The 66,050-nt window shown below is 55.0% G+C and overlaps 4 long non-coding RNA genes across 4 annotated transcripts; all 4 read right to left on the minus strand.

Annotated features, from left to right (window-relative positions):
• Positions 1 to 2,938: 2,938 nt before the first annotated feature.
• LOC309685444 lies at positions 2,939 to 4,471 on the minus strand. Its single transcript, XR_014270451.1, has 3 exons — positions 4,355 to 4,471; positions 3,528 to 3,747; positions 2,939 to 3,426 (listed from the first exon to the last, which is right to left on the minus strand). It is a non-coding gene; the product is annotated as an uncharacterized lncRNA (long non-coding RNA).
• Positions 4,472 to 7,019: 2,548 nt separating this feature from the next.
• Positions 7,020 to 7,399, minus strand: LOC309685443. Its single transcript, XR_014270450.1, has 3 exons — positions 7,335 to 7,399; positions 7,147 to 7,216; positions 7,020 to 7,035 (listed from the first exon to the last, which is right to left on the minus strand). It is a non-coding gene; the product is annotated as an uncharacterized lncRNA (long non-coding RNA).
• An 890-nt stretch (positions 7,400 to 8,289) lies between these two features.
• On the minus strand, positions 8,290 to 9,822 carry LOC309685442. The gene is made up of 3 exons (XR_014270449.1): positions 9,706 to 9,822; positions 8,879 to 9,098; positions 8,290 to 8,777 (listed from the first exon to the last, which is right to left on the minus strand). It is a non-coding gene; the product is annotated as an uncharacterized lncRNA (long non-coding RNA).
• A 3,859-nt stretch (positions 9,823 to 13,681) lies between these two features.
• Positions 13,682 to 15,214, minus strand: LOC309685445. The gene is made up of 3 exons (XR_014270452.1): positions 15,098 to 15,214; positions 14,271 to 14,490; positions 13,682 to 14,169 (listed from the first exon to the last, which is right to left on the minus strand). It is a non-coding gene; the product is annotated as an uncharacterized lncRNA (long non-coding RNA).
• Between the last annotated feature and the right edge of the window lie 50,836 nt (positions 15,215 to 66,050).

Here is a 66,050-nt window from a genome sequence, read left to right on the forward strand (position 1 = left end):
CAAGAATCATTCCCACAGGGAATCATTTATGGTCTGGACCCAGTGTTGCCACCACTCGCGGGCCTTGCTGAAGCAGCCCTGGGAGGTCCAGTGGCGCCTCCACCAGTCCTTCAGGCGTCCCCACAGCTCGGCGCAGCCCTGCTTCAGGCATTGGCCTGCCCCACACAGCTCCGGGGATTCCCGGCCAGAATCGCTGTCGTTGGTCTCGCAGGGCTGCTCCGTCTGCGCCTTCAGGGCCTGGAAAGCGCGGGCGATCTCCCGCACCCGCTCCAGCTTCTCCTTCTGGGTGGCTGCAGGCCGGGGCACGGGCTTCCGGGAGGAGCTGATGGGTGTTGGGTTCAGGAGTTCCGGGTTGGCCGCCGAGCGCAGGTTGTGGTGGCTCATTTGGTGGTCCTGGTGTGTCTGTGGGACCTGGGGTTCCAGTGGAGGCTGAGTGTCCAGCAACTCATTGCTGCTTAGGTGATGGATGGGTGGCAGGGAGGGCAGGGAGTCCTGCGGGGACTGGCGCTTGCTCCTCGATATGTCTGTGGTTGCCTCCTTCTGCCTGGGCTCCGGTCCTCCATCCGCTGGCGGAGAAGCTGCCGAGGGAGGGGACAGAGGGCGGCCGTGGGGTGCCGGCTGTTTGCGGGACGGTCGGTGCCGGGGCCGCTCACCGCTCTGCTCCTCTGGCCGCGTTCTCGCCTCTTGCATTATTTCCTTTAAATTCTTTTCAGACTTTGTCTCACTCTCCTTCTTTGCCTTCTGCAGGACCTCCAGGAGCGGGGTGTCGTGGGCCAATTTCCTGGCCCCAAGCTGTGGCCCCCCATGTTCCACAGACCCCTGCCCGTCCGTCTGTGCGCCATTCATGCCGGTACCCACCGCCGGGGTCTGGGCTGTGCCGGGGAGCTCCTTCCCGTGGGAGCGGGGATGCTCCCCTCTAGCCGCATGTGCAAGTCCTTGTCCCTTTCCTGATGGAACGTCGGGTCCAAACCTGGCAGCTGCGGTCCCAGGCTGGGGCCCCCCGGCAGCCCCAGCTGCCCCGGCTCCCCCATTCTGGCGGGGGGCTGGGAGGTTTCCTGGGGAGGATCCCACGGAAGGACCCCTGACACTCCTAGCTGCCGCCCAGCGCTGGGCCTGGATCTCCTTCCCCGTCTTACTGTGCCGCTCCATCTTCGACTGGGTGGCCTGGCCGGTGTGGGTGACCTCAGAGACGCTCATCTTCTTGTCTGTGGCCATGGCTGGGCGGGTGCTGGGGGGCAGCTGTGTGTCCGTGGGGGTCTGCGCCGTTTCCCCCACATGCCGGGGGACCCGCTCGGGCTTGGTCTGTGCTGATATTTCCTGTGGTTTGTCCTGGCTAAAGACCGGCCCCAGCCCCTCCGAATTGGGAGGAGAGGTCGGGGAGGTGTTGGAATGTCGGAAGCGCAGAAGATGCAGCATGGACCATGAGGACGGGCGCTCGCTCCTCAACGTCTCTGTAGTCGCCCTGCAGAGGAGGAGAGAGAAGAGACCCCATTACACCCCGGCCCCTCCGCCGGGACGCGCGGGCAGCACCCCCTCCTCGGCCGGCGGGCAGCGCTGCCCAGCGCAGGCAGGGCCAGGGCATGGGGTGAGGGTCTGGGGCAGGATCTGGGGGTCTCCCCCACACTCACTGATTCTCTTGCTTCGGCGTGGGTTTCTGTGCTCTTCCCTCCGCTGGTGGAGAAGCTGCCAAGAGAGGGGACGCAGTGAGCGGCCGGCAGCCCCCGGCACAGCCCCGGCTCAGGGCTGCCGGGGGGTGTTGGCCATTTGCGGGGCACTCGGTGCCGGGGCCACTCACCGCTCTGCTCCTCCTGCTGCCGCCGCCTTCTCACCGCACTTTTTGCATGTTTGGACGACTTCTTTGATTTCTGCAGGAGCCCCAAGGAGCTGGGTGAGACGGGAGCAGCTCCCGGCCTCACGCCGCAGCCCCTAATCCCACCCCAAGCCACCCCACACCGCGCTACACTGCGTTCAGCAGTCACCTACCCGGACCCGCTTGATCCGCAGCAGGGATGACAGCACACCGAGCCCCAGCACAATCAGCAGGAACGGGGCCAGGTGTGGCGCGGGGGCAACGTCGGAGCGCCCCATGGCACCGGCTGAGGTGCAGCCGCAGCGCTCCAAGTCAGCAGCACAGGCGGGCGATGGGGATCCCCAGTGACGGGAGTCCCCAACGCTGCTGGTGTGGCAGAGGTTGAGCCCGCGGTCTGTGCAGACGACGCCAGACTGCGGTGCCCAGCACCCACTGCCTGCTCCCACCTTCCCGCGACCGCTTTTATAGTCTGGCAGGGAGGCACGTCTCCTTTGTGACATCACAGACAGTCATAACCCCCTTGTCACTTCACAGACAGTCATAGTCGCCTTGGTGACATCTCGGGGCAGGGGTAGCCATGGAGCCCAGGCATTGCTGGCCATCACCGGGGGGAACACTGTGATGTCACTGGCGAGGTCGACATCACCAAGCACCGGCCACTCCACTCAGCCAGCACCATCACGGTCTGGTCCGCGTGCCACCACCGCAACCTGGGCAGCCACCACAGGGGCTGCGTGCCGTGCTGACCCAGCCCTCCCCAAAATAAACTGGGCACACTGGAAACCAGACCAGCCCTGCCCAAAGTGAACTGCAAGCACTGGAAACAAGCACAGCCCTCCCCAAAATGAACTGGGAGCACTGGAAACCAGCGCAGCCCTCCCCAAAATGAACTGGGAACACTGGAAACCAGCTCAGCCTTATCGATTTGAGCGCTGCTTTTCAGGTACATGGCAACAAGGAACATTTTCGAAGCCCATACTGATTACCAAACCCCCACAGATCCACCTCTTTACCCCAAAGGCCTTTTATACGTCACGGACTCAGCCACCGACGCAGAGCTGCTAAACACCCCATGAACCGCCGCCGCCTGCAAACAGCGCATCGTCCAGGATGACCCACAGCACCGGGGAGAGAAATAATAATTTTATTTAAGATTTCAGGTGGGGGGCAGTCCAGGGGGGTTCCCGGCCCCACGCCCCCCCAAGAATCATTCCCACAGGGAATCATTTATGGTCTGGACCCAGTGTTGCCACCACTCGCGGGCCTTGCTGAAGCAGCCCTGGGAGGTCCAGTGGCGCCTCCACCAGTCCTTCAGGCGTCCCCACAGCTCGGCGCAGCCCTGCTTCAGACATTGTCCTGCCCCACACAGCTCCGGGGATTCCTGGCCAGAATCGCTGCCGTGGGGCTCGCAGGGCTGCTCCGTCTGCGCCTTCAGGGCCTAGAAAGCGCGGGTGATCTCCCTCCCACACCCGCTCCATCTTGTCCTTGTCAATAGCTGTAGGACAGGACACGGGCTTCCGGGAGGAGCTGATGGGTGTTGGGTTGAGGAGTTCCGGGTTGGCCGCTGAGCGCAGGTTGTGGTGGCTCTTTTGGTGGTCCTGGTGTGTCTGTGGGACCTGGGGTTCCAGTGGGGGCTGAGTGTCCAGCAACTCATTGCTGCTTAGGTGATGGATGGGTGGCAGGGAGGGCAGGGAGTCCTGCGGGGACGGGCGCTTACCCCTCGATATGTCTATGGTTGCCTCCTTCTGCCTGGGCTCCGGTCCTCCATCCGCTGGCGGAGAAGCTGCCGAGGGAGGGGACAGAGGGCGGCCGTGGGGTGCCGGCTGTTTGCGGGACGGTCGGTGCCGGGGCCGCTCACCGCTCTGCTACTCTGGCCTTTTTTCCTTTAAATTCTTTTCAGACTTTGTCTCACTCTCCTTCTTTGCCGTCTGCGGGACCTACACGGGCAGGGTGAGGTGGGCCAATTTCCTGGCCCCAAGCTGTGGCCCCCCATGTTCCACAGACCCCTGTCCGTCCATCCGTGTGCTCTGCACGCCGCCACGCACTGCCGGCGTCTGGACTGTGCCGGGGAGCTCCTTCCCACAGGAGCGGGGATGCTCCCCTCTGGCCGCATGTCCAAGTCCTTGTCCCTGTGGGCTTTAGGAGGGTCACAGTGGGCTTTAGGGGGGTCCCAGGGCTGCTCATGACAGCCCCCCCACCCCCCCTTTTCAGGGGTCCCAGCGGTGCCTCCCCACCCCGTTTGGGGGATACCTGGGGGGGGCTTAGCCATGGGCGGGAGGCTGGCAAAGGAGGCTCCGTCGGGCTGACCCGCTGTGGGGAGCTGAGAGCGGAGCCAAGCCCCCGGCCAGGCCGGCCGCGGGCACCCGGGGCTGCCGCCACCTGCGGAGAGATGGCGGGGGACGGGGTGGGGGCCCTGAATCAGCCCTGTTCCCCCACAGGACCCCCAAAACGGCTCTGCGCCCCCACAAACAGGCCCAGGCCGCCCCCAGAGCCCCCCAGACCGGTCCCGCCACCCCACAAACGCCCCAAACCGCCATTACCCACCTCCAAAACCGCTCACGACCACCTCCGGCCCGGTCCTGTGCCACCCTCCGCCCCGCTCCGGCCCAGGCCCCCCCGTTCTCCCCGGTACCAACTGCTGCCGCCGCTCCCGCGCGCCGCCGCACACCGGAAGTGTTCCCCTTCGCGTCCGCTCCACCCGCGCATGCGCCCTCCCTGCGTCGCCATGGCAACGGCGGGGGAGAGGACTCGGGCCTAGAGAGCGAGGGGGCGGGGAAAGGACTGGCCCCCCTCAGCTCCCCCCCACCTCTTCCCTCCAGAAAGGGGTTGTGACCCCAAAAGCAGCCCAGCCCTCCCCGAAGTGAACTGGGAGCACTGGAAACCAGCCCAGCTCTCCCCAAAATGAACTGGGAGCACTGGAAACAAGTTCAGCCCTCCCCAAAATGAACTGGGAGCACTGGAAACCAGCCCAGCCCTCCCCGAAGTGAACTGGGAGCACTTGAAACCAGCCCAGGCCTCCCCAAAATGAACTGGGAGCACTGGAAACCACCCCAGCCCTCCCCAAAGTAGACTGGAGCCACTGGAAACCAGCTCATCCCTCCCAAAATGAACTGGGACCACTGGAAAAGAGCTCAGCCCTCCCAAAAATGAATTAGGGCCACTGGAAACCAGCCCAGCCCTGCCGCAAAATGAACTAGGGCCACTGGAAACCAGCTCAGCCCTCCCCAAAGTAGACTGGGGCCACTTAAACCAGCTCAGCCTTATCGATTTGAGCACCGTTTTTCAGGTACGGGGCAACAAGGAACATTTTCGAAGCCCTTACTGGTTACCAAACCCCACAGATCCACCTCTTTACCCCAAAGGCCTTTTTTATGTCACGGACTCAGCCACCGACGCAGAGCTGCTAAACACCCCATGAACCGCTGCTGCCTGCAAACAGCGCATCGTCCAGGATGACCCACAGCACCGGGGAGAGAAATAATAATTTTATTTAAGATTTCAGGTGGGGGCAGTCCAGGGGGGCTCCTGGCCCCACGCCCCCCCAAGAATCATTCCCACAGGGAATCATTTATGGTCTGGACCCAGTGTTGCCACCACTCGCGGGCCTTGCTGAAGCAGCCCTGGGAGGTCCAGTGGCGCCTCCACCAGTCCTTCAGGCATCCCCACAGCTCGGCGCAGCCCTGCTTCAGGCATTGGCCTGCCCCACACAGCTCCGGGGATTCCCGGCCAGAATCGCTGTCGTTGGTCTCGCAGGGCTGCTCCGTCTGCGCCTTCAGGGCCTGGAAAGCGCGGGCGATCTCCCGCACCCGCTCCAGCTTCTCCTTCTGGGTGGCTGCAGGCCGGGGCACGGGCTTCCGGGAGGAGCTGATGGGTGTTGGGTTCAGGAGTTCGGGGTTGGCCGCTGAGCGCAGGTTGTGGTGGCTCATTTGGTGGTCCTGGTGTGTCTGTGGGACCTGGGGTTCCAGTGGAGGCTGAGTGTCCAGCAACTCATTGCTGCTTAGGTGATGGATGGGTGGCAGGGAGGGCAGGGAGTCCTGCGGGGACTGGCGCTTGCTCCTCGATATGTCTGTGGTTGCCTCCTTCTGCCTGGGCTCCGGTCCTCCATCCGCTGGCGGAGAAGCTGCCGAGGGAGGGGACAGAGGGCGGCCGTGGGGTGCCGGCTGTTTGCGGGACGGTCGGTGCCGGGGCCGCTCACCGCTCTGCTCCTCTGGCCGCGTTCTCGCCTCTTGCATTATTTCCTTTAAATTCTTTTCAGACTTTGTCTCACTCTCCTTCTTTGCCTTCTGCAGGACCTCCAGGAGCGGGGTGTCGTGGGCCAATTTCCTGGCCCCAAGCTGTGGCCCCCCATGTTCCACAGACCCCTGCCCGTCCGTCTGTGCGCCATTCATGCCGGTACCCACCGCCGGGGTCTGGGCTGTGCCGGGGAGCTCCTTCCCGTGGGAGCGGGGATGCTCCCCTCTAGCCGCATGTGCAAGTCCTTGTCCCTTTCCTGATGGAACGTCGGGTCCAAACCTGGCAGCTGCGGTCCCAGGCTGGGGCCCCCCGGCAGCCCCAGCTGCCCCGGCTCCCCCATTCTGGCGGGGGGCTGGGAGGTTTCCTGGGGAGGATCCCACGGAAGGACCCCTGACACTCCTAGCTGCCGCCCAGCGCTGGGCCTGGATCTCCTTCCCCGTCTTACTGTGCCGCTCCATCTTCGACTGGGTGGCCTGGCCGGTGTGGGTGACCTCAGAGACGCTCATCTTCTTGTCTGTGGCCATGGCTGGGCGGGTGCTGGGGGGCAGCTGTGTGTCCGTGGGGGTCTGCGCCGTTTCCCCCACATGCCGGGGGACCCGCTCGGGCTTGGTCTGTGCTGATATTTCCTGTGGTTTGTCCTGGCTAAAGACCGGCCCCAGCCCCTCCGAATTGGGAGGAGAGGTCGGGGAGGTGTTGGAATGTCGGAAGCGCAGAAGATGCAGCATGGACCATGAGGACGGGCGCTCGCTCCTCAACGTCTCTGTAGTCGCCCTGCAGAGGAGGAGAGAGAAGAGACCCCATTACACCCCGGCCCCTCCGCCGGGACGCGCGGGCAGCACCCCCTCCTCGGCCGGCGGGCAGCGCTGCCCAGCGCAGGCAGGGCCAGGGCACGGGGTGAGGGTCTGGGGCAGGATCTGGGGGTCTCCCCCACACTCACTGATTCTCTTGCTTCGGCGTGGGTTTCTGTGCTCTTCCCTCCGCTGGTGGAGAAGCTGCCAAGAGAGGGGACGCAGTGAGCGGCCGGCAGCCCCCGGCACAGCCCCGGCTCAGGGCTGCCGGGAGGTGTTGGCTTTTGCGGGGCACTCGGTGCCGGGGCCACTCACCGCTCTGCTCCTCCTGCCGCCGCCGCCTTCTCACCGCACTTTTTGCATGTTTGGACGACTTCTTTGATTTCTGCAGGAGCCCCAAGGAGCTGGGTGAGACGGGAGCAGCTCCCGGCCTCACGCCGCAGCCCCTAATCCCACCCCAAGCCACCCCACACCGCGCTACACTGCGTTCAGCAGTCACCTACCCGGACCCGCTTGATCCGCAGCAGGGATGACAGCACACCGAGCCCCAGCACAATCAGCAGGAACGGGGCCAGGTGTGGCGCGGGGGCAACGTCGGAGCGCCCCATGGCACCGGCTGAGGTGCAGCCGCAGCGCTCCAAGTCAGCAGCACAGGCGGGCGATGGGGATCCCCAGTGACGGGAGTCCCCAACGCTGCTGGTGTGGCAGAGGTTGAGCCCGCGGTCTGTGCAGACGACGCCAGACTGCGGTGCCCAGCACCCACTGCCTGCTCCCACCTTCCCGCGACCGCTTTTATAGTCTGGCAGGGAGGCACGTCTCCTTTGTGACATCACAGACAGTCATAACCCCCTTGTCACTTCACAGACAGTCATAGTCGCCTTGGTGACATCTCGGGGCAGGGGTAGCCATGGAGCCCAGGCATTGCTGGCCATCACCGGGGGGAACACTGTGATGTCACTGGCGAGGTCGACATCACCAAGCACCGGCCACTCCACTCAGCCAGCACCATCACGGTCTGGTCCGCGTGCCACCACCGCAACCTGGGCAGCCACCACAGGGGCTGCGTGCCGTGCTGACCCAGCCCTCCCCAAAATAAACTGGGCACACTGGAAACCAGACCAGCCCTGCCCAAAGTGAACTGCAAGCACTGGAAACAAGCACAGCCCTCCCCAAAATGAACTGGGAGCACTGGAAACCAGCGCAGCCCTCCCCAAAATGAACTGGGAACACTGGAAACCAGCTCAGCCTTATCGATTTGAGCGCTGCTTTTCAGGTACATGGCAACAAGGAACATTTTCGAAGCCCATACTGATTACCAAACCCCCACAGATCCACCTCTTTACCCCAAAGGCCTTTTATACGTCACGGACTCAGCCACCGACGCAGAGCTGCTAAACACCCCATGAACCGCCGCCGCCTGCAAACAGCGCATCGTCCAGGATGACCCACAGCACCGGGGAGAGAAATAATAATTTTATTTAAGATTTCAGGTGGGGGGCAGTCCAGGGGGGTTCCCGGCCCCACGCCCCCCCAAGAATCATTCCCACAGGGAATCATTTATGGTCTGGACCCAGTGTTGCCACCACTCGCGGGCCTTGCTGAAGCAGCCCTGGGAGGTCCAGTGGCGCCTCCACCAGTCCTTCAGGCGTCCCCACAGCTCGGCGCAGCCCTGCTTCAGACATTGTCCTGCCCCACACAGCTCCGGGGATTCCTGGCCAGAATCGCTGCCGTGGGGCTCGCAGGGCTGCTCCGTCTGCGCCTTCAGGGCCTAGAAAGCGCGGGTGATCTCCCTCCCACACCCGCTCCATCTTGTCCTTGTCAATAGCTGTAGGACAGGACACGGGCTTCCGGGAGGAGCTGATGGGTGTTGGGTTGAGGAGTTCCGGGTTGGCCGCTGAGCGCAGGTTGTGGTGGCTCTTTTGGTGGTCCTGGTGTGTCTGTGGGACCTGGGGTTCCAGTGGGGGCTGAGTGTCCAGCAACTCATTGCTGCTTAGGTGATGGATGGGTGGCAGGGAGGGCAGGGAGTCCTGCGGGGACGGGCGCTTACCCCTCGATATGTCTATGGTTGCCTCCTTCTGCCTGGGCTCCGGTCCTCCATCCGCTGGCGGAGAAGCTGCCGAGGGAGGGGACAGAGGGCGGCCGTGGGGTGCCGGCTGTTTGCGGGACGGTCGGTGCCGGGGCCGCTCACCGCTCTGCTACTCTGGCCTTTTTTCCTTTAAATTCTTTTCAGACTTTGTCTCACTCTCCTTCTTTGCCGTCTGCGGGACCTACACGGGCAGGGTGAGGTGGGCCAATTTCCTGGCCCCAAGCTGTGGCCCCCCATGTTCCACAGACCCCTGTCCGTCCATCCGTGTGCTCTGCACGCCGCCACGCACTGCCGGCGTCTGGACTGTGCCGGGGAGCTCCTTCCCACAGGAGCGGGGATGCTCCCCTCTGGCCGCATGTCCAAGTCCTTGTCCCTGTGGGCTTTAGGAGGGTCACAGTGGGCTTTAGGGGGGTCCCAGGGCTGCTCATGACAGCCCCCCCACCCCCCCTTTTCAGGGGTCCCAGCGGTGCCTCCCCACCCCGTTTGGGGGATACCTGGGGGGGGCTTAGCCATGGGCGGGAGGCTGGCAAAGGAGGCTCCGTCGGGCTGACCCGCTGTGGGGAGCTGAGAGCGGAGCCAAGCCCCCGGCCAGGCCGGCCGCGGGCACCCGGGGCTGCCGCCACCTGCGGAGAGATGGCGGGGGACGGGGTGGGGGCCCTGAATCAGCCCTGTTCCCCCACAGGACCCCCAAAACGGCTCTGCGCCCCCACAAACAGGCCCAGGCCGCCCCCAGAGCCCCCCAGACCGGTCCCGCCACCCCACAAACGCCCCAAACCGCCATTACCCACCTCCAAAACCGCTCACGACCACCTCCGGCCCGGTCCTGTGCCACCCTCCGCCCCGCTCCGGCCCAGGCCCCCCCGTTCTCCCCGGTACCAACTGCTGCCGCCGCTCCCGCGCGCCGCCGCACACCGGAAGTGTTCCCCTTCGCGTCCGCTCCACTCGCGCATGCGCCCTCCCTGCGTCGCCATGGCAACGGCGGGGGAGAGGACTCGGGCCTAGAGAGCGAGGGGGCGGGGAAAGGACTGGCCCCCCTCAGCTCCCCCCCACCTCTTCCCTCCAGAAAGGGGTTGTGACCCCAAAAGCAGCCCAGCCCTCCCCGAAGTGAACTGGGAGCACTGGAAACCACCCCAGCCCTGCCCAAAGTAGACTGGGGTCACCAGAAACCAGCTCAGCCCTCCCCAAAATAAATTGGGCACACTGGAAACCAGCCCAGCCCTCCCCAAAGTAGACTGGGCTCACTGGAAACCAACTCAGCCAGCCCAACATGAACTGGGACCACTGGAAACCAGCCCAGCTCTCCCCAAAATGAACTGGGAGCACTGGAAACCACCCCAGCCCTCCCCAAAGTAGACTGGAGCCACTGGAAACCAGCTCATCCCTCCCAAAATGAACTGGGACCACTGGAAAAGAGCTCAGCCCTCCCAAAAATGAATTAGGGCCACTGGAAACCAGCCCAGCCCTGCCGCAAAATGATCTAGGGCCACTGGAAACCAGCTCAGCCCTCCCCAAAGTAGACTGGGGCCACTTAAACCAGCTCAGCCTTATCGATTTGAGCACCGTTTTTCAGGTACGGGGCAACAAGGAACATTTTCGAAGCCCTTACTGGTTACCAAACCCCACAGATCCACCTCTTTACCCCAAAGGCCTTTTTTATGTCACGGACTCAGCCACCGACGCAGAGCTGCTAAACACCCCATGAACCGCTGCTGCCTGCAAACAGCGCATCGTCCAGGATGACCCACAGCACCGGGGAGAGAAATAATAATTTTATTTAAGATTTCAGGTGGGGGCAGTCCAGGGGGGCTCCTGGCCCCACGCCCCCCCAAGAATCATTCCCACAGGGAATCATTTATGGTCTGGACCCAGTGTTGCCACCACTCGCGGGCCTTGCTGAAGCAGCCCTGGGAGGTCCAGTGGCGCCTCCACCAGTCCTTCAGGCATCCCCACAGCTCGGCGCAGCCCTGCTTCAGGCATTGGCCTGCCCCACACAGCTCCGGGGATTCCCGGCCAGAATCGCTGTCGTTGGTCTCGCAGGGCTGCTCCGTCTGCGCCTTCAGGGCCTGGAAAGCGCGGGCGATCTCCCGCACCCGCTCCAGCTTCTCCTTCTGGGTGGCTGCAGGCCGGGGCACGGGCTTCCGGGAGGAGCTGATGGGTGTTGGGTTCAGGAGTTCGGGGTTGGCCGCTGAGCGCAGGTTGTGGTGGCTCATTTGGTGGTCCTGGTGTGTCTGTGGGACCTGGGGTTCCAGTGGAGGCTGAGTGTCCAGCAACTCATTGCTGCTTAGGTGATGGATGGGTGGCAGGGAGGGCAGGGAGTCCTGCGGGGACTGGCGCTTGCTCCTCGATATGTCTGTGGTTGCCTCCTTCTGCCTGGGCTCCGGTCCTCCATCCGCTGGCGGAGAAGCTGCCGAGGGAGGGGACAGAGGGCGGCCGTGGGGTGCCGGCTGTTTGCGGGACGGTCGGTGCCGGGGCCGCTCACCGCTCTGCTCCTCTGGCCGCGTTCTCGCCTCTTGCATTATTTCCTTTAAATTCTTTTCAGACTTTGTCTCACTCTCCTTCTTTGCCTTCTGCAGGACCTCCAGGAGCGGGGTGTCGTGGGCCAATTTCCTGGCCCCAAGCTGTGGCCCCCCATGTTCCACAGACCCCTGCCCGTCCGTCTGTGCGCCATTCATGCCGGTACCCACCGCCGGGGTCTGGGCTGTGCCGGGAAGCTCCTTCCCGTGGGAGCGGGGATGCTCCCCTCTGGCGGCATGTGCAAGTCCTTGTCCCTTTCCTGATGGAACGTCGGGTCCAAACCTGGCAGCTGCGGTCCCAGGCTGGGGCCCCCCGGCAGCCCCAGCTGCCCCGGCTCCCCCATTCTGGCGGGGGGCTGGGAGGTTTCCTGGGGAGGATCCCACGGAAGGACCCCTGACACTCCTAGCTGCCGCCCAGCGCTGGGCCTGGATCTCCTTCCCCGTCTTACTGTGCCGCTCCATCTTCGACTGGGTGGCCTGGCCGGTGTGGGTGACCTCAGAGACGCTCATCTTCTTGTCTGTGGCCATGGCTGGGCGGGTGCTGGGGGGCAGCTGTGTGTCCGTGGGGGTCTGCGCCGTTTCCCCCACATGCCGGGGGACCCGCTCGGGCTTGGTCTGTGCTGATATTTCCTGTGGTTTGTCCTGGCTAAAGACCGGCCCCAGCCCCTCCGAATTGGGAGGAGAGGTCGGGGAGGTGTTGGAATGTCGGAAGCGCAGAAGATGCAGCATGGACCATGAGGACGGGCGCTCGCTCCTCAACGTCTCTGTAGTCGCCCTGCAGAGGAGGAGAGAGAAGAGACCCCATTACACCCCGGCCCCTCCGCCGGGACGCGCGGGCAGCACCCCCTCCTCGGCCGGCGGGCAGCGCTGCCCAGCGCAGGCAGGGCCAGGGCATGGGGTGAGGGTCTGGGGCAGGATCTGGGGGTCTCCCCCACACTCACTGATTCTCTTGCTTCGGCGTGGGTTTCTGTGCTCTTCCCCCCGCTGGTGGAGAAGCTGCCAAGAGAGGGGACGCAGTGAGCGGCCGGCAGCCCCCGGCACAGCCCCGGCTCAGGGCTGCCGGGGGGTGTTGGCCATTTGCGGGGCACTCGGTGCCGGGGCCACTCACCGCTCTGCTCCTCCTGCCGCCGCCGCCTTCTCACCGCACTTTTTGCATGTTTGGACGACTTCTTTGATTTCTGCAGGAGCCCCAAGGAGCTGGGTGAGACGGGAGCAGCTCCCGGCCTCACGCCGCAGCCCCTAATCCCACCCCAAGCCACCCCACACCGCGCTACACTGCGTTCAGCAGTCACCTACCCGGACCCGCTTGATCCGCAGCAGGGATGACAGCACACCGAGCCCCAGCACAATCAGCAGGAACGGGGCCAGGTGTGGCGCGGGGGCAACGTCGGAGCGCCCCATGGCACCGGCTGAGGTGCAGCCGCAGCGCTCCAAGTCAGCAGCACAGGCGGGCGATGGGGATCCCCAGTGACGGGAGTCCCCAACGCTGCTGGTGTGGCAGAGGTTGAGCCCGCGGTCTGTGCAGACGACGCCAGACTGCGGTGCCCAGCACCCACTGCCTGCTCCCACCTTCCCGCGACCGCTTTTATAGTCTGGCAGGGAGGCACGTCTCCTTTGTGACATCACAGACAGTCATAACCCCCTTGTCACTTCACAGACAGTCATAGTCGCCTTGGTGACATCTCGGGGCAGGGGTAGCCATGGAGCCCAGGCATTGCTGGCCATCACCGGGGGGAACACTGTGATGTCACTGGCGAGGTCGACATCACCAAGCACCGGCCACTCCACTCAGCCAGCACCATCACGGTCTGGTCCGCGTGCCACCACCGCAACCTGGGCAGCCACCACAGGGGCTGCGTGCCGTGCTGACCCAGCCCTCCCCAAAATAAACTGGGCACACTGGAAACCAGACCAGCCCTGCCCAAAGTGAACTGCAAGCACTGGAAACAAGCACAGCCCTCCCCAAAATGAACTGGGAGCACTGGAAACCAGCGCAGCCCTCCCCAAAATGAACTGGGAACACTGGAAACCAGCTCAGCCTTATCGATTTGAGCGCTGCTTTTCAGGTACATGGCAACAAGGAACATTTTCGAAGCCCATACTGATTACCAAACCCCCACAGATCCACCTCTTTACCCCAAAGGCCTTTTATACGTCACGGACTCAGCCACCGACGCAGAGCTGCTAAACACCCCATGAACCGCCGCCGCCTGCAAACAGCGCATCGTCCAGGATGACCCACAGCACCGGGGAGAGAAATAATAATTTTATTTAAGATTTCAGGTGGGGGGCAGTCCAGGGGGGTTCCCGGCCCCACGCCCCCCCAAGAATCATTCCCACAGGGAATCATTTATGGTCTGGACCCAGTGTTGCCACCACTCGCGGGCCTTGCTGAAGCAGCCCTGGGAGGTCCAGTGGCGCCTCCACCAGTCCTTCAGGCGTCCCCACAGCTCGGCGCAGCCCTGCTTCAGACATTGTCCTGCCCCACACAGCTCCGGGGATTCCTGGCCAGAATCGCTGCCGTGGGGCTCGCAGGGCTGCTCCGTCTGCGCCTTCAGGGCCTAGAAAGCGCGGGCGATCTCCCTCCCACACCCGCTCCATCTTGTCCTTGTCAATAGCTGTAGGACAGGACACGGGCTTCCGGGAGGAGCTGATGGGTGTTGGGTTGAGGAGTTCCGGGTTGGCCGCTGAGCGCAGGTTGTGGTGGCTCTTTTGGTGGTCCTGGTGTGTCTGTGGGACCTGGGGTTCCAGTGGGGGCTGAGTGTCCAGCAACTCATTGCTGCTTAGGTGATGGATGGGTGGCAGGGAGGGCAGGGAGTCCTGCGGGGACGGGCGCTTACCCCTCGATATGTCTATGGTTGCCTCCTTCTGCCTGGGCTCCGGTCCTCCATCCGCTGGCGGAGAAGCTGCCGAGGGAGGGGACAGAGGGCGGCCGTGGGGTGCCGGCTGTTTGCGGGACGGTCGGTGCCGGGGCCGCTCACCGCTCTGCTACTCTGGCCTTTTTTCCTTTAAATTCTTTTCAGACTTTGTCTCACTCTCCTTCTTTGCCGTCTGCGGGACCTACACGGGCAGGGTGAGGTGGGCCAATTTCCTGGCCCCAAGCTGTGGCCCCCCATGTTCCACAGACCCCTGTCCGTCCATCCGTGTGCTCCGCACGCCGCCACGCACTGCCGGCGTCTGGACTGTGCCGGGGAGCTCCTTCCCACAGGAGCGGGGATGCTCCCCTCTGGCCGCATGTCCAAGTCCTTGTCCCTGTGGGCTTTAGGAGGGTCACAGTGGGCTTTAGGGGGGTCCCAGGGCTGCTCATGACAGCCCCCCCACCCCCCCTTTTCAGGGGTCCCAGCGGTGCCTCCCCACCCCGTTTGGGGGATACCTGGGGGGGGCTTAGCCATGGGCGGGAGGCTGGCAAAGGAGGCTCCGTCGGGCTGACCCGCTGTGGGGAGCTGAGAGCGGAGCCAAGCCCCCGGCCAGGCCGGCCGCGGGCACCCGGGGCTGCCGCCACCTGCGGAGAGATGGCGGGGGACGGGGTGGGGGCCCTGAATCAGCCCTGTTCCCCCACAGGACCCCCAAAACGGCTCTGCGCCCCCACAAACAGGCCCAGGCCGCCCCCAGAGCCCCCCAGACCGGTCCCGCCACCCCACAAACGCCCCAAACCGCCATTACCCACCTCCAAAACCGCTCACGACCACCTCCGGCCCGGTCCTGTGCCACCCTCCGCCCCGCTCCGGCCCAGGCCCCCCCGTTCTCCCCGGTACCAACTGCTGCCGCCGCTCCCGCGCGCCGCCGCACACCGGAAGTGTTCCCCTTCGCGTCCGCTCCACTCGCGCATGCGCCCTCCCTGCGTCGCCATGGCAACGGCGGGGGAGAGGACTCGGGCCTAGAGAGCGAGGGGGCGGGGAAAGGACTGGCCCCCCTCAGCTCCCCCCCACCTCTTCCCTCCAGAAAGGGGTTGTGACCCCAAAAGCAGCCCAGCCCTCCCCGAAGTGAACTGGGAGCACTGGAAACCACCCCAGCCCTGCCCAAAGTAGACTGGGGTCACCAGAAACCAGCTCAGCCCTCCCCAAAATAAATTGGGCACACTGGAAACCAGCCCAGCCCTCCCCAAAGTAGACTGGGCTCACTGGAAACCAACTCAGCCAGCCCAACATGAACTGGGACCACTGGAAACCAGCCCAGCTCTCCCCAAAATGAACTGGGAGCACTGGAAACCACCCCAGCCCTCCCCAAAGTAGACTGGAGCCACTGGAAACCAGCTCATCCCTCCCAAAATGAACTGGGACCACTGGAAAAGAGCTCAGCCCTCCCAAAAATGAATTAGGGCCACTGGAAACCAGCCCAGCCCTCCCCAAAGTAGACTGGGGCCACTTAAACCAGCTCAGCCTTATCGATTTGAGCACCGTTTTTCAGGTACGGGGCAACAAGGAACATTTTCGAAGCCCTTACTGGTTACCAAACCCCACAGATCCACCTCTTTACCCCAAAGGCCTTTTATACGTCACGGACTCAGCCACCGACGCAGAGCTGCTAAACACCCCATGAACCGCTGCTGCCTGCAAACAGCGCATCGTCCAGGATGACCCACAGCACCGGGGAGAGAAATAATAATTTTATTTAAGATTTCAGGTGGGGGCAGTCCAGGGGGGCTCCTGGCCCCACGCCCCCCCAAGAATCATTCCCACAGGGAATCATTTATGGTCTGGACCCAGTGTTGCCACCACTCGCGGGCCTTGCTGAAGCAGCCCTGGGAGGTCCAGTGGCGCCTCCACCAGTCCTTCAGGCGTCCCCACAGCTCGGCGCAGCCCTGCTTCAGGCATTGGCCTGCCCCACACAGCTCCGGGGATTCCCGGCCAGAATCGCTGTCGTTGGTCTCGCAGGGCTGCTCCGTCTGCGCCTTCAGGGCCTGGAAAGCGCGGGCGATCTCCCGCACCCGCTCCAGCTTCTCCTTCTGGGTGGCTGCAGGCCGGGGCACGGGCTTCCGGGAGGAGCTGATGGGTGTTGGGTTGAGGAGTTCGGGGTTGGCCGCCGAGCGCAGGTTGTGGTGGCTCATTTGGTGGTCCTGGTGTGTCTGTGGGACCTGGGGTTCCAGTGGGGGCTGAGTGTCCAGCAACTCATTGCTGCTTATGTGATGGATGGGTGGCAGGGAGGGCAGGGAGTCCTGCGGGGACGGGCGCTTGCTCCTCGATATGTCTGTTGTTGCCTCCTTCTGCCTGGGCTCCGGTCCTCCATCCGCTGGCGGAGAAGCTGCTGAGGGAGGGGACAGAGGGCGGCCGTGGGGTGCCGGCTGTTTGCGGGACGGTCGGTGCCGGGGCCGCTCACCGCTCTGCTCCTCTGGCCGCGTTCTCGCCTCTTGCATTATTTCCTTTGAATTCTTTTCAGACTTTGTCTCACTCTCCTTCTTCGCCTTCTGCAGGACCTCCAGGAGCGGGGTGTCGTGGGCCAATTTCCTGGCCCCAAGCTGTGGCCCCCCATGTTCCACAGACCCCTGCCCGTCCGTCTGTGCGCCATTCATGCCGGTACCCACCGCCGGGGTATGGGCTGTGCCGGGGAGCTCCTTCCCGTGGGAGCGGGGATGCTCCCCTCTGGCGGCATGTGCAAGTCCTTGTCCCTTTCCTGATGGAACGTCGGGTCCAAACCTGGCAGCTGCGGTCCCAGGCTGGGGCCCCCCGGCAGCCCCAGCTGCCCCGGCTCCCCCATTCTGGCGGGGGGCTGGGAGGTTTCCTGGGGAGGATCCCACGGAAGGACCCCTGACACTCCTAGCTGCCACCCAGCGCTGGGCCTGGATCTCCTTCCCCGTCTTACTGTGCCGCTCCATCTTCGACTGGGTGGCCTGGCCGGTGTGGGTGACCTCAGAGACGCTCATCTTCTTGTCTGTGGCCATGGCTGGGCGGGTGCTGGGGGGCAGCTGTGTGTCCGTGGGGGTCTGCGCCGTTTCCCCCACATGCCGGGGGACCCGCTCGGGCTTGGTCTGTGCTGATATTTCCTGTGGTTTGTCCTGGCTAAAGACCGGCCCCAGCCCCTCCGAATTGGGAGGAGAGGTCGGGGAGGTGTTGGAGTGTTGGAAGCGCATAAGATGCAGCATGGACCATGAGGACGGGCGCTTGCTCCTCAACGTCTCTGTAGTCGCCCTGCAGAGGAGGAGAGAGAAGAGACCCCATTACACCCCGGCCCCTCCGCCGGGACGCGCGGGCAGCACCCCCTCCTCGGCCGGCGGGCAGCGCTGCCCAGCGCAGGCAGGGCCAGGGCATGGGGTGAGGGTCTGGGGCAGGATCTGGGGGTCTCCCCCCCACTCACTGATTCTCTTGCTTCGGCGTGGGTTTCTGTGCTCTTCCCCCCGCTGGTGGAGAAGCTGCCAAGAGAGGGGACGCAGTGAGCGGCCGGCAGCCCCCGGCACAGCCCCGGCTCAGGGCTGCCGGGGGGTGTTGGCCATTTGCGGGGCACTCGGTGCCGGGGCCACTCACCGCTCTGCTCCTCCTGCCGCCGCCGCCTTCTCACCGCACTTTTTGCATGTTTGGACGACTTCTTTGATTTCTGCAGGAGCCCCAAGGAGCTGGGTGAGACGGGAGCAGCTCCCGGCCTCACGCCGCAGCCCCTAATCCCACCCCAAGCCACCCCACACCGCGCTACACTGCGTTCAGCAGTCACCTACCCGGACCCGCTTGATCCGCAGCAGGGATGACAGCACACCGAGCCCCAGCACAATCAGCAGGAACGGGGCCAGGTGTGGCGCGGGGGCAACGTCGGAGCGCCCCATGGCACCGGCTGAGGTGCAGCCGCAGCGCTCCAAGTCAGCAGCACAGGCGGGCGATGGGGATCCCCAGTGACGGGAGTCCCCAACGCTGCTGGTGTGGCAGAGGTTGAGCCCGCGGTCTGTGCATACGACGCCAGACTGCGGTGCCCAGCACCCACTGCCTGCTCCCACCTTCCTGCGACCGCTTTTATAGTCTGGCAGGGAGGCACGTCTCCTTTGTGACATCACAGACAGTCATAACCCCCTTGTCACTTCACAGACAGTCATAGTTGCCTTGGTGACATCTCGGGGCAGGGGTAGCCATGGACCCCAGGCGTTGCCGGCCATCACTGGGTGGGGACGCTGTGATGTCACTGTGTCCTGGTTCCGGCAAGGATGGGGTTAATTTCCCCAAGGAGCCGGCAGGGGAGGCAAGTATTCCATACCACATGACCCATGCCCGGCTATAAAATGAGCTAGCCAGGGAGCAGGAGTTTGTCACCACTCAGGGGAGGGCTGCGGCGTTGAGGGTCCGGTCGGTGCGCTTCGCGGCGGTACTGTAATCGCGTTCTTATATTCCTTTACCGATGTTATTGTTTTTCTTTTTTCTTCCCTTTGTCTGTTCTGTTAAATTATGATATTTCAACCCACGAGTTTTGCCCTTTTCTTCTGATTTTTCCCACGGCTGTGGGAGTCGAGCGAACGGCTGCGTGGCTGAGGCCAAACCACGACAATCCTTTGTGGCGCCCAATGTGGGGCACGAAGGGTTGTGATAACGAGAGATCTGACCAGAGCTTGTTAAAACGATTTCTTATGCATTTCTCCTTTTAGTTAAATAGTCGCCGGTTACAAAGTTGCTTCGTTTGTTTACATGGCTGTGTTATGTAAATTCTTATATGCTGTATGTACTCCCTGTGATGCTGTTTGTTTTCTCAGGGAGAGGGATCAGGACTATAATTTTGCTGTCCTGTGCAATATCAGCTTATGATATGGTAACATCACTATTAAAGTGGCTTTGTTGGGGTTTCTATGCAGTATTGCTGTCCTGTCCATACCTTGGTTCCCGTCTCTCAGAAGTTATCAATAATCACACCCAATCTATGGGAGAAACAGGGGGAGATACTTTCCCCACCTCTTTTGCCTCCTTTTTCTCCTTTGGGCCAGGTATGACACCTCTTGAGAATTTTGAATATCCTTGGGACGCTCAAACCAGCGTGTTCCTATTGCTATGTCTCCTGAATGTTTTTCAAGTCTTGTTTAGGGTAAAACAGCTGTTTAAGACTACCACTCAGAAATCTGTCCCAAGGCCAGATAGTCAGGGGTGGCATGGGATGTGGGAGAACATGGGCAGGTATCTAGAGAACTTCTCACCTCCAACGGCTTGGGACTTCACCCTTGAACAACTACAGGATCCTGATAAAGTAATAGAATATTTGAAAGGAAAATGCTGTGGCTATTCCAGAGAGGCAGAACTTATGGCACTGTGTTGGGCCCTGGCCAGTATCTACCAAACACTGCTCAGTACTATGCAGGACCCTCAGGGGAAAGAGGGGAAAGCCAGACCAGCAGACAATGAGGCTACTCCAACCCCAGTGGCAGACAATGAAGCTACTCCAACCCCAGTGGCAGGCACTGTGGCTACTCAAACCCTGGTGACAGGCAATGCAGCCACTCAAACCCCAGCGGCAGGCACTGCAGCTGAACCGGACAACCAACCTGTGCCAGTATCAGTTGCTCCTATACAGAAGAAGAAATACACCAAGAAATCAGTTCGCATAGTAAAGCATGATGATGAACCAGGGCCATCAAAGGAACAGGAGGAAGAGACAGAACCAGAGATAATCACCCGATCCCTATCCCTGAGTGAGCTACGAGATATGTGAAAAGATTTCAGTCGACTTCCTGGTGAGCACATTGTCACCTGGTTGCTCCGATGCTGGGATAACGGGGCCAGTAGCTTGGAATTAGAGGGCAGGGAAGCTAAGCAGCTGGGATCCCTGTCTAGGGAGGCGGGCATTGACAAGGCAATTGGGAAAAAGACACAAGCCCTCAGCCTCTGGAGGCGACTCCTGTCAGGTGTAAGGGAAAGGTATCCTTTCAGTGAAGATGTTGTATGTCGTCCAAGCAAGTGGAGCACCATGGAAAAACGTATCCAGTACCTAAGGGAATTAGCCGTACGAGAGATGATTTACTTCGACCCAGATAACGCGCAGTTACCCACAGATCCTGATGAAGTCCAGTGCCCAAGGCCCATATGGCGGAAGTTTGTACGGAGCGCACCATCATCATATGCCAACTCCTTGGCAGTGATGGAATGGAGAGGTGAAGAGGGACCAATGGTGGATGAGGTGGCTGGACGACTCCGTCAATATGAAAAAAGCCTATCTTCCCCCCTCGTTTCAGCTGTGGAGAAACTGTCCCAGAAGGTCCAGCAACTTGAAGAGAGTATGTCCTACTCCCCACCTGTAGAGAGGACATGAGGAGGTAGGATGGACAACCTACCTCAACCCTACGGACGCGGGTACGTGAGCTGCAAGGAAGAACAATCACAAAAGGGGATCCCTCCAGGAAAAGTGCAGCTCCTGTTTCCAGCAGATAGTTCCCCAGACAGAATGGAAGGCCTGATCTTACCTCCAATCCTCTTGAAGGGACTTCCAAATCATTTTTGCAACAAGTGAGTAACGTATACTATGATCAGGATTAGAGGGGCCCTGCCTCCAGCCAGGTGGGGGAAAGGGACAACCGGGTTTATTGGACTGTGTGGATTTGATGGCCTGGCACATCTGAGCCACAGGAGTATAAGGCTCTGGTGGACACTGGTGCACAATGCACCTTAATACCATCAAATTACAGAGGAGCAGAACCCATTTGTATTTCTGGAGTGACAGGGGGATCCCAAGAGTTGACTGTACTGGAAGCTGAAGTAAGCCTAACTGGAAATGAGTGGCAAAAGCATCCCATTGTGACTGGCCCAGAGGCTCCATGCATCCTTGGCATAGACTATCTCAGGAGAGGATACTTCAAGGACCCAAAAGGATACCGGTGGGCTTTTGGCATAGCTGCCTTGGAGACAGAAGAAATTGAACAGTTATCCACCTTGCCTGGTCTCTCAGAGGACCCCTCTGTGGTAGGGTTGTTGAGGGTCAAAGAACAACAGGTGCCGATTGCTACCACAACGGTGCATCGACGGCAATATCGTACTAACCGAGACTCTGTGATTCCCATCCATAAGTTGATTCGTCAACTAGAGACTCAAGGAGTGATTAGCAAGACTCGCTCACCCTTTAATAGTCCCATATGGCCAGTGCGAAAATCTAATGGAGAGTGGAGGCTAACAGTGGATTATCGTGGCCTGAATGAAGTCACACCACCGCTGAGTGCTGCCGTGCCAGACATGCTAGAGCTTCAATACGAACTGGAGTCGAAGGCAGCCAAGTGGTATGCAACGATTGATATCGCCAATGCATTCTTCTCAATCCCTTTGGTGGCAGAGTGCAGGCCACAGTTTGCTTTCACTTGGAAGGGCATCCAGTACACCTGGAATCGACTGCCCCAGGGGTGGAAACACAGCCCCACCATTTGTCATGGACTGATCCAGACCACACTGGAACAGGGTGAAGCTCCAGAACATTTGCAGTACATTGATGACATCATTGTATGGGGCGACACATCAGAAGAAGTTTTTGAGAAAGGGAATAAAATAGTTCAAATCCTTCTGAAAGCTGGCTTTGCCATAAAACGAAGTAAGGTTAAGGGACCTGCACAGGAGATACAATTTTTAGGAATAAAGTGGCAAGATGGACGCCGTCAGATCCCAATGGATGTGATCAATAAAATAGCAGCTATGTCCCCACCGACTAGTAAAAAGGAAACACAAGCTTTCTTAGGTGTTGTGGGTTTTTGGAGGATGCATATTCCAAATTACAGTCTGATTGTGAGCCCTCTATATCAAGTGACGCGGAAAAAGAATGATTTTAAGTGGGGTCCTGAGCAACGACAAGCTTTCGAACAAATTAAGCAGGAAATAGTTCATGCAGTAGCCCTGGGGCCAGTCAGGGCGGGACAAGACGTTAAAAATGTGCTCTACACTGCAGCCGGGGAGAATGGCCCTACCTGGAGCCTCTGGCAAAAAGCACCAGGGGAGACTCGAGGTCGACCCCTGGGGTTCTGGAGTCGGGGATACAGAGGATCCGAAGCCCGCTATACCCCAATGGAAAAGGAGATATTGGCAGCATATGAGGGGGTTCGAGCTGCTTCGGAGGTGGTTGGCACTGAAGCACAGCTCCTCTTAGCACCTTGACTGCCAGTGCTGGGCTGGATGTTCAAAGAAAGGGTCCCTGCCACACATCATGCAACTGATGCTACGTGGAGTAAGTGGATTGCACTGATCACACAGCGAACTCGAATGGGAAACCCCAGTTGTCCAGGAATACTGGAAGTGATCATGGACTGGCCAGAAGGCAAAGATTTCGGAATATCACTAGAGGAAGAGGTGACGCATGCAGAAGAGGCCCCACCATATAATGAACTGCCAGAAAATGAGAAGAAACATGCCCTGTTCACTGATGAGTCCTGCCGTATTGTGGGAAAGCATTGAAAGTGGAAGGCTGCTGTGTGGAGTCCGACACGACGAGTTGCAGAAGCCACTGAAGGACAAGGTGAGTTGAGCCAGTTTGCAGAGGTAAAAGCCATCTAGCTGGCTTTGGACATTGCTGAGCGAGAGAAATGGCCGGTACTTTACATCTATACTGATTCATGGATGGTGGCAAATGCTCTGTGGGGGTGGTTACAGCAGTGGAAGCAGAACAACTGGCAGCGCAGAGGTAAGCCCATCTGGGCTGCTGAACTGTGGCAAGATATTGCTGTCCGGATTAAGAATCTGGTTGTGAAAGTACGTCATGTAGATGCCCACGTCCCCAAGAATCGGGCCACTGAGGAACATCAAAACAACCAGCAGGTAGATCAGGCTGCTAAAATTGAAGTGGCTGAGGTGGATCTGGACTGGCAACGTAAGGGTGAACTCTTCATAGCTCGGTGGGCCCACAATGCCTCAGGCCATCAAGGAAGAGATGTGACATATAGATGGGCTCGTGACCGAGGGGTGGACTTGACCATGGACACTATTGCACAGGTTATCCACGAATGTGAAACGTGTGCTGCCATTAAGCAAGCCAAGCGGTTAAAGCCTCTTTGGTACAGAGGACGATGGCTAAAATATAAATATGGGGAGGCCTGGCAGCTTGATTATATCACACTCCCACAAACTCGCCAAGGCAAGCGCCATGTGCTCACAATGGTGGAAGCAACCACTGGATGGCTGGAGACATACCCTGTTCCCCATGCCACCGCCCGTAACACTAACCTGGGCCTTGAAAAGCAAATCCTATGGCGACATGGCACCCCAGAAAGAATTGAGTCGGACAACGGGACTCACTTCCGAAACAGCCTCATAGACGCCTGGGCCAAAGAGCATGGCATTGAGTGGGTATATCACATTCCTTATCACGCACCAGCCTCGGGTAAGATAGAACGATATAATGGACTGCTAAAGACTACCCTGAGAGCCATGGGGGGTGGGACCTTCAAACATTGGGATACCCATTTAGCAAAAGCCACCTGGTTAGTTAACACTAGGGGATCTGCCAATCGAGCTGGCCCTGCCCAATCAAAACTTCCACGTACAGTAGAAGGGGATAAAGTCCCTGTAGTGCATATGAAGAATATGTTAGGAAAGACAGTCTGGGTTAGCCCTGCCTCAGGCAAAGGCAAACCCATCCGTGGGATTGCTTTTGCACAAGGACCCGGGTGCACTTGGTGGGTGATGCGAGAGGATGGGGAGGTCCGATGTGTACCTCATGGGGATTTGATTTTGGGTGAGAATAGCCAATGAATAATTTTATGATGTTAAATGTTAAATAACCTTGCTGGTGTATGTTATCATTATTATTGCTATCAATGGTATTACAGAAGAATCACCCAAATCAATGACAGATGGACTTTGATGAGACTAAGTAAAGTGCATGATGATGTAATAAGAACTGATCTCAGTATCTGGCGCCCAGCAATTTTCCTTGAGATCGACATCTTCAACCTGTGGACCATGGGCATGGACTGTATTGCATTCCCCAGTCACGAGCTTCAAATACAGCACCCACCAGTTCAGCACTACACATCATCTTATGTGCCCTGAGAGACTGTTCTCACTGCTGGAGCCTACTGTCATGGACTACGTGAGCTTAATGGACATTTTTAAGGGATGGCTCATAGACTATGGGAACTGAAAGATCTGGGCATGACATAGATGGTATGGAATAAGGGGTGGATAATGTCCTGGTTCCGGCAAGGATGGGGTTAATTTCCCCAAGGAGCCGGCAGGGGAGACAAGTATTCCATACCACGTGACCCATGCCCGGCTATAAAAGGAGCTAGCCGGGGCGGGGGAGTCAGTCGCCACTTGGGGGCGGGTTGCGGGGGTGCGGGTCCAGTCGGTGCGCTTCGCGGCGGTACTGTAATTGCGTTCTTATATTCCTTTACCGATGTTATTGTTTTTCTTTTTTTTCTTCCCTTTGTCTGTTCTGTTAAATTACAATATTTCAACCCACGAGTTTTGCCCTTTTCTTCTGATTTTTCCCACGGCTATGGGAGTCGAGCAAGCGGCTGCGTGGTTCTCAATTGTTGGCTGAGGCCAAACCACGACACAACCAAAAGTGAAAAAAGGTGCTTTCGAGGATAGAGTACGCAGGAAAGCAGAGAGGGCCAAAGAGTGTGGGGCATTTGAAGGGGTTCCAGGAGGCAGTGAGGACCAGCATCACTTTTCCCCGCTGGCACCTTTACTGTGGCAGCTGGAGCTGGATGTTTGCCTTTTTTGCTGCGGAGGCTGCCGAGAGTGAAAAAAGGTGCTTTTGAGGATACAGTCCACAAGAAAGCAGAGAGGGCCAACGCGTGCGGGGCATTTGAAGGGGTTCCAGGATGCAGTGAGGACCAGCATCACTTTTCTGTGCTGGCACATTTGCTGTGGCAGCAGGAGCTGGACATTTGCCTTTCTTGCTCCGGAGCCCGTCAAGACTGAAAACAGGTGCTTTTGAGGCTAGAGTCCGCATGAAAGCAGAGAGGGCCAAAGTGTGTGGGGCATTTGAAGGGGTTCCAGGATGCAGTGAGGACCAGCATCACTTTTCCGTGCTGGCACATTTGCTGTGGCAGCAGGAGCTGGACATTTGCCTTTCTTGCTCCGGAGTCCGTCAAGACTGAAAACAGGTGCTTTTGAGGCTAGAGTCCGCATGAAAGCAGAGAGGGCCAAAGTGTGTGGGGCATTTGAAGGGGTTCAAGGAGCCAGTGAGGGTCAGCATGACTTTTCCTCCCTGGCACCTTTGTTGTGGGAGCAGGAGCTGGACGTTTGCCTTTTTTGCTGTGGAGGCCACTGAGAGTGAAAAATGTGCTTTTGAGGCTAGAGTGCGCAGGAAAGCAGAGAGGGCCAAAGTGTGTGGGGCATTTGAAGGGGTTCAAGGAGCCAGTGAGGGTCAGCATGACTTTTCCTCCCTGGCACCTTTGTTGTGGGAGCAGGAGCTGGACGTTTGCCTTTTTTGCTGTGGAGGCCACTGAGAGTGAAAAATGTGCTTTTGAGGCTAGAGTGCGCAGGAAAGCAGAGAGGGCCAAAGTGTGTGGGGCATTTGAAGGAGTTCCAGGAGGCAGTGAGGACCAGCATCACTTTTCCCCGCTGGCACATTTACTGTGGGAGCAGGAGCTCGAAGTTTGCCTTTTTTGTTGCGGAGTCCGCCGAGAGTGAAAACAGGTGGTTTTGAGGATAGAGTCCGTAGGAAAGCAGAGAGGGCCAAATTGTATGTGGCATTTGAAGGGGCTCCAGGAGGCAGTGAGGACCAGCATCACTTTTCCCCGCTGGCACATTTACTGTGGCAGCAGGAGCTAGACAATTCCTTTTTTGCTGCGGAGGCCGCCAAGAGTGAAAAAAGGTGCTTTTGTGGATAGAGTGCGCAGGAAAGCAGAGAGGCTAAAGTTTGTGGGGCGTTTGAATATGTTCCAGAAGGCAGTGAGGACCAGCATCACTTTTCCCCGCTGGCACCTTTGCTGTGGCAGCAAAAGCTGGACGTTTACCTTTTTTCCTCCGGAGGGAGCCGAAAGTGAAAAAAGGTGCTTTTGAGGCTAGAGTCTGCAGGAAAGCAGAGAGGGCCAAATTGTCTGGGGCATTGGAAGGGGTTCCAGGAGGCAGTGAGGACCAGCATCACTTTTCCTCCCTGGCACCTTTGCTGTGGGAGCAGGAGCTGGACTTTTGCCTTTTTTGCTCCGGAGGCCGCTGAGAGTGAAAACAGGTGCTTTTGAGGCTAGAGTCCGCAGGAAATCTGATAGGGCCAAATTATCACAGAATCACAGAATTATCAGAGTTGATGGGACCTCTAGATATCATCTAGTCCCACTCCCCTGCTGAAGCAGGATTGCCCAGAGCACATGACTCAGGACTGCATCCAGGTGGGTCTTGAAAAGCTCCAGAGAAGGGGACTCCACAACCTCCCTGGGCAGCCTGGGCCAGTGCTCTGTCAGCCTCACCGTAAAGAAGTGTTTCCGTGTATTTGAACGGAACTTCCTGTGTTCTAACTTGTGCCCATTGCCCCTCGTCCTGTTACTTGGAACCATTGAAAAGAGCCTGGCTTCATCCTCCTTCAGCCCACCCTTTAGATACTTGTACGCCATAATAAGGTCTCCCCTCAGCCTTCTCGTCTCCAGGCTAAAGAGTCCCAGCTCTCTCAGCCTTTCCCCATAAGGCAGATGCTCCAAGCCCTTAATCATCTTAGTTGCCCTTTGCTGGACTCGCTCCAGCAGTTCCCTGTCCCTCTTGAACTGGGGAGCCCAAAACTGGACACAGTATTCCAGTTGTGGCCTCACCAGTGCAGAGTAGAAGGGGAGAATGACCTCCCTCGACCTACTGGCCACACTCTTCCCTATGCAGCCCAGGAGTCCATTGGCCTTTTTGGCGACAAGGGCACATTGCTGGGCCATGGATAATTTACTGTCTACCACAACCCCCAGATCCTTCTCCTCAGAACTACTTCCCAGCTGGTCCGCCCCTAACCTGTACTGGTGCCTAGCATTCTTCCTCCCCAGGTGCAGGACCTTGCACTTGCTTTTGTTGAACCTCATTAGGTTCTTCTCTGTCCAGCTCTCCAGCCTGTCCAGGTGCTGCTGGATGGCAGCACGGCCCTCTGGGGTGTCAGCCACCCCACCCAGTTTGGTATCATCAGCAAACTTGCTGAGAATACACTCTGTCCCCTCATCCAGGTCATTAATGAATATATTAAACAAAATTGGACCGAGTATTGACCCCTGGGGGACACCACTGGTTACAGGCCTCCAACTAGACTCTGTGCCGCTGATCACAACCCTCTGAGTTCTGTCCCGCAGCCAACTCTCAATCCACCTCACTGTCACCTCATCTAGCCCATACTTCCTCAGCTTCCTAATGAGGATGTCATGGGAGACAGTGTCAAAAGCCTTGCTAAAGTCAAGGTAGATGACATCCACGACTTTCCCCTCATCCAGCCAACCAGTTATAACATCATAGAAAGCTATCAGATTGGTCAAGCATGATTTACCCTTGGTAAATCCATGTTGACCACTTCCAATAACTTCCTGTTCCTCAACGTGTTTGGACATGACATCCAGAATGAGTTGCTCCATTACCTTCCCAGGGACAGAGGTTAGACTAACTGGTCTGTAGTTCCCTGGGTCCTCCTTCTTGCCTTTTTTGAAGATCGGAGTGATGTCAGCCTTCCTCCAGTCCTCAGGCACCTCTCCTGTTCTCCATGACCGTTCAAAGACGACGGAGAGTGGTCTAGCAATAACATCCGCCAGCTCTCTCAGCACTCGCGGATGCATGCCATCAGGGCCCATGGACTTGTGAATGTCCAGCTTGGCCAAGTGGTCTCTGACACGGTCCTCCTCAACTGAGGGAAAATCTTCCTCTCTCCAGACCTTCCCCTTTGCCTTCAGAGTATCGGATTCATGAGGGACAGCTTTAGCAGTGAAGACCGAAGAAAAGAAGGCATTCAGTAACTCTGCCTTCTCTGTGTCCTCCACCACTAGGGCACTTGTCTCATTCACCAGTGGGCCTACATTTTCCCTAGTCTTCCTTTTTCTATTGATATACTCAACGAATCTCTTATTGTCTTTAACTGCAGTGGCCAAGCTGAGTTCTGATTGAGCTTTGGCCCTTCTCATTTTCCCCCTACATAGCTTTGTTATATCTTGATAGTCCTCATAAGTTGCCAACCCCCTTTTCCAGAGAATGTAAACTTTCCTTTTTTTCCTGAGGTCCAGCCAAAGCTCTCTATTTAGCCAGGCTGGTCTTCTTCCCCGTCTGCTTGTTTTTCGAGACACGGGGATGGCCTTCTCCTGTGCTTCTAAGAGCACCTGCTTGAAGTATGCCCAGCCTTCCTGGGCACCTTTGCTCTTCAAAACTGCCTCCCTAGGGACACTCTCGACCATTCTCCTAAAGAGGCTAAAGTCTGCCCTTCGGAAATCCAAGGTGGCAGTTCTGCTGGCTCCCTGCCTTACTTCATCAAGCCACAGCCACTTTACCAGCCACAGCCACGGCCTCTGGGCCTGTCCTGTAGGGAGGTCAGAGCAGGTCTTCAGAAGAAATAGGGTGCTTTTCCAAAACGCTGGTGAGAGAGAGGGCAACAGCTGCTGTAGGCAGGTGGGAATCCACAGGGCCGGGCAGTGCCCCTGGGGATGAAGAATAGGGATGTTGGTGCAGGCGCAGCGTGACCGCCGTCATGGCCTTGAGCAGCACGTCAGGAATTCTCGGGCCGCAAGGGGCGCGAGAGCAGCTCCTCCCGAGCGAGCGTGGAGATGGGCAGGGGAGAGGACAGGGTTGTTTGTTCTTGCTGTGAGCAGGGGACAGTGGGTGGAAGCTGCTCTGTGGACGTACAGTGTAGAGCTGCCATCTTGGTACTCAGTGGGAAGTCCCATGAGGAAGGAGGCTGCGTCAAGAAAGGCCGTATGAACTCCATGTGTGCAGTGACAGAAAACAGCTTCAGGGTGCTGAGGCCACCGCTAGTTGTGATTAAGGCGGTGAGTGAGATGGTCCTTGTGGGCGCTTTCTGAGTGGCTCAATGTCGTGGTTTAGGCCTTAATCCACTACTGGTGACCTGGGGAACCCAAGATGGGACCGACAGATGCTCCCCTCTACCCCTCTTCAAAGAGAGAGGCAGAGGAGGAAAGAGACTTATGAGTTTAGAAGGAACTAAACTACTTTAATGAAATATTAATAATAAAATAAAAAGCAATAATGAAAAATAACCAGTGGTGTCCCCCAGGGGTCAATACTTGGTCCAATTTTGTTCAATGTATTCATTAATGACCTGGATGAGGGGACAGAGTGTATCCTCAGCAAGTTTGCTGATGATACCAAACTGGGTGGGGTGGCTGACACCCCAGAGGGCCGTGCTGCCATCCAGCGTGACCTGGACAGACTGGAGAGCTGGGCAGTGAAGAACCTAATGAGGTTCAACAAAAGCAAGTGCAAGGTCCTGCACCTGGGGAGGAAGAATGCTAGGCACCAGTACAGGTTAGGGGCGGACCTGCTGGGAAGCAGCTCGGAGGAGAAGGATCTGGGGGTTGTAGTAGACAGTAAATTATCCATGACCCAGCAATGTGCCCTTGTCGCCAAAAAGGCCAATGGACTCCTGGGCTGCATAGGGAAGAGTGTGGCCAGTAGGTCGAGGGAGGTCATTCTCCCCTTCTACTCTGCACTGGTGAGGCCACAACTGGAATACTGTGTCCAGTTTTGGGCTCCCCAGCTCAAGAGGGACAGGGAACTGCTGGAGCGAGTCCAGCGAAGGGCAACTAAGATGATGAAGGGATTGGAGCATCTGCCTTATGGGGAAAGGCTGAGAGAGCTGGGACTCTTTAGCCTGGAGAAGAGAAGGCTGAGGGGAGACCTTATTATGGCATATGAGTATCTAAAGGGTGGGTTGAAGGAGGATGGAGCCAGGCTCTTTTCAATGGTTCCCAGTGACAGGACGAGGGGCAATGGGCACAAGTTAGAACACAGGAAGTTCCGTTCAAATACACGGAAACACTTCTTTACGGTGAGGGTGACAGAGCACTGGAACAGGCTGCCCAGGGAGGTTGTGGAGTCCCCTTCCCTGGAGATTTTCAAGACCCGCCTGGATGCAGTCCTGAGTAATGTGCTCTAGGCAATCCTGCTTTAGCAGGGGAGTTGGACTAGATGATCTCTAGAGGTCCCTTCCAACTCTGATGATTCTGTGATTCTGTGATTCTGTGATTCTGTGATTCTGTGATTCTGTGAAAATATATACAAAACTGTATCAAGCTCCCGAGATGACAATCGCAACACCGGCTGGCACTGGGGCAGTCCCAGGCTGGACTCAGTGACGGACGGGAACTGGATTCCGGAAACGGATTACTGATGGGGATCACAGGCAGACGAACAGAGTCCTCCTCAGACGTCGGCCATTGAAGGAAGAGCCCGTGACCCTTTGATCCCTCAGCTTTTATACTGAGCATGAGGTAGTGGGATGGAATACCCTGTTGATCAGTTTTGGGTCACCTGTCCTGTCCGCTCCTCCCTACAGATGGGACCCGACTGTGCTTTTCTGCTTCTGACCCTCCGACAGGGCAAATAACAAAGTTGGTTGGCCTTGGGGGTTATAGCAATGAGTATAAGCAAGAGCCTCTCTGCATCCCATGCCTGGGCATCAGCTATAAACAATTGGCCTTATCATTCTGAGAGAGTGAACTGTCTGCACAATATGCAGTTAACTTCAGGAGTTAGAAGAGGCCCAGCTAAGAAGCGAAGTTACTAAACAAAATTGGTTCTGTTTTACCTCAAACCAGGACACTCAGAACGGGGCACGACTGCTCATAGGGACAGAAAATGCTGTGGCAGTGGTTGAGCTGCTCAGATCTCGACAGTCCTACTCTGGTAGTTTTCCGTTCTCCTTAAAAGAGTGGGTGTGTGCTTTTTCACTTGTGCTGGGCAGTGATTAAAAAAGAAAAAAAAAAAACCAAAAACTCTTGAAACTTCCTGTGAAATTAGGGGTGGCTGAGACACATTACATTTCTCACCTCTTTCACTAACTATGCTGCTTTCTCTGAAACTTGTTTGTATCCTTATTCTAAATGGTTTGGCTTCAGTAGAGCCAGGACACCCTAAGATCCAGTTTTGGGGCCGGTCGCCTCTTGTCAGGCAGAGATGTCCACGTCGACATCCATGAGTGATGGTTTGGAGATGTTTCAGACCGGTGGTAATGACAGTAGAAGATACTTTGTATTAGCTGTCATATACTTTGTATTATACATAGTATAATACTTTGTTATTATATTATATTATAATACTTTGTATTAGCTGTCAGCTTTCTTTGCAACACAGTGTTTGTGGGTCGCTGACAAGAGGCTCCTGGAGGTGTTGGCTGAGATTCTGTAATGGGAATTCTTTTGTTCTGGGGCTGAAGCCCAAATCGCCCTCTCATGGTGTGCGACTACGTAAGCTCTTCTTAAAAGGGAAGATCATTGCGGTAGCGGGAGAGCCTGTTTGGCAGGTGTAGTAGTTTGGGGACAGAGTCGCATTGTGGGCTGGGCCTTGGGGGGTGGGGGCTGTTTGTGCCCTGAGCCCTTGGCCCGGTGCTCACAGCTGGAATAGGCCCTGCAAAATCCTGCTGGAAGGAGCCAGATGTGGTACCTGTGGCTGAGCCGGGGGAGAGGAAGAATCCCTGGAGCGGCCTGGGGACCTGCGGCAAAGCTGCCTTCAAATCAGCTCTTCCCAGGAGGCACTGAGTGCTGTGGTTCTCCTTCAGGAAGCACGGTACGCACCAAGCACGGCCAGAGCTGTTGTTGTGCCAGGAGAAGACTTCCCGCCATGCTGGGGCTGATGGTGACAGTTCCCACCAGCTGTGCATCTCAGGCAGCTGCTGGTAAGATGCCACAGAGGGGACACCGCCTGGCTGTCACTTCTCTTGCAGGTTTAAGAGCAGAAGAGAGGCAGGATGAGAGGGTGCATGAGGTGCAAAAGCTCATCAGACAGCTGGCGCAGTAATGATGAGAGCAGAAGGAGATGCAGGTGATGTGGCTGGGACAATGCTTCTGAGGTACCATCTGCCACACCAACACAGCGACAGCCGGAGATGTTGGGATGTCATGGAGCAGGTGAGAAAGGTGCCTGGGAGAGGGGAGAGCCTGGGGAAGTGGGAGACAGGGATGGAGGGGCAAAATCTTGGGGGTTGGCAGTAAGGGTGCTCCTGCTGTGCAGGTGCTTGTGAGGTCACTGGTGGCTGAGCAGGATTTAAGGCAGGAGAAGGCCCTGGTTTGTGCAGCTGCTTGTGCTGCCACAGCTGGGCGAGTAGGTGATAGTGTAGAAGGTCACACCTGGCTTTTTCATGTGCTTGTGCTGTCCCATGTGCCTGAAGAGGTGCCTGCCTGAGGGCAGGAGCAGGACCTGGCTTGTGCAGCTGCTTGTAATGTCATCTGTGTCTGAGTAGGTGTTAGGGCAGGAGAAGCCTCTGGCTTGTTGTTTCAGGAATTACGCAGCTGCCAGTGAGACTGTGGTAGGAATTATGTGTGTACCACCCCAACAGGGCTCAGCCCCAGGTTGCCCCTCACAGAAGACGAGTCGCCAGTCTGCTGAGTAACTTGGTGGTTTATTTACCCGACACACAGAGCAGTTTGAGCTGTTGCCTCCAGGGAGGGACCCCTACTGCAGATTGCGCACCCCAATTATACCCTTAAAGACAGATTCCCCAGAAAATACCGCCCATCACCCAATGCCCAAGTGCAATCGCTTCATTCTGGTTGGTGGTCTCTTGATTTCTTGTTTTTCTTGGTTGCTGGGTGGCCGCCTTCTGAAGTTACCTCATTCTCTCAGAATTGTCTCCTTGCTCCTTTTGTGGAAGGAATCACTGATGTTCCCTTTCTCAGCTGGGGTCAAAGGCTTCTTTCCAGCAGTGTCATTTCTCCTTCCAGGAAAGCAGCTGGGCATGAGAATTGTCTTGTCTTGTCCCATCGTTAGGCAGGACAACCAGACAGTGCCAGGGAGGGATCTCCTTTACCCCTGTGGAAGGAAGGGATTCAGCTGAGTCAATTGAGGCACCTCCTCTGGTGTTTTCAGTCCTGGGAATAGGAGGGGACTTGGTTCCCTCCCATGCACACCACAAATCTGTCAAAGGAGGTGGGATTCCTCTTGCCTCAGCTCAGGTGTGCACAACACAGCCGCCCTGGTGGGAGCTCCTTGTCTGGGCTCTGCTGCTAATGACTGGAGGTGGAGGGCAGTGGTGAGCTGCTCAGACACAAACACCTGGTGACATGGGAGGTACTGAGTTGGTCCAGGGTACGTGCAGGTAACTGCAAGCTCTAAGGGATCAACTGTGAGAGACGGGGCAACATCTAGGGGCATCTCCTTGGAGGTTGTTGGGAAATTCCTTTGTCCAACTGAGATGACAGCAGATGCCAAAATTTAGAGCAACTGCACCTTTTTCTACTCATTATGTTCAGGGCTCCATCACTCATAACAGTCACTTGGAAGGACAAACGCGAAAACCTTCAACAGACCTTCCCTCAACAACTTGCTCTATTTTTCCCCAACTTTTATTGCTGAGCATGACGTCCTATGGCGTGGTATATCCCTTTGGTCATTTGGGGTCAGCTGTCCCGTCTGTGTCCTCTCCCAGCTTCTTGCCCACCCCCAGGCTAGTTGCTGGTGGGTCAGCATGAGAGGCAGAGAAGGCCTTGCTGCTGTGCAAGCCCTGTTCATCGACAGCTAAAAGTGCATTGTGTTATCAGGACTGTTTTGGTCACGGATCCAAAACAGGGCACCATTTGGGCTGCTGTGAAGCAAACTAACTCCGTCCCAGGCAAAAGCAGTGCCGTAAATCCCATCCTACTCCTGCCGCAGCAGCCACACGCAGCGGAGAGGAGTGTTGGAGCATGCTGGAGGGGCCGATGCATTCCAGAGGCATTCGATGCCCTCTCTCGTAACTGCCCAGCCGCAGCCCATCCCTAAACCCCACCTGCCCGGACGGGCTGCCAGTGGCAGAGACATGCTGGTGCAGGGGGCAGTCGGGATTTTTGGAAAAGGACTGGGGAAAAGGGGGATCGCTGATTCCCAGGACAAGATGGGAAACCTATTTCCTCTCTACCCAGCTGTGCCCCCTCCCTGCAGGTGTCATAACACACCTTCACGTGACGCAGGCTGATGGCACAGGGAGGTCACCCCAGCAAAGCAGCATTGCCAGGACTTCCTGGCGAGGCCTGGGCACTGCTGGGCACTGCTGAGGGGCTCCCTACTGCTTCCCTTCAGATCTGCTGCACAGCCAGGAGCGGGGTCGGGAGGCAGCGGGGCTGTGCTGGGGGACCCTTGCTGACAGGCAGAGCAGGAGCACGTCGGAGAGGAGTTTTGGGCAGGGAGCTGCAAAGAGCATCCCTTTTCCCTGAGCTGAGGGCAAGCAGCAAGCACGAGGGAGGGCTGCTGCACTGTGGCCGTCAGCTTGGAGCTGAGCTGCTTGTTCCCCATGCATTCCCAAAGTGAGTGCCGTTCTTCTGCAGCCCTCGAGCGAGCGGGTGGCTTGCCAGCTCCTGCTTAGGAGCACACGTTGTAGGGGCTCAACACTAGGCGTCGAGTCAGGGATCAGTCCTGAAGGGACTGCTTTCTGTTTAACTAATGCTGAGTTTGGGCTGCGTGTGTATTCTCCTGGAGTGACTGGGCATCGTGATCGCATTTCTCGCAGCCAGCCTGCCGTCATTGCCAGCAGAGAGAACCAAGTGCAGATGGAGAGGACACGGAGAGGCAAGTTTTCTGGTGTTGGGGGGAGATTGCCAATAAAAGGCGTGCATGGCCCCAAAGGGAGAGGGATGCCACGCCTCACACAACAGCCAGGAAGACTAGTGCTGGGGAGCTGCAGAGGGTAGGGGTCAGCCCTCTTCAAGCCTGTGTCATCGTTTGCTTTCCAGGTTTAAGTTGCAGCCATGCAGGAGAGCCATCCCCTTTGGACACTGTGGCTGTAGGGACTCTGGAGGTCCCCAACACGTGCCATATGGTTTTCATGAGCTTGTTTGCCTCATCGCAGGCCTCTGAGTGGGGAAGACGGCAGATGCTGAGTGCAGCCCGCATCACTTTGCTTGCCCTTACAGCAGACCTGAGGTGCAGTCCTCTCCCATCCGCCTGAAGGGGCTCAGGGCTCATCCCCCCTTGCCATGGGAAACGGCCCCACCTCCCCCGCTTCTTCTGCCAGCCTGGGAAGCTTTGATCCCAGATGCACACGGGAGGCCAACCTGCCCCGTGCTCATGCCGCCTCCTCCTGGTGTCTCTTTGCAGTGCGCTCCCCCTGTGTCCAGGCAGCTCCCTCAGGACCAAGGAGGCGGGCAGGCAGGAGCCAGCTCCTCCAGCCAGGCCCACCGTGGCCCTCCCATCCTCTGAAAACTGCAAGAGAGCACCACAGGTACGTGCCCTGCCTTGCTTTAACTGCTGTGCTGTCTGAGACTCGGCAAAGGCCTCTTTGTGCAGAGGGCCATCCTGAAAGGATCCCTTGGCCTGCATTCATTGTCACCTCCTTCAGATCTGCTTCACGACAAGGAAGGTGCTGCACGCCCTTCCTGCCTTTTATTGCCCCCTGAGTGGTCAGGGAACACCTTACTGTGGACAGGGGCTATGGAAAATGTGCGAGTCCTTTCCAGGTGGTTGGCAGTGGAGGTCTTGGTCACTCTGCTGTGTTTTGCCAGGAGAGGCATGAGGAGCCTGGCATGACTCCACGGCCCCTGATCTGTCAGGGGCAAAGCGCTGCCGACCGAGCGGCTGAGGCAGGGGCACCAACATGGGTCAGAGCCAAAGGAAGCCCCTCCAGGAGCCAAGACTAATCCTGCCTCCTGCTGCGTTTCCCTGCCCTCCAGGAGGTCAGGAGCTGTCTGCAGAGTGGGACGGGTTGAAGATGCCGTGACAGGAGCGGCAGGAACAAGCGAGGGCCGAATGGGGGGCGTGGGAAGCCTGGTCTGCAGGGGAGGACCGACAGCTGCCCCAGGTACAGGCAGCCATTGACAGCGCTGAGACAGCAGCCACCCTCTCTGTCGCGGCAGCCGGGGTGGCAGGTCTGTGGGGGTGGGAGCAGGACTGACCCCCAGCTGCAGGGCAGGGCTTTGCCTGCTCAGCCCCGTGCAGGAGAGGTGGGCGGCAGGGTGCGAGGGGCAAAGCAGCCGCCATCCGTGAGGACGGGCACGCGGTGCCGAGTCTCCTGGCTCCCAGGTCCCGCTGCAGGCTCCTTTCAGGAGGTCCTCTGGGAAAGGGCACCTCTGTTTGCTGTCTGGTTTGCTGAGAGCGTCTCCTCCTTGGCAGGCACTCGGCACTGGAGGCACTTGGACTCCCCACCCTCCAGCCCAGCCCAGGAGAAAGGAGGTCAGCCAGAGGTGGAGGAAGGCTGGAAAGCCTCTCCCAGCAGAGGAGATGGCAGCAGCAGCCCAGCTGCAGAGACTCCAGCCTGAGTAAGTGTGCGCTGACTCGGGCCACAGCCTGGGGCAGTCGAGCAGCCATGACCCCGCAGAGATGCCCAGGGGGTCCCTGCGTCCTGGGGTTGCACAGGACACTCTCTGATGTCTCCTACCATGGGCATGATGTGGATTGCTCTCCCAAGCCAAGGCCCAAAACCCACCCGCAGGGTTAAAGGATGGGTGGATGTGGGACAGGGTGGGCGTGTGGACTTGAGGTGGCAAGAAGGGGTCTCCGGCAGAGGGATGATGTTGCCCTCTTGTTGCAGCCACCTTTCTCCACGAGCCGCCCAAGTCCTCAGAAGGCTGGAGCTGCATCAGGCACAGAGGAACGTACTCCAGCACGTCACTGAGAACAGGCTGTGTGGAGAGCAGCAGAGGCAGCTCCCCTGGTAACTGTGTCCAAGAAGGGATGGTGCTTCCCCTGGCTCCAGGACCCATCCCTCCACTGAGGGCAGCCCTGGGGGAAGGAGGGGATATCTCTGACACCACTCGTCAGACAGAAGGAGGTTTTGGAGGCCGGCTTTAGGCTGGACCTCCCTGACCCGCAAGGGGACTGCCTGGGCACCCAGAATTGGCTTTCCACGGGGGCAGTAGAAGTCCTGGCTGAAGGCAGAGGGATCCCTCTGATGGCTGTAGCTTCCTCTTTCCAAACTGGAGAGCATGTCCTGCCCCAAGATGCCTTGCCCTGAGGGGGCACACCACTATGGGACAGCCAAGGTCTCAGCCCCACCTGACTCAGCCCCAGGCTGACCAGCTGTACCTGGGACCTTCTCCTGGGCTTGGGCATCGGGGGCCTCTCCCACTTCACAGACACCTTGAGGCTTCCTCACAGGCAGATCCCTCCCACCGCGGGTGGCCTGAGCGATGCCTGTGGGGTATCTCTGCCTTCTCCCTCTCCATATGATCATACACTTTTCTTTCTTCCTCCCTGGCACTACAGGCTGGTACCGCAGCAGAGGGGCAGATGCTGGGAGCAGCGGCTGTAGCGGTGGCGGTTAGCCAAGGGGCTGGGTGGCTTCTCAGCTGCCGATATGCACCTAGAAATACAAAATCAAGAGCTCTGGGGCTGTTCCCAGCTGGACTGACTGGCCTGTGCCTGGCGTGGATCAATCTAAAGGGATTGTGCACACCCCATGTGTCATCCCAGAACTCCTTGTAGGGGCAGGGAGATGGAGTCCACACATACCCCACAGCGCAAAGACGTGAAGCCCCCTGAACTCTCACACCCTTCCCGGGTGGGAAACCAGCCCAGCTGGTACCTCCCTGACATGCCTGGCACGCTCCTGCACACTGCGCGGAGTACCACCAGCAGGGCCAGAAGTCTGCACGTGATTACCAGGCTGTGACCACACTGGGACCGTGGAGGTGTGGTGGGTAAATGGCACAGCGGGAGAGCTGCAGTGGAGAGACGCGGGTTCTTCAGGAAGGGCCGTGTGGGAAGGCGAGGAGGTGGACTTGCCTGCTGCTCGGGGTGGGACAGGAGCCGGCTTAGGGGCCAGGGTCAGCAGGCAGACCAACGTGGGTGCCGTGCTCGCAGGTACCTGCTAGGGACCTCCTGTTAATGAGGAGGATGTAGATGAGGAACTCTGAAAGATTTAAGGGAGTTTTTAGAGATGTATCAGTAAAAGAGTGAGGAAGGCATGCCGGCATGGATTTTGCAATCTTGGGGTAGTAGAGCTACATCTATTCTTTTATCAGCAGGTGGAAAAGATTTAGTAAGCCTTATAGCCATTGATGATCAGACACAATGAGGATATGCTCAGCTGCAAAATGTCAGAGGTCCTGCCAGGCGAGACATTATTGCACCGATGTTGTATCGGTGGTTGTGCGCAGCAGTTTCAGCAGCATATACAGAACCCGTTGGATCAGTGTCGTCCCTCAGAAACTGGTGTGCAATGGAGAAAGGTGCAGCAGGTGGGGATGGCTCATGTGTTGGGTACAGGGTGCAATCCGGAGAGTTTAGCAGTGACGAGAAGTATCAAAGTGCAGTTTGTGAGAGGAGCGCCTGCCTCACTAAACCCCATGTGACAAATGCTGTGGGTAATGTAGGTGCCCTAGGAAAGACCTTGAGGGAAATTGGGGCTGCAATTTCGGGACCATCTGTGCAGGTGGTGAATAAAGTAAAGCTGGCAAAACCGAGGGGAGTTACAGCACAGGTTACAAGGAAACAAATGTGGAATAATCTTGTGCAAGCCAGTATCCCCCGACCAGAAATAGATGGGATCACAGCATCAAAAAGGTTTCGACGATGGCAAAAGTTAGCGTTTATGCAAAAAAAGCCAACCGCCCCCTGCCCCACCACCAACTCCTCACCCCCCTCCACCCTGCCTGCCCCCTCACTGCAAGGTGTGACCTGGAAACAAAAGCACTGTACTTTCCGAGTATTGCCTCAGGGATACAGACACAGTCCCTCCATTTGCCGCCTAATGACAGCAGCTGATTTAGCACTATGCTCGGGGACTGTTACTGGTTACCGTTCTATTGATGATCTATTGATTCTGGCCGAGTCATAACAAGAAAGTGAAGCAGCTGCCAAATTGCTGAAAGCGCATTTGCAGGACTGAGGCTGGGCAATGAATGCCAAGAGAGTACAGGGTCCGAGTACTACTGTACAATTTTGGGGAATAGTTTGGCATGGACAGATGAGAGGAATACCAAATCGGGTACAGCAAACAGCCCAGCAGCTTCCTGTGCCCATCGCAATAAAAGAGTTACAGACCTTTTGGGGACTTTTAGGGTATTGGAGAACTTTTTCCCACATTTGGTGATATTAATGTGCCTTCTGCAGAAATTAATGAGGAAGAAAGTTTTCTGGCAGGGGACCAAGCAACAAGAAGCCTCTGATGCCTGCAAAAATGCTTTGATTGAGCATTTGCAATTATACACTCCTAAGCAAGGCTATCCTTTTGAATTAGAAGTAACAAGTCCAGATGATACACTCTCGGGACTGTGGCAGATGATTGGGACAAGAAATGAGAAAGAACCTGTAGGATTTTGGTCCAAGGCATTACAAGGCTCCACAATACATTATACCCCAACTTCCCCTCTTATTTGACATCACTTATTAGTATCAGATTCTCGAGTTCTTGTATTTCAGGTACCTTCGACAAATACCTGCGTCTTATCTAGAGGAGACGGCATCGGAACGGTGTTGCAAACACAACATCACGTTGAAGTTCCATCTGCAAAAGTGCGCGCCACAGCTCTCCAGTCTGTATGGGCAATTAGCCCACATGAGGGTATCAAATCTAGAGTAATATTGGCTGAAGGAGCTGGAGCGACGTCTATGTGTCACTGGAAGGAGATGACACTGCTGCTTTTCTCCCCTATCACAGGTTGGCCACTCGTGCTTTGTAGTCTTGTGCTACAAGCGCATGCCCTGGGTACAGCTCTGACAAACCAACATGCAAATACTTAGATTTGGTCAGCCTCTACTGTCACTAACTCATCTGCCTTTTGTATCAAGGGAAGATTAGCAGCTGCAGGTCTTTTGGTAACTTGTTTCCGTGGCACATCAACCCCAGCAGCTGTACTACAGAACTACACTGTGCAAAGTGGTTTTGGTATTAATGTCTCTCATTGCTCTCTCTTCTGAGTAGGTAACAGCTGTACGCCAATGAATATTACAAACCCAACTGATGGTGGACTGTTTCCTCCCTCGACGTCAGAAATGCTGCTTCGACTTTGAAAACACGTGTTGTTCCAACATAACTGAGGAAGCAGTCAGCATGAAGCAAGACATTCAAAATCCTCCAGGACTTAATGCATCCAGTGAAACAACGTACTGGCGGTGCCCGGCTGGCTGAGGGGTTTAATTTCTTGACAGGAGGAATGGGACACCTGATTCAAAGCTTTACTTTAGAGAGTTGTTTATTTCTTTTTTTATGTGTGTTTATTTCATGCCTCTGTAAATTACTCTGTATTACACCCCACAAGTTTGAATGAACATTTCCAACTTTGTCAGCCCCAGCAGAAGCGGTCTCTTGAGCGAGGGGGTGGAATGTGGGAAAGTAACAGAAGATTGGCGAGGAGGACTGTAAACACGCTCAAGTGACGCGCCCCTGGGGTGCTGGACAACACATCTATCACACTAATTCAGCCCCGTGTGCTCGCAGATGGAATATCCGCACTTAGATACCGTGAGCCTGGGATGGGCTTAGGAACACCTTATCTGGCATATGGGAGATCACTGCCTTGGTCTTGAAGAAGGTCAGAGCACAGTGGAAAACTACGCCTGCTTGAACCCTTGAAAAGCAGGCGAGAACAGCGAGTTGGAGCTCACGCTGCTGCTAACAAGGACTTTCTCCCACCCTGTGGCACCTGCATCCCCTGCGTCAGTCCCTCTGTCCGGGCGTTGCTGTGGAGACTCCCCGATTCGCGAGGTATTGAGATCACATTTGTTCTTTGTCTTTCATCCGTGGTCTTGTGGTCGTTCCTGCGTCCTGCCCGAGTCAGCTCACACAAAAGCCTTTTGATTGTATACCATTCCTTAACGTGTGACCAATGCTGTATTATTGATCATTTTTAGTAATCTTTCCACAGGGGGGGATGTTGGAGTCCCTCATGGCACCATCTGTGGTGCAGCCGCGGAACCCTGGGGTGCTCCCCATGGGAAATGTTAAAGAAATAGAGACCAACGTTTTATCCCTGGTGCTATGGTTCCTCCTCCCATCCCGCGGCTGGGGCTGTGCCCCCCTCAGTGCCCGACCCAGTGGGACAGGCTGGCACTGCTGGCACCCACCAGCCTGGGGGGGTGACTGTGTCAGGGGAGCTGGGTGGGCTGGAGAAAGGGAGGAAGCACCTCTTGAAACCAGCTCGGCCCTCTCCAGCCACAAAACCCTCCCCAGAGGCACCAGAGGGGACCCCCAGATCCTTGAAGGGCTGCCCCAGACTCCCTCTGGCCTGCAAGAGTCCCCCCCAGGACCCCATAAGGGCCGCCCAGGACCCCTAACGGACACCCCAGTGGCGTCCCAAATCTGGGTTCTTTACCTGCTGGGCAAGCCAATAACACACAGAGCAGAGGTATTTCTAATTTTATGCCATTAATGTGCAGAAATGGGTGCTTGTCCCAAAACAGGAGCGCTCACACCTTAGTTCCAAAAGTCCACTTTTACACATTGATTATTACATATTCAAACAATTAATACATAGTCACTGTTATTCCCTCTAATGATTGGGTAAATGAGTAAATGAGTGTGCAGACTCTGTCTTCTTTTTCCTTCTTTTTAATAGGTGGTATCATTTGGGGAGGTGGTCAATGAGCCGGTGGTCACCATCTCCCCCCGGCCGGAACCACCTTTTACCTGCTTTTCCTCTGATCTTGGCAGTTCCAAGTGGGTTTCTGGGTTTGCTGACCAGGCCTACAGCTCGTCGCTCTCTTGATAGGAATACCCTGCTTATCAACAGTGCTACACTGTCTGCTGGGTAGTTCCTTAACTGAATCATAGAGAAATTGTGTCTACTAACTATTTCTCTATTTTGACATTAGGTAAATAAATAGAGTTGGGGCAGTATAGAGGACTTGAGCAGCAGCATGTTTCCTTTGTTGCTTCAATTACAGTTTACATTTAATTTTCCTAGTTTATACCAATTTTACTACAACAATTCCCCCCCCCTTGAGACTTACCCAAGTCTTTCTGTACTTCAGTGAGCCTCATTTCCTAATACACATACTAATACATAAGGTTAAGATGATCGCTTGATAACGATGCTCTTAAGACATCCAAACAAAACACAAACAAAAATCACTACGATCACAAAAATGACTGGGTTTCGCAATAGGCTTTGCAGCCATCTGGTCCGGGCAAACTCAAAGCCAAGCAAGATCTTCTTCAACCATCCGACTTCTATTGCCTCTTGTAGATTTCTGCTATCCAAGCAGGAGCCAAATTAATTTTTCCTATCTTCTCTTTTGACTGATTCCCTGTCCAATCCATACACCAAGGAGTAGATTGCACATAATGCCTTTCTCTGTGTTCAAATTCCCTGCTCCAAAGGAGAGTTTGCTGTCTTTGGTAAAGGCAGACTTGCTGTAATTGAACCCATGTTAGGGATTTTACTACAGCACCAGGACACCGCAGCGGACACGCAGTGTCCTCAAGGGCCCATCCAGCACAAACCAGGACACCATAAAAGGACCCCCAGCACCATCAGGGGAACCCCAGACCCGAAGATGCCTCTGTTTTGGGTAGCGCTTCCAGGAGATGCGGTTTCTCAGCCCCAGCCTGAGAAGCGAGCTGCACCAGCCAGTGAGAACCATGTTGTTGTGGGTTTGCAACCACCAGTCCCCATGTGCCACCCAGTTTGGGGTGTCAAACTCGGATTCCAAAGCCACAGGCGCAGATGCTGGCAGCCACCTGCCTACTCGCAAGGACCCATGCGCAGCTACGACATCCTTCTGGGGAAGGATGCCATGGAGAGAACCCCGAGATCCACCAGCAACTGGAAAACTACATCCTGGAGCCCCTCTGCAAGCGCAGCACCAGCCGCTGCACTGGTGGCAGAACAACGAGCATCGCTTCCCGGCCGCGGGGCGGCTGAGCCGGCAGTACCTCGCCATCCCCATCCACCATCCTCCTGCCAGACCATGCCTTCGCTGCCAGGGAAGGTGCCCTGGAGCATGGGCGCGCCGTCCTGGTGCCAGAGAATCTGGTTCAGATTCTGTTTATGCGTCAGAACTTTGAGGTTTTTGAAGCCATACGGAACAGCAGCAAGACTTGCAGCAGGAATCCGCACGTGGAGCCCTTCCGTGGGGCAGCGGTGGTTTAAATCCACCCACGGGGCTTTTGGACCTGTATTTCAATACCGTGCCAGGTATTTTCCCCAAATTCCCACCTTTTGGCATCGCTTTGGCAGCACCCGCAGCGAGGAGCGGGCTTAGGGAGGAGGTGTGAACACACCGCCGCTTCTTTGATTTTCAGTTTTTTTTACGAACAAGTGATGAGGAGCAAAAGGAGAATGTGCTGTTAATGTTAATTACCTAATCTAACTCTACTAAACATGTTTATACTTCAGCTCCCGGGTTGCCTTGTTTTACCCAATTCCCTTTCCCAGGTGGGGAGAGCTCATCGGGTGATAGAATGATTGCCTAAATGACAATAAATTGTTATGGGTCTCTCCAGCCATAACAGCACCACCAACCAAGCGGAACGAGTTTTAATTGCTTAAATTATTTACGGCACAAACAGCAAGATCAGTCCCAGAAATTTTACATTCACCAACCCAATTTAATAAGTAAAAGACATAAAATGTGTTGCAGTTGATTGCATGCTGTGGATTGCATGCTCTTGATTGCAGAAGCCAGGGCAGTCACAATTATGCCATGGGGCGTGATGATGTTGTTGTTCCTCCTCCTCTCCGATTGCGCTTCCTCCTCCTGGGAGGTGCCTTCCTCCTCGATGGTGGCCGGAAGCGGCTCTGTGGCATCCCACGGCAAGCTGAGCAGCTATCCGCCTCGCTGCGCCGGCTGCTCCCTGGCAGGCAGATGCACTTGTGCTCCACGTCGTTCTCCCGTGGGCTTACAGCCATGCGCTGAGTGCCGTTGATCACGGAAGCGAGGTCACTTGCACCTGTGCCATGAGGAGTGACGTTCCTCCTCCGCTGCTTGCGCTTTCTCCTCCTGGCAGGTGCCTTCCTCCTCCCTGGTTGCAGGGAGTGGCTCTGTGGCGTCCCATGCCAAAGTGGACGGCCATCTGCCTCACTGCTCTGGCTGTTCCCTGGCAGGCAGATGCGCTTGGGCTCCACGCTGTCTCCTGGTGAGCTTATGGTCAAGCGCTGCATGCCTCTGATTATAGAATCGAGGTCATCCGCGCTTGTGCCATCAGGAGTGGTGTGCCGCCTCTGCTCATTGAGCTTCCTCCTCCTGGGATGAGCCTGCCTCCTCTGCGGTTGCGGGGAGCGGCTCTGCGGCGTTCCACACAAAGGTGGGCAGCCATGCGCCTCGCTGCTCCAGCTCCTCTTCCTTCCAAGCATGCTTGGCATCCGAGGGCCTGGAAGCTCGGCAAACTGTGGGCCAGCTGCAGGGACCCCTGCTTTTATAGGTCCCCAAGAACAGGCAGTGTGAGGTGGCTGATGACATCAGGAAGCCATTGTGATGTTGATTGGGACTGTGGCTGATGCGTGTGGCCAAATAGGGTATGTTTGGGCGGGGGGGGGCTGTGGCCTGAAACATGCCCAAATGTGGGAAGAGGAGGAGGGTCGAGGGGGCCGAAAGCCTCTTTCCTGGGGCTCACTCCTGCCCGTCATGTTGCTTGCCCGAGAGGGCAACAGTGTTCCAGGAGGGCTGGGGGTCCTCAGTGCCATCCCACCGACCCAGTGCCCTGCAAGTGGCAAAGCCCCCCATGCTTGATAGTGGCTCTTCATCTGAAGTAAGGGCCTGGGTGGTAGTGCGACAGGCCGCCTTCCACAAGGTTGTGGCTGTCGCTGCCCATCTGGGGAAGGCAGGACAGCTCACCTTTGAAGAACCACAGAAGCATAGAGGTTGGTAGAGACGCTTGGAGGTCTTCAGTCCAAGCTTCTGCTCAGAGCAGCCCCAGCTGGATCCCGTTGCTTGGGACTTAGTTCAATCATGTTTGGGTACCCTCAAGGACAGGCTTCACAACCCCTCTGGGCCCTTGTGCTGTGTCTGAGGAGCCTCATGGTGACAATCTTTTCCTTTTTATCTAGCTGGGATTTCTTCTGGGCCTAGTGCCACTTGTTCAGCTGTAGTCACCAGCTGGGTCCACCATGAGCCTCCTCTTCTTGATGCAGACCAGAGGCAGCTCCTTCTGCCTGCCTCTTGTGTGTTCCTCACCATCCCAAAGGCTTTGGGCTGGGCCCACAGCAAGTCTTTTCTTGGGCTGTGGAAACCAGGAGAGGGACAGAAGAGTCCAGATGAAGTTTCGCAAGTGCCAAAGAAGAGAGGAGGCATTTCAATTGCATTTTCTGGTGTCGTTTAATTGTCTGGGTTTTTTTTTAATGGATTATTGCCCAGTCTTCTTCCATGTTGTCAGTCACTTCTGTTGCTCTTTTCCTTAAAATGTGTTCATGTGAAGCACTGGGGCATTTGGATACAATGAAGGAAGTCTGTCCCTTTGTGTCCTTTGCCATTGATTTGTGAGGAGAAGAGCAAGGGGGAAGGAAGAGGAGGACAATCAGCAAATGGTTGCGGTAGCTCAAGAAATCCCTTAACTTGAAGCTGTTATCCAGCAACCTAATCAAACCAAGACCTCTTCCCATTGCAGTTTCTCTCATGGGACCTGTGTTGTGCTTTTTATCGTCTGGACTCTAAGTAGCTATAGATTTTATAAATATTTTCCCAGCTCCCCCAGTGATGAGTTTGCAAAGAGAGTGACAGTTCCCTGTTCATGCAGATTGATTTCTGAGGTGCATTGGGGTAAGGACAGTTTTCCAGCCTATTTGGAGCCAAGTGTTGAATCTGACTGGGGCCAGTAGGTGGAGGGAGGTCATTCTCCCCCTCTACTCTGCACTGGTGAGGCCACAACTGGAATAATGTGTCCAATTCTGGGCTCCCCACTTCAAGAGAGATGGGGAACTACTGGAGAGAGTCCAGCATAGGGCAGCTTAGATGATTAAGGGATTGGAGCATCTCCCTTATGAGGAAATGCTGAGAGAGCTGGGACTCTTTGGCCTGGAGAAGAGAAGGCTGAGGGGAGACCTTCTTATTGCTTCTAAGTATCTAAAGGGTGGGTTGAAGGAGGATGGAGCCAGACTCTTTTCAGTGGTTCCCAGTGACAGGGCAACGGGCACAAGTTGGAAGTTCCATTCAAATACAAGAAAAAACCTTCTTTAAGGTTAGGGTGATCGAGCACTGGAACAGGCTGCCCAGGGAGGTTGTGGAGTCCCCTTCTCTGGAGATCTTCAAGACCCGCCTGGATGCAGTCCTGCGTCATGTGCTCTATGCAATCTTGCTTTAGCTGGGGAGCTGGACTAGATGATCTCTAGAGGTCCCTTCCAACTATGAAAATTTCATGATTCCTGAAAACCAAACTTTACTCCTATCAGAAGAAAAACAAACCTTACTCCTATCAGAAGATAAACAAACCTTACTCCTATCAGAAGAACACTAAAGCCTAAAACTAAGACCTAAAAGATGGCTAACGAAGACCTAAAACATAGACGGGACTATCACCTAAGGGGGAAACGCTATTAAATATGATAACTGTTTCTCTGCTGTTTGCTTCTTCTGGGTCTTTCTGGAGTGGGGGCGACCTCGTGGTGGTGGATCTTCTGCAGAGCTCAGGCACTGCCCCCTGCTAGAGGTTGTTGGGGTTTTCTAAACAGAGTAAATTGACCTCGTTGGTGGTCTGAGATGACAGTTGCCCAGTTGCCAGCTGGAGGAGGTCACCATCTGGGCTTCTCTCGGCTTCACCTCCTTTTAAAAACGCTGCTGGGGCCTTCCAATCGTCCCACAGGGATGGGATTCAGGTCGCCGGGGTGCCCTAGACTGCAGCATCTCCAGACCCTCCTGCAGGAGTTCAGAGAACAAGACTTAGATTCCCCCTCAGGAGGGGCCAAAAGGTCAACTCTTCAGCCCACTGTGGGAAGACGGTGCTCAGTCAATGCTCAGCAACAGCGTGTCACAGTATCACAGTATCACAGTATGCTAGGGATTGGAAGGGACCTCAAAAGATCATCTAGTCCAATCCCCCTGTCGGAGCAGGAACACCTAGACGAGGTTGCACAGGAAGGTGTCCAGGCGAGTTTTGAATGTCTCCAGAGAAGGAGACTCCACAACCTCCCTGGGCAGCCTGTTCCAGTGCTCTGTCACCCTCACTGAGAAGAAGTTTCTTCTCAAATTTAAGTGGAACCTCTTGTGTTCCAGCTTGAATCCATTACCCCTTGTCTTATCACTGGTCGCCACTGAGAAGAGCCTGGCTCCATCCTCATGACATTCCCCCTTTATATATTTATAAACGCTAATAAGATCACCCCTCAGTCTCCTCTTCTCCAAACTAAAGAGACCCAGCTCCCTCAGTCTTTCCTCATAAGGGAGATGCTCCACTCCCTTAATCATCTTAGTTGCCCTACGCTGGACTCTCTCCAGCAGCTCTCTGTCCTTCTTGAACTGAGGGGCCCAGAACTGGACACAATATTCCAGATGCGGTCTCACCAGGGCAGAGTAGAGGGGAAGGAGGACCTCTCTCGATCTGCTAACCACCCCCCTTCTAATACAGCCCAGGATGCCATTGGCCTTCTTGGCCACAAGGGCACAGTGCTGGCTCATGGTCATCCTGCTGTCCACCAGGACCCCCAGGTCCCTTTCCTCTACACTGCTCTCTAACAGGTAGCTCCCCATCCTATACTGGAACCTGGGGTTGTTTCTGCCCAGATGTAGGACCCTACACTTTCCCTTGTTGTATTTCATTAAGTTATTCCCTGCCCAAATCTCCAGCCTGTCCAAGTCTCTCTGGATGGAAGCACAGCCCTCTGGCGTGTCAGCCACTCCTCCTAGCTTAGTGTCATCAGCAAACTTGCTGATAGTACACTCAATTCCCTCATCTAAATCATTAATGAATATATTGAATAATATGGGCCCCAGTACCGACCCTTGAGGCACTCCGCTGGTTACCGGCCTCCAACTGGACTCTGCCCCATTGACTACGACTCTCTGGCTTCTCTCCTTCAGCCAGTTCGCAGTCCACCTAATTATCCGGTCATCCAGTCCACACTTCCTCAGTTTAGCCATGAGGATGCTGTGGGAGACCGTGTCAAATGCTTTACTGAAGTCAAGGTAGACCACATCCACCGCTCTGCCATCATCCATCCACCTCGTTATTTCCTCATAAAAGGCTATGAGGTTAGTCAAGCATGACTTCCCCTTGGAAAAGCCATGCTGACTGCCCCTAATAACCCTCTTATCCTTGATATGCCTTGAGAGGGCACCAAGGATAAGCTGCTCCATCAGTTTCCCAGGGATGGAGGTGAGGCTGACCGGTCTATAGTTACCCGGGTCCTCCTTCTTGCCCTTTTTGAAGACTGGAGTGACATTTGCTTTCCTCCAGTCCTCAGGCACCTCGCCCGTTTCCCAAGACTTGGTAAAGATGGTGGAGAGTGGTCCAGCAATGACTTCAGACAGCTCCTTCAGCACCCGCGGGTGCATCCCATCTGGACCCATGGATTTATGGATGTCCAGGTTGCTTAACTGGTCTCTGACCCAGTCCTCATCAACTAAGGCAAACCCATCCATTGACTTGACTTCATCTTCATCTGGGGTCTCAGCAGAACAGGACTCCTCAGGACAGCCCCCGACAGAGTAGACAGAGACAAAGAAGGCATTCAATAGTTCTGCCTTCTCTGTATCTTCTGTCACCAGGGCACCCACCCCATTCAGTAGTGGGCCTACATTGCCTCTGGTGTTAGTTTTATCTGCCATGTATTTGAAAAAGCTCTTCCTGTTGTCTTTGACCCCTCTTGCCAGGTTTAACTCTAAGGAGGCCTTAGCTTTCCTAGTTGCCTCTCTACATCCCCTGACAGCAGCCCTGTACTCCTCCCAAGTGGTCAGCCCCTCCTTCCATGATCTATAAACTCTCTTCTTCCACTTGAGCTTGCCAAGCAGTTCCCTGTTTAGCCACACAGGTCTCCTGGCTCCCTTCCTTGACTTCCTACGTGTCGGGATGCTCTGATCTTGAGCTTGGTAGAAGCAGTCCCTGAATGCTGACCAGCTATCCTGGGCACCTTTACCTTCAAACAGCTTAGTCCATGGGATTTCCCCTAGTAATTGTTTGAAAAGGCCAAAGTTTGCCCTGCTGAAGTCCAGGGTTGCAATTCTGCTTGCTATTCTGCTTCCACCAGCCGAGATCATGAACTCCACCATCTCATGGTCGCTGCAGCCAAGGCAGCCTTCAACCTTTACTCCTTGCACCAGACCCTCCTTGTTAGTGAGGACGAGATCCAGCAGTGCACCTCTCCTAGTCGGCTCCTCCACCATTTGCATCAGAAAGTTGTCATCAATGCATTGGAGGAACCTCCTAGACTGAGGCTGGCTGGCTGTGTAGTCCTTCCAGCAAACATCCGGAAAGTTAAAATCCCCCACGACAACCAGGGCCTGTGACTGCGAGGCCACTCTCAGCTGCCCATAGAAGGCCTCATCAACTTCCTCCCCCTGATCTGGTGGCCTGTAATAGACACCCACAACAGTGTCACCCCTGCCAGCCTGTCCCTTAATCCTCACCCACAGACTCTCAACTTGCTCCTTAACTGCACGTGGACAGTACTCGGTACATTGTAGTTGCTTTCTCACGTAAAGGGCAACTCCACCACCTCGCCTGGCTGGCCTGTCTTTCCTGAAAAGGACATAGCCACCCATGACCACATTCCAGTCATGTGAGCTGTCCCACCATGTCTCTGTAATTGCCACCAGATCATAATCTCCTGACCGAACAAGAGTTTCTAACTCTTCCTGCTTATTCCCCATGCTGCGTGCATTGGTGTACAGGCATTTCAGGGAGCGAGCTGAGCACACCGATTTCACCCTATGGGTGTGGGAGGCCTCCTGGCCTTTATCAATTCTGGAGTGCTGCCCCACCAATGCAAGCTCAGTAACAACCCCACCCCCCTTCGAATCTAGTTTAAAGCCCTCCAAATGAGCCCTGCTAGCTCCTGCCCCAGCATCCTTTTGCCCCTGTGAGATAAACCTTTCCCACATGTCACTGTCCAGACCGGTGTCCTATAAAACCAGCTGTTATCAAAGAAACCAAAGCCCTGCCTGTAGCACCAGTCCTGAAGCCAATCATTTATTGACTTAATTTTTCCATTCCATCCCACATCATCACGTGAAGATGGAAGGAAAGAAGAGAAAATAACTTGGGCCCCAGAGTCCTTCACCATCCGCCCCAAGGCCTTGAAATCTTGCTTCATTCCCCTCAGGCTACGGGATGCAGCTTCCTGCCCATCCATCTGGAATACCAGCAGTGGATAGTAGTCTGTCGGGGTCACCTCCCCACACGGGAGTTGATGGGAATATTTCCTCAATCTGCACTGATGTGTTTTAAGAAACCAGAACCTGCGGAGATCTCCGGGGACCAAGCTTTGACACCCCACCAGCCACCACCTCCGGGAGAAGACTGCTCGCTGCTGGAGTCCTTTTGGGCTCATCCCTGCTGCAGGTAGAGCCTCCTCGTGCAGACGCACCAGACTCTGAGTCCTCTGCCGCAGCTCAGCACTGTGAAAGCACTTCTTCGAAGAAGAGGGAGCAAAGCAGACCCACTCGGGGCTTCACCAGGGTCAGGCTGGAGGCATTTGCTCAGCAAGGAGCGCCCAGGGACGGTGCAGTTGTCAAGGACAGGACGTTTCTCCGGGGCAGACCTCAGGTTTTAGTGAATATTCCTTCATTCCCAGCACTGGGAGTAGGAGGACTTCTATTCGCCCAATTGTCACAGAATTGACAAGAGACAAAACAAGCTCCTATTGATACACGGGGTCAGTCACCCCACAAGATCTTAACTCTGCCTCTTTAGCAAAGAGATTTGAGCCTGCAGAACAGAAAACTCAGGAGCGACTCCCAGCTCACCCCAGTGCCAAAGGCTGTCCTAGACCAGTAGGAATTCAAAACCAGCTGCTTCTTACCAGAGCTTCATGCAGGCGGTGCAAGGCATGCTCCAGGTTGGCTCTTTCCCCTGGCACAATCTTGGAGCAGGTATCCAGGTTTGTTTCGATGTCTCCCCAGGGCTTCCACACCAGCGACGCTCCCTCTTCCTCCTCTTCCAAGCGGGATCTGTCCTGCAGGTCTGGGATCTCCGTCTGAAAGTTGCTGCTCATGTTGACGTATCTGAAATAGATAAGGCAGAGGAGGTGAGGAAGGCAAGTTGGGAACAGCACGATAGCACGCACCCGCTTCGAAGGAAGGGACGTGTCAGGTACGGCAGTTATTTCTCAGCACAGCATCACCAACTGCCCTCTAACAACTCCCACAGCCCCGTCTTGGCACCAACAGCATTACCATGCTGCCCTTCGAGCCCTTTTGTGCCCCATCAGGCAAGAAAATTGGGTATTTCTTCCTCAAAACGCGATCGAAATGGCAAGATCTACTCCGAGACTGACGGCCAGCAGCAGAAGAGCTGCGACCGCAGGCCAAAAAGAGCGTCAGAATGTTGTGTAGAACGTGGGAGTCCGGCAAACAGCATCATGAGGCCAGCCTGAGTGGCAAGCCCAGCCTGGGCTAGCACTGGCCATTTCTGGCCAGCACGGGGGGATCCTGCGGCCAACAAAAACCCTCCGTTACCCTCAGCAGCGCTGTGGGGCAGTGGGAGAACTGGCCGAGCCACGGGGAGAAGGACAACAGCAACAACGAGGGCCGGCCGAGCCCCAGCACCAAACCAACATCACACCTGCTCCTCAGCCCCGTTTCCCCAGGGGTTACGGTTATTCTGACCGCTGGACCAGAACTCACAGCCCAACGTGGATTTTAGGGTTATCCTTCATCGGCCAAAACCCAAAGTCCCCGTCCATTCTGCCTGAAAGATAGATAAAAAAAAATCCGCTCAAGATAAAAATCATTCTGCTGAGACCATCCTTTAGCCTCACAGCACTCATCATCGCACACCACCCCCTATTCTCTTGGAATTTCCCTGCTTTCAATGAAATCGCTCACTGGACATGTAAGCTGTGGAGATGGCCCCTCCGGATCTCCTGGCACAGCTGCCCCTCACCCAGCTCAGAGTCGGCCCTGCAGGGATTGAGCCGTTTGGGGCTTTTTCCAAGCCAAAGCCAGGAGCGGAGCAAAACTCCGGTGGGCTGTTTCCATCCCCTCTGCCACAACAGCAATCCCAAAGGAGAAAGGCACATCCTTTTTCACTTTTCCAGACTTTCATTGGAAGGCAGGAGCCTCTGAACAAAATAGTTTAATCACCGTCAACCATGCTCATATTGCGTAGACTTAACTGCATGTCTAGCAGGGAAAACTCTGCCCCTCATTTAGCAGGAAAAGGTGGGAACTGGAGAAAAATCCCCAGCGGGACATCAATCCCCGGCGTTATCATGATGCAGCCTGAAATAAGAGAGGTGGTTAAGATCCCTTCTCCTTTGAGTGGCTACGTGAATTGTCGGTTCTTTACCTCCCCACGGGGAACTTGTAGCCTTTTATTGTCATAGTGTGTGACCAGAACAAGCCCCGCCATTCCTCATTCCATCCTTAAAAGCCTTCAGCATTTCACTCAGGTTACCTCCCTGTCCCGCTTCCGTCCCTCAACAATTCTTAGGAGGGAGACTCAGAAATTAGGTCTTGTGGTTCTCATTGAAACACCCATTAATTCATACAACCAAAACCCAGCCAAATGAAAAGGCTATGTTACATCTCAGCCCCGAGGGAAAAGAAATGTGCCCAACGAGGTGCTAAAAGGCGCTATGGCAGACCTCCACCCCATCCAAACTGCAGTTTTCTCTAGAAAACTGATGAGTTTTCTTCCTCTGCGGCCTTAGTGAGGCTGTAGATTTTTCCACCCTGCAGGGAAAGAAACAATCCTCAAAAGCAGATGTTATTCTGCCTGCAAGGAAAGCTTTAAAATAGGCATTCTGCCTTTAAGAAAAGAAAAATAAAGGGAACATCTGAGCTGGTTTCTCCATGAAATTAACACTTTGCGCTTGCACAGCAAAGCAACGCTCTTTAACCAATCTCATAAATCTTCGTGGTCGTTAAGAAACAGTCAGCCTAAGACACGTGCGTGCACCCTGTAAGCACACGTGTGAAGAGGAATCGCCATTTCCACACCGCAACTATATCAAACCGCATTATTTCCCTCACAAGCCATGATGCAAACAGGCCACGCTCCCATTCCTCGGCTCCAGAGCTCCGGCAATGCCGGGATCATGCCAACCCTCAGCCGCTGTGGGCATCAGCTCTTCCAACCACCTGCTGCCGGGTCAGCGACAGGAATCTGGGAGCAGGAAGGGGATTGTACCACCCAGGCTCCCCAAAATCCACTGCAGTTATGAGGAATGCAAATCTTAGGCTCCCCTAAGCCGCCAGATTTCACATCGTGACCGCCGCAGTAACACCAGAGGAGTTTTTAAGCAGCATGGACAGGGTTTAACCTCCGCACCTGAGAAATTCCCTGTCCTGAGGGCTGCCGGTGCCCTCAGTCCAACGCAGGAGGCAGCAGCAAACCCCTGTGGAGAGGGCAAGAGGCACTTGGAAGAGTGACATCCAGCTAATAACCAAAAAGCACTTAAAGCACTTGGAGATATTTAGGCCCCAAGCCAGATGCAGCACATTGCTCAGTAAGGCACACTTCCACAACTACGCTTAATTAACTATTGTGGAGGAATTCCTGAGGGCGAGAGGTCATGATCTGATTCCAATGAGCAACCCAGGATTTCAGCCAGGCGCAGAGGCCTACGCGTGCTGTCCTTGAAGTCTATTCTGGACAACGTGGGAACAAACTTGGCCTGGGAGTGAAACTGCAGAAGGGAAAACAATCAGCGTGTGCTGTGTCCATGGGCATAGCACATCGCTGATCAGGTTGGGGGGCGTTACGTGTAAGCAAGAGGGTTAAACCAATCACCACGTTGTTTATGTGTGCTATTTCTGTAAACATATATATATTCACCATATTGTTTGTGTGTGCTATTTTTGTAAGCCTTTATATACTCTGCTACTGGCAAGCTTATATATACTCTGCTAAAACACCTAATAAAGGAGAATGACCATACTCACATTGAGGCTACGTTGTTACTCCGGGACAGAATCCCACTCCAACATCTGGTAGCAGAGGATGCACCTTCAGCGCGACTGAGTTCTCCGAGATTGCGGTAAGCAGCAAGAGGAGGGGAGTGGGAAACGTGCTGGAAGAGCATGCTGCCTGGTGCCATTAGCTAGGGCCGACACCGGTCAAGGTCGCTCCTTGCCTTCCAGAGAAAGACCGCAGCAGCGGCTCTGCTGACGAATATACTCTCTAAGAGAGGGATAGAAGGGCAGCAGGAGCGGGCTGGAGGAGAGTGCTGCCTGGTAGCATAGTCTAGGGCAGACACCAGTCAAGGTCGCTCCTTGCCTTCCAGACAAAGGGAAGACCGCGCCTGCTATCACAGAGCTTGAAGCAGCGGCGGCACTGCTGATGAGTATACTCTTTAAGAGAGGTGTGGAAGCATCGCAGGAACAGCTAATGATATTGATTAAACTGGGACAGAGAGGGGGACACTTTAAGGATATGGCTTTGCTGTTTTCCCCCTCGGACAGGCGATCCCTGGGTGATACAATGTGGGAAAAGACAATAAACGGGGAAGAAGACGAAGAGATAAAAACTGTTCGAGAGTTGTGGTGCACGATCTTAAAAACTTTGAAAGCCATGAAAGCAGAGAGGGAAGTTGCTTGTGCCGCAGCACAGATGCCAGCCCCAGAGCAGTCCAAAATCGGAGGACAGAGCGCCGAAATAAGACCCGGCGCGTGGGCACGTTTTTGGGGGCTGCTGGCCGTGAGAGGGGTCACGGGAACACTGTTTAGAACTGTTGCCGAAGTTCAGGAACTTGCAGACCCACCCCCCCACCACCACAAAAAGCCGAAGCCCAGTTGGATCTGCCACGGGTACGCAAAAAGCGGAAGTTGTCGCGCCCGAGCTGAGACCAGCGACTGAGCAAAATGCGGAAGGAGTGCCTCAGGAGACCCCAGAGGAGTGGCCTCCGCCACCGCCACAGCAGGGAGGGGAAGAATGCCCACCTGCGCCTTCGGCTCCTCCTTTGTGCCCTCCCTCCCCTACCGCCATCCATAGACTCATCTGTGCGGGGGGCGCAGGCAGCGACCGGCGGGCTCCCGCAGCACCACCAGCCTGACCGGCCACCGCAGCGGGCACAAGAATGTCCACAGAGAGGCACGCACTAAGAAGATGGAACAAAACGAAGCAAAATAAAATAATAACTTATACATAAGAATGTTATGGACATATGTGTCTAGTGTTTTGTATTATGTATAACAGATATAGTGTATGTTGTAGGTGTTAAACGTACATGCATATGTGCATATAATATAATAAGCATAACATATAACCTATGGTCTATAATCTATGTATGATATAATGGATATAATGTGATACACATTATATAATATGAAGTCTATTATACATACATGCACTGGATGGTGTAGTGTATGTTGTTCATGGATTGGTATGTGTTTAACAGTAATATTTATTGTGTATTAATTTTATGAGGATGTCGATTGTGGGTTACACATGTACTGCATCTCACTATTAATTTGTAATACTGCCGAGTCTCCATATGCAATGATTTGTCAGTGGCAAAAAGAGAAGGGGGAAGGTATCTCTCCCTCTGCTGCAGGAGTTAGCAGCATTCAAGCCTGTGCCACTGCCAAAACACCAGCTTCAGGAGACGTTTAAAATCCTAGAATGGGAGTTCTTAAGAGTGCAGCCCAGGTACAGCATTCAAACAAGGCCGGAGGCAGTAGGAGAATTGATCTGGAAAGGAAGGACAAGAATAGTAGAGATTAGCGGACAGGAACCCGACGACATCAGTGTACCGGTAAATGATACAGACCTAGAGTGGTGGTCGCGGAATTCAACCCCCATTCAGGAAGCATTATTAGGTTATGCAGGACGTGTGCACTCACAGCAGCCAAAAGGGAAAATGTGGCAAGTGCTAAAACGGAACCAATGGGTGACGCAGACAAAGGTTAAGCGTGACCCCCTAGTTAATGGCCTCACTGCATATACAGATACTGGAAAACGGCTTTGCCGTGTGGTATGCGTCTGGCAAGATCGAGGACAGTGGTGCCAGCATGTACTAGAGGGAGAGCCGCAAGACTCCCTTCAGACATTGGAGCTCTCTGCAGTAGTGTGGGCCTTAACTATATGGTTGACGGTACTTTTAAATGTAGTGACAGATTCCCTGTATGTAGCCGGAGTAGTTCCACGACTAGAAGATGCCCTAATAAGTCATTACTGGGCCGCTCTCCATCATCTTTGAAAGGTCCTGGAGAACAGGTGAGGTGTCTGAGGACTGGAGGAGAGCCAATGTCACTCCAGTCTTCAAAAAGGGCAAGAAGGGTGACCCAGGAAATTACAGGCTGGTCAGCCTCACCTCCATCCCTGATGATGGAAGAGAAGTCATTACTGGGCTGCTCTCCATCATCTTTGAAAGGTCCTGGAGAACAGGTGAGGTGCCTGAGGACTGGAGGAGAGCCAATGTCACTCCAGTCTTCAAAAAGGGCAAGAAGGGTGACCCAGGAAATTACAGCACGTTGCATAGGGGGCCTCTAAGTCTATCACAGGCTGATGTTATCTAAGCACAGATGTTCTCCTTGTCAAGCACACAGCAATTAACAACAATTAGAATGTTATATTTATTTTTCTACCCCCCAGCTGCAAGTCACTCGAACACATTCACAAACCTCCTCACCGATCTTCTGCTATTTTCCCTCAAGAAACATCTTGTTTTATACGTATTTTATTTATAGGTATTGTTTTATTTCTATGTATTTTATTAGACCACAGGCCATACTCTCCAAAGTAGTTTGGGAAGTGTGAGAATTTGATCTTATTCTCCTTGCTATCAGACCAAAACAAGTTTTTAATGATGATGGAAACATGGATTCAGAGCACAATCCTGCAAATGCAATCAGACTCCTCCCTCCCGGCTACCTACGGCAGCAGCTTGCAGGAATGAAGTCCTCAGGCCACCAGTTAGGAATGGACGGCAGCGTTTATTGAGAAGGAATTCTGAAGGGTGGTTGGTCCACAAGTAAAAGGAGTAACTCTTATCTTGGTCCTTTTTTGGGATATGGAATTATATTATGCCACAAGCAGCAGTTAAGCTTCCACCAGTGAAACATTCTCAGAAAGACACTGGAATCAGTGCTTATTCCGTCTTCAGTTGTTCAAAAATGGAGAGTAAAATTTCACAATGCCAACTGAACAGCTCTCCTCGCAAGGTCACTAAACGGATCGGAAGAGATATTAAAACCCTTCCTTGGAAAAAGCTCTTCTCCTTTATTACTGAATGTAGTGGAAGAAGCCAAGGGAGTAGTTTTAGCAGACTCGGGGAAAAATATCTCCATGCAGAAGATGTATGTAGATTGCAACCTCCCTTCCGTGAATCATTCCTTCTCTCTGTGTTTAGGAAAGCACACACAACATTACGGTATTAAGAACTATAAAGTTCTTGAGAATGTGCCTTTGGAGAGGAACACCCAGGTCTGGGAACAGAGAACTTCCTTTCATTGCAAGTCTCACCAGAATATTCAAGTTTCCCTCTCCTCAGAATATTTTGTGCCGAGTTCTGTGGAAAAGAAAGCCTGATCAAGTATTTTGAAGCTTCATGCTCCATAGGCCACTCTTTTTCACATGTGGAAAACCAGTCCTATGTTCTCTCGTGGCAGGCACAGCCTTTCCCATTTTGTGGTTTTTCAGGCACAAACCAGACATCAGGAAAGCTCTCGATTGGAGTATTATTCAGTAATACTGAAGTATTCCTTCCAGTCAGTCAAGCAGAAACAACATATCCATGACACTTGTATAGAACTCTAAGATAATACTGCAGAATAATAAAAACAAAAACCAAAACCCAAACAACCCCAAAACCCCACAAGCCCCCCAAAAACAGAATTGACAGTCAGTGTATTAAATCCCATTTAAACAGAAGACTAAACAGAAACTGGCACAAAGTAAGGGGGAAAGGGGACAGGAAAGAGGAGGGGAAGGGGAAGGTCACTGCTGGGTGCTACAGTTACTTCACGGTGGTTTCCTAAAACCCAATAACTTGACTAAACTACAGATTCAGCCAGGAAAGATGACAGTTGCGCTTGATGGCGATGCAGCAATGGGCACGGCTCTCTGCATTTCTGCAGCCTCTCAGGACACAGACCAACTAGAGGTCCGTGCAGTTACTGCCGTGGTTACACTAAAACAAAACGCATCCGCTTTCTTGCTTTGGTGGTAGTAATCGCAGGACAGCAGCAAGGTTTGCAAGCGTGCAATGACAGCTAACGTAAAAGCAGCAAGACAATGAATAGTCAAATGATGAGCTTTTGTGCATCCTCTTGAAAAAATTCTGAACTGATTTTAATTTTGCTGCTTTCCTGTTCAACAATAATTCCCCGTGATTTATTCCTGCCACACGAAGATCCAGGTTCTGCTTTGAAATAGGTAGAGAAATGAGTGGATTTAAAACAAAAAAGAAAAGTAAACCCCCCCAATTCAGACCAAGCCCCGAGTTATCTTTAAGAATTAAGCGGATTGTGTCTCCACCACAAGAAGCACCTGCAGCCGCAGTGCTTTTACAGGGGGGGAGAGAGAGAGGAACGTACAGAGTGATGCAAGGCTTCCGCCCTCCCTGTGGCTGCCCACAGCCCACACCAGGTGCTGTCACAGCAAACAAGAAGGGAATGGGTTTGCTTTGTCTTTCATTTACTTTGATTAGTTCTCACTAACACTAAGTCTTCTCTCCCACTCCAGCATTTCTCCCTTTTTCTTTTTTTTTGAGACACCTGTCAGCTGATGGTAAGGTGCTGCTTAGAAATGTAATATGGACACAACAGGGAACACACGAGGCTACAAGACCGTTAACTTTATTGATGAACATGGGATTTGTGCTTACGCACGTGGTAGCAAACAAGAGAAAATTAACTGTTTTCAAGAAATAAAAATTCATCTGAACTAGGTCAAGCGCTTCTGCTATGTTACCTGAAGACGAGTAATATGTTACAACATTACGCCGAGGCTGATAAGGTAATGCTCTTCTGTCTTCCCAAACTGGGGACTACTCTTTAAATGATGGTATCAAAATAGCTTCATCCTTTCAAGAGGAAGATGTTTTAACACTGCCTGTCTTTGGCAACTCCTTTTTCACCTTTTTCACAGGAGGTTCCTTTCGCGGAGATTTTTCATGATCAGTGTCGACCTTCTCTTGGGAAGCCTTTGATGGTTTTATAATACTGTCTTTCTTAGGAGGAACGGCTGCTTCTACTTTCCGCTTTTCAATTTTTGCTTTGGGCTTATACTCCTCTTTTTTCTCCTTTTCAGACACCAGTTTGAAAGCAATTGAATGTTTTTGATGTTTATGTCCTTTGTTATCTCCCACTTGATTGTCTTTCAATTTTGTAGGCTCTCTGATGCCATGGCTCTCCCTTCCAGAAGGTTTTTCAGGGTGATTTCCAGCTCTATGATGACTTCGGTGGCTCTGCCCACCAGGGTAGTCCTCCCTATGTCCTCGAGCATATGGTGAATGTTCTCGTCTGCTCCCAGGTGGACCAAACGTCTCTGGAGAATATGTGTCTCTGCTTGCTGGAGGTCGAGGATGAGCACCACCAGCACAGTCCTTGTAATACTTTCCACACCGTCCTCTATAGTCCCTTTCCCTTTCTCTGTGTCTTTCCTTTTCAAATGGATCTCGAAAGTCAACCGATCTGCCGTAGTAAGCTTCCCTGTCATATGCTGGAACTTCCCTTTGCCCCTTCCCTTTGTCTCTTCTTGGACACGGTGGTGATCGTGAATAGGCACGAGAATGGGAACGACTAAATGATGGAGAGCGGGAGCGGGAGCGAGAGCGGCAAGAACCTGGTCTTGATGTGGAGTAGGTATATGAACGGCGGTAAGATAAAGCACTATAGGGAGTCTTGGACCTTTAAAAAAACACAACACAAAAGCAATAAATGAAAGTAATTTTGTTTCCTCACCAATTTGGTTTGTTCCTTTTTTCCCTCTCCGTATGCTTATGTCAAAACTCCTTTTGGCTGCTGACAGCACTACTGCCAATTGAAGAACTTGATGGCATGTAAAAGTTTCTGCTTCCAAGACAGAACAGCTGCTGCTTTGTTAGGGTAAAAGCATACGGGAAGGGGAAGTCTGTTTCCACTCACTTCTAGCACATCAACTACCACAGCCATTGATTGCTATAAGGTGGTGTATACTGGCCTCTACTGGTGCGCGAACGCACACGTTTCACTACTCAGCAACTCCATGCAGTGCAAACCATTTTTGTTGCAGTAAGATGCAAAAAGAGCAAGTCTTAATGTCTACAGCACACTGTGAAACATCGGGAAAACACGATTCAGACAGTAAAGCTCAGTTTTAAAATGCCAGCTTTGTCATTTTAACTTCACAAATTTGGCAATTTGTACAGGATGCAAACTACATGTCCTGCAGTCCTACACACAGGACTGTTTAACCAACACTTCTGGCCTGATGGCCTACCAAAATTTTGCCCATAATACCTCTCACCAAGGATAGTGACAGCATTTCAAGAAAAGTCCTGTCTAAAAGCTTCTAAACTCAGCCTCTGGCACTATGACGCAATGCCATTCCTCTAGGAGAGATTCTGGCAGCATTACTAAGAGCTGCCTATTCCCACTCCTGCCCAAGTGACTTTTAGGCATAGAAGACATCAGCTACTTTGAGTCTTTTCTTCACAAGTTTGTCTTTCATTAGTTTTTTAAGAACCCTTTCAAAGTATTCCTCATATGTTCGTTGGCATCATTCCTCCTCTCAAAGTCCTTCACCAGTGTAAAGTTTCCTGACAAACAAGTCTGATCTTTCAATTCCAAAGAAAACAAATGTCCTGGTTCCGGCAAGGATGGGGTTAATTTCTAAGGAGCCGGCAGGGGAGGCACGTATTCCATACCACGTGACCCACGCCCCGCTATAAAAGGAGCTAGCAGGGGCGGGGGAGTCAGTCGCCACTCGGGGGCAGGTTGCGGCGGGGCGGGTCCGGTCGGTGCGCTTCGCGGCGGTACTGTAATCGCGTTTCCTTTCCCTCTCTTTCCCTCTCTTTCCCTCTCTTTCCCGCTCTTTCCCGCTCTTTCCCTCTCTTTCCCTCTCTTTCCCGCTCTTTCCCGCTCTTTCCCGCTCTTTCCCTCTCTTTCCCTCTCTTTCCCGCCCTTTCCCTCTCTTTCCATCTCTTTCCCGCTCTTTCCCTCTCCTTCCCGCTCTTTCCCTCTCTTTCCCTCTCTTTCCCTCTCTTTCCCTCTCTTTCCCTCTCTTTCCCGCTCTTTCCCTCTCTTTCCCGCTCTTTCCCTCTCTTTCCCGCTCTTTCCCTCTGTTTCCCTCTCTTTCCCTCTCTTTCCCTCTCTTTCCCTCTCTTTCCCTCTCTTTCCCGCTCTTTCCCGCACTTTCCCGCTCTTTCCCTCTCTTTCCCTTTCTTTCCCTTTCTTTCCCTCTCTTTCCCTCTCTTTCCCTCTCTTTCCCTCTCTTTCCCTCTCTTTCCCGCTCTTTCCCGCTCTTTCCCGCTCTTTCCCGCTCTTTCCCGCTCTTTCCCTCTCTTTCCCGCTCTTTCCCGCTCTTTCCCTCTCTTTCCTTCTCTTTCCCTCTCTTTCCCGCCCTTTCCCTCTCTTTCCATCTCTTTCCCGCTCTTTCCCGCTCTTTCCCGCTCTTTCCCTCTCTTTCCCGATCTTTCCCGCTCTTTCCCTCTCTTTCCTTCTCTTTCCCTCTCTTTCCCGCTCTTTCCCTCTCTTTCCCTCTCTTTCCCTCTCTTTCCCGCTCTTTCCCGCTCTTTCCGTCTCTTTCCCTCTCTTTCCCTCTCTTTCCCGCTCTTTCCCTCTCTTTCCCGCTCTTTCCCTCTCTTTCCCGCTCTTTCCCTCTCTTTCCCTCTCTTTCCCGCTCTTTCCCTCTCTTTCCCTCTCTTTCCCGCTCTTTCCCTCTCTTTCCCTCTCTTTCCCTCTCTTTAACTCTCTTTCCCTCTCTTTCCCGCTCTTTCCCTCTCTTTCCCTCTCTTTCCCGCTCTTTCCCTCTCTTTCCCGCTCTTCCCTGCTCTTCCCCGCTCTTCCCTGCTCTTCCCCGCTCTTCCCCGCTCTTTCCCGCTCTTTCCCGCTCTTTCCCTCTCTTTCCCTCTCTTTCCCTCTCTTTCCCGCTCTTTCCCGCTCTTTCCCGCTCTTTCCCGCTCTTTCCCTCTCTTTCCCTCTCTTTCCCTCTCTTTCCCGCTCTTTCCCGCTCTTTCCCGCTCTTTCCCTCTCTTTCCCTCTCTTTCCCGCACTTTCCCGCTCTTTCCCGCTCTTTCCCGCTCTTTCCCTCTCTTTCCCGCTCTTTCCCTCTCTTTCCCTCTCTTTCCCTCTCTTTCCCTCTCTTTCCCTCTCTTTCCCTCTCTTTCCCTCTCTTTCCCGCTCTTTCCCGCTCTTTCCCGCTCTTTCCCGCTCTTTCCCGCTCTTTCCCTCTCTTTCCCTCTCTTTCTCGCTCTTTCCCGCTCTTTCCCTCTCTTTCCCTCTCTTTCCCTCTCTTTCCCGCTCTTTCCCGCTCTTTCCCGCTCTTTCCCGCTCTTTCCCGCACTTTCTCGCACTTTCCCGCACTTTCTCGCACTTTCCCGCACTTTCCCGCTCTTTCCCGCTCTTTCCCGCTCTTTCCCGCTCTTTCCCGCTCTTTCCCTCTCTTTCCCTCTCTTTCCCGCTCTTTCCCTCTCTTTCCCTCTCTTTCCCTCTCTTTCCCGCTCTTTCCCGCTCTTTCCCGCTCTTTCCCTCTCTTTCCCGCTCTTTCCCTCTCTTTCCCTCTCTTTCCCGCACTTTCCCGCTCTTTCCCGCTCTTTCCCGCTCTTTCCCTCTCTTTCCCTCTCTTTCCCTCTCTTTCCCTCTCTTTCCCTCTCTTTCCCTCTCTTTCCCTCTCTTTCCCTCTCTTTCCCGCTCTTTCCCGCTCTTTCCCGCTCTTTCCCTCTCTTTCCCTCTCTTTCTCGCTCTTTCCCGCTCTTTCCCTCTCTTTCCCTCTCTTTCCCGCTCTTTCCCGCTCTTTCCCGCTCTTTCCCGCACTTTCTCGCACTTTCCCGCACTTTCTCGCACTTTCCCGCACTTTCCCGCTCTTTCCCGCTCTTTCCCGCTCTTTCCCGCTCTTTCCCGCTCTTTCCCGCTCTTTCCCTCTCTTTCCCTCTCTTTCCTGCTCTTTCCCTCTCTTTCCCTCTCTTTCCCTCTCTTTCCCTCTCTTTCCCTCTCTTTCCCTCTCTTTCCCGCTCTTTCCCGCTCTTTCCCGCTCTTTCCCTCTCTTTCCCTCTCTTTCCCGCTCTTTCCCGCTCTTTCCCGCTCTTTCCCGCTCTTTCCCTCTCTTTCCCTCTCTTTCCCTCTTTTCCCTCTCTTTCCCACTTTTCCCTCTCTTTCCCGCTCTTTCCCGCTCTTTCCCTCTCTTTCCCTCTCTTTCCCTCTCTTTCCCTCTCTTTCCCTCTCTTTCCCTCTCTTTCCCGCACTTTCCCGCACTTTCCCGAACTTTCCCGCTCTTTCCCTCTCTCTCCCGCTCTTTCCCTCTCTTTCCCTCTCTTTCCCGCTCTTTCCCTCTCTTTCCCTCTCTTTCCCTCTCTTCCCCTCTCTTCCCCTCTCTTCCCCTCTCTTCCCCGCTCTTCCCCGCTCTTCCCCTCTCTTCCCCTCTCTTCCCCTCTCTTCCCCTCTCTTCCCCTCTCTTCCCCTCTCTTCCCCTCTCTTCCCCTCTCTTCCCCTCTCTTCCCCTCTCTTCCCCTCTCTTCCCCTCTCTTCCCCTCTCTTCCCCTCTCTTCCCCTCTCTTCCCCTCTCTTCCCCTCTCTTCCCCTCTCTTCCCCTCTCTTCCCCTCTCTTCCCCTCTCTTCCCCTCTCTTCCCCTCTCTTCCCCTCTCTTCCCCTCTCTTCCCCTCTCTTCCCCTCTCTTTCCCGCTCTTTCCCGCTCTTTCCCGCTCTTTCCCGCTCTTTCCCGCTCTTTCCCGCTCTTTCCCGCTCTTTCCCGCTCTTTCCCGCTCTTTCCCGCTCTTTCCCGCTCTTTCCCGCTCTTTCCCTCTCTTTCCCTCTCTTTCCCTCTCTTTCCCGCACTTTCCCGCACTTTCCCGCACTTTCCCGCTCTTTCCCGCTCTTTCCCGCTCTTTCCCGCTCTTTCCCTCTCTTTCCCGCTCTTTCCCGCTCTTTCCCGCTCTTTCCCGCTCTTTCCCGCTCTTTCCCGCTCTTTCCCTCTCTTTCCCGCTCTTTCCCTCTCTTTCCCTCTCTTTCCCTCTCTTTCCCTCTCTTTCCCTCTCTTTCCCTCTCTTTCCCGCTCTTTCCCGCTCTTTCCCGCTCTTTCCCTCTCTTTCCCGCTCTTTCCCGCTCTTTCCCGCTCTTTCCCGCTCTTTCCCGCTCTTTCCCTCTCTTTCGCGATCTTTCCCGCTCTTTCCCGCTCTTTCCCGCTCTTTCCCGCTCTTTCCCGCTCTTTCCCGCTCTTTCCCGCTCTTTCCCTCTCTTTCCCTCTCTTTCCCTCTCTTTCCCGCTCTTTCCCGCTCTTTCCCTCTCTTTCCCTCTCTTTTCCTCTCTTTACCTCTCTTTCCCGCTCTTTCCCGCTCTTTCCCGCTCTTTCCCTCTCTTTCCCTCTCTTTCCCTCTCTTTCCCTCTCTTTCCCTCTCTTTCCCTCTCTTTCCCTCTCTTTCCCGCTCTTTCCCTCTTTTCCCTCTCTTTCCCTCTCTTTCCCTCTCTTTCCCTCTCTTTCCCTCTCTTTCCCTCTCTTTCCCTCTCTTTCCCTCTCTTTCCCTCTCTTTCCCGCTCTTTCCCTCTCTTTCCCGCTCTTTCCCTCTCTTTCCCTCTCTTTCCCGCTCTTTCCCTCTCTTTCCCTCTCTTTCCCTCTCTTTCCCTCTCTTTCCCTCTCTTTCCCTCTCTTTCCCTCTCTTTCCCGCACTTTCCCGCTCTTTCCCTCTCTTTCCCTCTCTTTCCCTCTCTTTCCCTCTCTTTCCCTCTCTTTCCCTCTCTTTCCCTCTCTTTCCCTCTCTTTCCCTCTCTTTCCCTCTCTTTCCATCTCTTTCCCTCTCTTTCCCGCTCTTTCCCGCTCTTTCCCGCTCTTTCCCGCTCTTCCCCTCTCTTCCCCACTCTTCCCCTCTCTTCCCCTCTCTTCCCCTCTCTTCCCCGCTCTTCCCCGCTCTTCCCCGCTCTTCCCCGCTCTTCCCCGCTCTTCCCCGCTCTTCCCCGCTCTTCCCCGCTCTTCCCCTCTCTTCCCCTCTCTTCCCCTCTCTTCCCCTCTCTTCCCCTCCCTTCCCCTCTCTTCCCCTCCCTTCCCCTCCCTTCCCCTCCCTTCCCCTCCCTTCCCCTCCCTTCCCCTCCCTTCCCCTCCCTTCCCCTCTCTTCCCCTCTCTTTCCCGCTCTTTCCCGCTCTTTCCCTCTCTTTCCCTCTCTTTCCCTCTCTTTCCCGCTCTTTCCCTCTCTTTCCCGCTCTTTCCCGCTCTTTCCCTCTCTTTCCCGCTCTTTCCCTCTCTTTCCCTCTCTTTCCCTCTCTTCCCCTCTCTTCCCCTCTCTTCCCCTCTCTTCCCCTCTCTTCCCCTCCCTTCCCCTCCCTTCCCCTCCCTTCCCCTCCCTTCCCCTCCCTTCCCCTCCCTTCCCCTCCCTTCCCCTCTCTTCCCCTCCCTTCCCCTCCCTTCCCCTCCCTTCCCCTCCCTTCCCCTCCCTTCCCCTCCCTTCCCCTCCCTTCCCCTCCCTTCCCCTCCCTTCCCCTCCCTTCCCCTCCCTTCCCCTCCCTTCCCCTCCCTTCCCCTCCCTTCCCCTCCCTTCCCCTCCCTTCCCCTCCCTTC

The sequence above is a fragment of the Vanellus vanellus genome (assembly GCF_965231255.1).
Source record: "Vanellus vanellus genome assembly, contig: HAP1_SCAFFOLD_997, whole genome shotgun sequence".
NCBI classification, from domain to species: domain Eukaryota; kingdom Metazoa; phylum Chordata; class Aves; order Charadriiformes; family Charadriidae; genus Vanellus; species Vanellus vanellus.